The following is a 72,089-nucleotide window of genomic DNA, read 5'->3' on the forward strand; positions in this document are numbered from 1 at the left end:
ATAATGTGATAGTCGACCTGTTGTATAGTCGACTACTCCACAACGCACTGCACAGTTTATACTTTGGTAAAATTATCATATTGCACAATAAATGAATTATATAATAACAAATTACCTGTACTTGTGGTTGTTGTTGAAGCTTTTGTATCATAGAATGGATTTTTAAAATACTTGTTACATGGATGCCGCGAGAAACATATAAACTCTGCACTATCTTTAGTGTCTCACGGGTAACACGGACGCCAGACTCAACCCGATCACTCATCACCTTAATCTCCTTGGCATGTTTCTTTTCTTGATCATCTACTCTCTTTGTCAAATTCTGAATCATATCCATCAACTCCTTCTTCGTCTCATCATCAAATTTCTTCGGATCATCAGCTTTCTTCACCGGGACTTTAGCATCGGGGTTCTTGAAATAGTTGACACTAGTAACCCACCACTCACACTTAGCCTCTATCTTGGTGGGCCTCAAGCGACTACGAGGTCGTTCTTCGGTAGGGATATCATCCTGTCATACACATATACATATACATATAGATACACATTCAAGCACTGATATACATATACATATACATATACATATACATATACATATACATATACATATACATATACATATACATATACATATACATATACATATACATATACATATACATATACATATACACATACCTATACATACACTTTTTGGTATAAATATACTCACCGGGAGTTGCATCAACTCAACGTACTCATTCCAGCCCATGACTTTCTTCTTCCGTTTCCAGTGGATTCCACGAGGTATGCCATCACTTTGCGGCTTGAAAGCGTATGCTTCTATTCGCTCTTTGTATGCCTCCCATATCCACATCTTCAAAACAAAAGTCAAATTTGATTAAACATGAGACGTGTTAATTGCTTAACAGGGTGTAAGTACGGATGAATACCTTAAACGCCCAAGTGAAGCCACTCAAATGGTATGTCATCACCCCCTTCCTGGTTTTATCTGCTGCCCTCTCTTTATAAGGTACTAACACGTGATGCAAACTATTGTAAAGTTTGGTCCATAAGAAAGAACCCCACTGATACTTGTTCATCAAATCAAAGTCCTCTATTAAAAGCAGCATATCATCGTCTACACCATCCCGCAACTGCTTGCCAAAGAAGCATAAGTGTATTATCAACGCAATGGCAACTATGACCTTATCCTTATCAGTTCCTTTCAACTCATCCTTAAAAAAGGCCTCGTGAAACTCTGAAAGATGACAGGGACCACTATGTCGTTTACTAAAAACACGAGATGAAACCGAGTGGTCAAAATCAGACCTCTCTTGACCTATCCAATCTACAAAAGATGTAACCGGACCAAACCACATCCCGGTAACAAAGCAAAACTCACGTCTACCACACCTAATGACATGATCTCGGGTAACTCGAAACCATAGCTCTTCTGGCTCCTCACATATTTCGCTTCCGTTGATTGCAAAGTTTTTCGGACGGTCAATCTGATTCATTAATAAGCAATGTATGTATCCCGGATCATTGTCATCACACTTTATATCTAACCAATGACCAAAACACGTTTCTCTGAAAATCTTTGTCTGAGACGGAGTCAGTTTGTCCTTAATCTCACGAATAAGAGACATCTTGCTTCGAATGGTGACCTTCGCCTCGAACCAAACCTGTAATCAAACAATGAGAATGTCATTATACATATATGTATGTTAATATACATACATTTAACTATACATGTACAAACCATAAAAAAGGGACAAATACAGTATAGTCGACCTTGATTCTGGTCGACTATAGTTTAAATAGTCGACCCATGCAGTGGTCGACTATAGTGTATTTTGGTGTCATTCGACCCCTAGAAAGGTCGTGTATGTAAGTGCTCTTCTGCCCTAACTAATTTATCTAATTTATTAGTAACATCACCACCACCATCATCATACAGTTATACACTTTAGCAAAAACAATAGGAGATATGTATATCTATAGTTACATATACATATACATATACATTTACACATACAGTTACATATACCTATACATATACTGACATATACACACATACAGATACATACATACACACATATACATATACATATACATACAGTGACCCATACATACATATACATATATACACATACAGATACACTAACATAAAGATACACTAACGCGAATTAGGTTTTACCTTAATATCTGTCATCTTTGCCTGACGACCGATTTAGGGTTTATGTGCAATTGATTGAATCTGCAATGAATCAGGGTTGGTTCGTATCTAGGGTTTGTGGAGCGAAATTTTGTTAAAATTGTAATTTGAATTGTGTGAAACTCGCTATTTGATTGTCTTTTTGTATACTCGACCGACATTAAGGTCGCCCTTGTTTTTTTGGGTCGAATATAGTGGTCGACCTATAAAACATGGTAGTCGACCTTTCCAATTATAAACGAAGGTCGACTATATTGAAATTTGGTGTGGTCGACCAGGTCAAAGGGTAGTCGACCCAAAGGGTGGTCGACCTAATGGTGTAAATAGACAATTTTTTCGCAAAAAGTGTATTTTGAAATAAAACTTTACAAAAAAGTGTATTTTGGGGAATTAAAAAACCCTAAAATCACAAGTGTTCTTCACGAAAGATGTTTGTACTACGCATGAATGATGAATTTAGGGTTGTTAAAACTGAAAGCTTAAGAACTGATTGACACTCTATCATGAATATTTGAAGATGAAAGAAAAAGATATATGTGAGGATCAATGATGTAATTTTATTTAGAAAAAACAAATAATGCAATATTTCATAAACATTAGGGATCAATGATGTAATTTTAAAGTTGAGGTGACCTTAAGTTAACCTGTTATAACAGGTTAAATATATACAATAGTACAATTTAGAAAATTAAATACATACAATAGGAGATCTGAAAGTTGAGTGCATGCAATAGAAATTTAGTGAAAGTTCGATGTATTTTCAAATAATTTTCACTAATGGTAATTACACATTTTAAACTATCATCATTTCACAAAAATGTAAGTTTCTCGACTTGGTTTTGTTTTTGTTTTTATCATAAAATATTAAATAAAATATATAAAATATTAAATTGAAATTGAAAAAAAATCGTATAGTTTGGAATGTTGTTCCGTGCGTGTTAAAAAGGAAAAGGGGGAAAATTGGATTTAGACTGAGGAAATCAACAAGTAGTTTAATTGAACGTAATCGTGACCTTCAAAACAGAAACATGGCGGACAACGGCGGCTTCCCTCCGGCAACTAGGTTAATGAATTTTGTATCTCAAGAACAGGTCCTCCCTTCATTCTTCCTTTTTCCACTTCAATTTTCACATTTTTTTTTTTCAATTATATATAAAATTTAATTCAATTTATGATTGTGTTACTCTGTATTAATTCACAGTTGGACGAACTCAAGAAAACTAGAGGACCCACAGTTGAAGACGGTACTGCCCAACGAGATCGCCCCCTTTTTGAGGTCTTCACTTACAATCAAATATAATTATTAATTAATTTATTGATGTCTATATTGCTTTTAAGATTATTAAACCTTTTTCAGTTATTATCATCTATTGGCTTAGCTCAATTTGTTACTGTAACCAGTTTATTGAAATTTGGAGAATCTGTTCTAATGGCTTATGAGCTTTAAGTTGTTGAAACCGTTTTAAGTATTTGGAAGTAGTAGAATTAAGCTTGGCTAGTCCGAATATGAAGTACGCATTCTGCGTCAGATATAAAAGAATAAAGCTATTTAGGTTTGGTTATCTCAATATGTTTGTTGATGGGTTTACACCCTTGTAGATTCTGTAAATGAGTTTGGGACTAATTGCTTTACTGTTGCTTATGCCAACGTTCCTTTTTTTTCGAAAGACAAACTCACACACCCTACACGAATTCTTATACGAATGTATACAAATGTCCACCCCTAATTTGAACCTAAACCCTCTTGGTTGGAGCCTAAATACCACTAGTCCATTGGCCTAGTGGCGGCTCTTGAACGTTGCGGTTGGAGGGGCCAAATTTTTGTCTAATGTGTGATACGATTTCTAGCAAGAAAAAACGCTAACTTTGGTGGACAAAGTTTCATATTTTATACACATTTTAGGTGACCATACCGATCCTGATTGTACATCATTTAAGTTAACTTTTTAAACTTTAGTTTTAAAATTGATTTCAAGGTAAAAATGGCCAAGTAATGAAAGAATTAAGTAGATTGTTGATGAAAACAAAATCTGCGCGCCTTTACCATTTTCGTCATATCTTCTTCATACGGACTCCGATTTAGTTGATTCAAAAGCCCAAACGTCCGTAACTTAAAGGGCTACAAAATACCATTACTTACTGAAACTTTTGGAGGGGCGAGGGCCCCCTCCTGCCCTAATAAAGCTTCGCCCCTGAATTTTGGCCCTTTGGAGGGGTTCCTTTTATCATCATAGTATATAACTTATGTTATGCAACATGTGGCAAAATTGGTTGCGTTATTAGTAGATTACTTTTGTATTAATCGCAGTGTTGTAAAACTCGGAAAAATCGGCCGAGTTCTCGCCGATTTCTTGTTTTAAATGACCAGACGAGTTCTCGTAGCTTAACTCGATCAGAAACTCGGTCAACGGTGGTCAGCGGCGGTAGAGATCTGAGAAGGAAGAAGATGTATTTGAGACTTATTTAACAAGTGGATGAGATTTATTTGAGACTTGATTGAGATTCGTGATATTAGTCCGACAAATAGTCTTCCCTATAAGTTTACTTTTACATAGTAACTAGACAAAAGAGTCTAGTCAAGCTAGCATAGTCCTTTAGCTAGCATAGTACTTTATAGGTGGATAAAAGAGTGCTTTCTGTTGATCATCACTTATGAATAAACAACTTCATATTTTGAAGTCTAATACACTAACACTCCCTAGTACTCCATAATAATTTTAGATTAACAAATTAATAAACATTTGTATTTTATCTTATGTTATAAGTCTAATATATTTAAATTTTAATTTTATATTATGTTTACATTACTATTATTTATAATTCTCATCTATATGTGTAGATATATACATACAGAATGTATATTTCTTTTAATATATTTATATTTTAAGATGTTTGTTAGTAGCTAATATTTATTATATATACATATATATTAGAAAAATTATATAAATATATATTTATATTAAAAAGTCAACGTTAGTCAACTTCCGAGTTCTCCCCGAGTTCTCCCCCGAGTTGCCGAGAACTCCCCAAAAACTTCCGACCGAGTTCTCCCCGAGTTCCGAGTTTTACAACCTTGATTAATCGTTAGCATTTTCAATATTGTATTTTCAACTCTCGCATAACTCATTTCAACTTTTATAAAATAATTTGGTGTAGATTTTAAGGGAGAATAAGGACAAAAAAGATGCAGAGTTCAACGAACGCTTCAAGCATAGTGAGTGTAATCACACTATTCTGTTTATTTTCAGAATCTTAGAAATGTCTATTTATTATAATCGCCTGATTTTTGTATATTTTTTGTCTTTGCAGGACCTCCAAAAGCATTGGATGAAGATGAGACTGAGTTCCTTGATAACTTGGAGCAGGTGATTATCGTATTCGATTATTAAATCTTTACAACAATGACATTTGTTTGGGTCCTACAGTTATACGTGGTTGCAAAATAGGAAGTCATTCTTATCACGTTTCGCTTTTTTTCTTTATTATTTTCTGAAACATGATTTAATCTTTTAACTTCATTGTTTGTGTAGTCAAGGAGGGAATATGAGCAGCAACTAGCACATGATGAAGACCAACAGCTGCGCAGTTTCCAAGTAAGTTCAGTATCGGTTCTTTTAACATCATTGTTGCATTTTAGTGCAACATCCTTTATCTATGAATAATTTGTGATTCACATTCTTGTTATTCGTTACTAAACCATTATCTGATGTATTTTGTACAGGAAGCAGTGGCTGCACAATCTGCTATGCTACATGAACTAAACGAAACACCTGTTGTTGTTCCTCCTAAACCTCAGGTTAGATTCAGTCCGTACATACTTTTGACCAATTATAAATAGTCTATAATACATAATTTTGACCAATTTTAAATCGGGTATCAGACAAAAGGTCATTTGATATGACAATAATGATATGAGTCTTTTTCATCGTTTAAGTTTATTATTTGTTTGTTTTTCTTTTGTAAGGTGGAATGCTAATTATGCTTGTAATAATTTAATGTGTATTTGGCTTTTAGGAACAAACGTCATTAGCGGAAAAGAAACCACGTGCACGATCAGTAGGAGTAATTATAAAAGTGAAGCCTCAAGCGAAGAAAGCAAAGGTCGATCAGCAGGTCAACTCTGATGAATGTAAAGCTGTTTCGAGAGAGAATGAATCTTCTACAATTAGTACTACTGATGATACAAAGAAACCTGCAGAGACTATCAACAATGTTGTTAGTGGTGGGCTTGTTTCGTATAGTGATGAAAGTAGTGATGATTAGATGTGGTATTTAGTTGCATTTTCATTTTGTTTAGAATGTCATTTTTATTGCTCAGTTTTTGCTTAAAGATTATGGAACCGGTAGCGAGAAGGGTGGAGCCAGATGCATTTTTGTTGCATATTATGTTGAAAAGATTCTAACACAAACATTACCAGTGATAACTTATGACATCTAATCATTATCAGATAGCAATTACAATTCGCACACTTGTCTCAAACTAAGGGTGTGTTTGATAAAACATCATGATTAAGCGCTGAATGGTTAAAAGATTCTGATTCAACTTGGCTTTGAATAACAATAATAACTTGTTATATAATTATTCTGAATGAATTCTATGGAAAGAGGGAGAGAGAATAATTGTTAAGGCTGAATTAATGTATTAACCTTTAAGGTGTGTTGCATGATGTATTTAAGTAGGATATCAAAAGAAACGTGTATGGTTTAGCACATATTATTGAATGGTTGGTTCTGAAATAATTGTCATTCAAATATCACAAACAAGCACACACAGAATGTTAAATGATTCAACAATTATCACTTAATCATCAAGAGGCAATCAAACGCACCCTAAACCAACCTAACTATGATTCTTTTTTTTTATAATAATTCCTAAAAACTTAACTAGTAAAATGGAGGAGGGCATGATTTATTACTAAAAAGATGAATGCTACAATGAGAGTATAATAAGTTACAAAAGATAGTTTGATCATGAATTATTTGCCCTTTTCAGACTAATAGATGAATATAAGTAACACCAATATCACCACTGTTCACTAGATTATTTCGATAAATCATATATAACTATTACATGATTTGTAGCTGTAACAAAATTCTTTGTTGATAACGAAGACTCGTTAATCACTAGTGAAGTCTGCAATTGCATCCATTTCCTGCTGCAAAAGAAGTGCATCAATGAAGTAATCTAAACTCTCTCCTTGCATCACATCACCGATTGAATGATGAGTAAACCCTATTCTGTGATCTGTAACTCGCCCTTGTGGAAAGTTGTATGTACGTATACGTTCAGATCTATCTCCACTACCAATCTATGTCAGAAACAAAAAATAAATAAATAAAAAGAGGTGTGAAATGTCGTTGATCTAAGAACCAATTCATATGTCATAAAGTCACACAACCAAAATTTTGTTTAACATTACCTGCTCAGATCTTAGCTTCGATCTACTGCTTTGAACTCTACACCTCTCTATTTCAAATAATCTCGCGCACAACACTTTTAACGCTTTAGCCTTATTCTATTAAACCAGAACAAAAACAAGAATGAAATCCAAAAATACATAAAGTATAAAGTAAGTTAATTATAATCAAATTATATTAAATAATATAATATAGAATTTCTTACTAACCATATGTTGTGATCTTTCATCTTGTATAGAAACCATGAGGCCAGTTGGAATATGGGTGATCCTAACAGCACTATTAGTAGTATTTGCATGCTGGCCACCAGATCCACCGGATCTGTATGTGTCAATTCGTAAGTCATCGTTCTTCAGTTGAACGTCAACCTGAAAAACGCCAATTTAATCACACGTCTCAAAAGAAATACAAAATTAACAAAAATATTTGGTAATATCGGTTACCTCAGTTGCCTGGGGAAGAATAGCAACAGAAACGGCACTTGTATGAACACGTCCAGACTTTTCAGTAATGGGAACTCGCTGAAATGAAAAAAAAAAAAAAAAAAAAAAAAGTGAATAATAAAATTTGCTAAGTAATTGAATGTTCAAAGTCGAGTCAATTTGCTAATAAAAAAAAAAGTCAAACCTGCACTCTATGAACTCCACTCTCAAATTTAAGTTTTCCGTAGACATCTGACCCAGATATTGCAGCACTTGCTTCCTGCCAGCAAACACGATACAGTAGTTATATATGTTTATTATCACACGTCATGCATGGTCCCATCAATATAACCCTACTTAAATCATGGTGTTGCAAACGGTGGTTACGGCGGCCGTTGCGTCGATTTGGTGACTAGCAGGTCCCGTTTCGCCCAAAAACGTCTAATTAGTTGGTCAACCCTAAATTTCAGATCAAAGTCGGGAAAACTCTGGTTAGAGTCGGTCAACATCGGTCAAAAGTCGACTTTTTCTCTGGCCTGTTCTAGTGTAAACGAAAATTCCAGGCCCATTTAAAAATTAGTTGGGAAAAACACTGACTTACATTCCCTTGACGATAATTTAATAAATACACTATAGTTGTAGAAAATATTATAAAAAACCTATATATTATTTAAACTAACCGCATCATCTTATTTATTTTTATAATATTTATGTTTGAAATATTTTTATTTAATATATTTTTATTTAAAAGTCAACGTTGGTCAACGTCTACCTCGACCCCATCTCTACCGACTCGACCTTTCAAGGTCCTCGACCTTGTCTCGACCCCGTCTCAAACGACTCAGCCTTTTAAGGTCCTCGCCCCCGTCTCGACCGACTCGACCTTTCAAGGTCCTGACCGACGCGTCTCCGTCGACTCTTTTTCAACCTTGAAGTAAATAAGACATAACTAACCTTAAATCCTTTCATATTTGAGTCTGTAATATCTACCACCTCAAACTTCCAACCCTTTTTCAGCGAGTATCTTTCATACCTGGTGTGATCAAAATATAATAAGTCAAAACTTGATAAAACACATTGCATCTTGATCAAAAAAGTTTAAACGTTACATTTTAAAGATGTCCATTGCAAACAGAGAAGCCTCTTCCCCTCCAGTTCCTGATACAAAATCAAAAATCAACTTAATTTCATAATCAAGATTTGGAATTATGTTCAGAAACAGTATAATCATCATTTATTACATTACCTGCTCTAACTTCCAAAATGCAACCCCTTTCATCGGCATCGTCCTTGGGCAGTAACGCCTTAAGAAGAAGATTATGCACGTTTTGTTGTTCTTTTAAGGCCTGATCCAGTTCTTCATATGCCATGGCCTGCATGTCTTTATCTTCTTCACAATCATCAATTAGTGATTTTAAACTTTTAATCTCCTACAACAAGCAGTATCAACATCAGTGACTACACATGATGGAGGAAATGTTGATAAGTTGCATCATACAAACTACAAAGCATCTTACTACATAGAAGCTATAAATTTATGGTTGTATTGGACAAAATATCTACGAAGAATATTGTGAAGAAAATACTTGGTACTTAATGATTTTATTTTAGCGAGATATGAACTTTGATTTTCTAAATATGTGCTCTATGAATGAAAGAATGATATGCGGAATGCTTATGCGTATGTTTGGCAAAAACAACTTGTAGCTTTAGTTGAAAGCAGTATAAATGTGTTTGGTAAAATAGTTGTAAGGTTTTCCTTTGAGTTACTCCAGGGGGTTGGGGGAAAAAGTCTTAGATTAGAAAAGAAAATTGCATTAATAATTTTTAATATAGATAAAATCATGCAACAGTGTGGATCATCTGGAAATTTCAGAATGGGATCGTCTTTAACACTCATGCAATCAAGAAGTGTGTTTTATTCGATTCTATTCGTTCGTATTCGTTTTTTGGTTAAAAAATAGGGGGAAGTTAAGATGTAATTTAAGGTCTTGGTTATGTAATCCGTTGTAATTTTTGTTTTTCCCTTCTAGCTTCTCGCTAGTTTGGGTTTTTTTTTGTTTCTTAATATAAGTTGGTCGTTCCGAAAAAAATATAGATAAAAGTCTCATTATTTTAACATTTATAACAAAATCATGACAATTATACTATGTGCATATAATAAGTGGAAACAGATAACTTTTGTTAATAATAATACAACTACATACATATAAGTGTAGATAAACTATCACGGATAGCCTAATGGTTGGGCCCTGATATCCTTGCTAGAGTCTCAAGTTCGAATCTTGTGGTGGACAAGGATGGGTTGGAAACGGCCACGGAGTAATCTGGCTGGGCCGCGTACATCAGAGCATGGGATCGGAGTATCGGGTAACCCCAGGAAAAACCTTAACTTATATACACATAAGAGTAGATAGATAAGTAAGCAGTAAAGAAGGAACAAACTACATAAATTTATATATGGGGGTTACTTTAATAATCTTGTATGCAAAAAGCTTCTTCATTGTTTAAACGCTTCTATGAATAGCGTTACATTTTAGAGATTTTCTTAAAGCTTTTTGATTGAATGTCCAAGCAAAACCATTTCTCATTGGAAGCGTTTCACTCAAAAACTAAAATATTACAGCTCCTAAAAGCTATCAAAAGCTTCATGCCAACAGACCCTATGTAGGGCACACATACACACATAACAGTAAAAATGGAGACTAATCTATACAATTACACTAGAAAATTAACATCTATTTTAAAAAAATTATTACTCAAAAGCATAAGTAATCACCTTTTCTATTGTCCTCAACTTGGTTATTAGATCCATTTTATCATTGAGGTTTTGCAGCTCCTTGTTTGCTCTTGAATACTCGGTTGGTGAGGTTTCGGGCTGTCTTTATTCAATACAGAAACATATAAATGGAAGCATGATAATGTAGAAAACTATTAAAATTACAATAAAGCTAATCATATAGGACTAATCTGACTAACCATTTGAATCATCAATTCATCAAGTTATGTATGAGTCACAATCACATATCTTAAATTTCTAGATAAAAGAGTAGATTGATGTTACCTGATTAATGATGCCTTGCAAATAAGCATTTCTGTGCTCAATTGCAGACAGCCTGTGCTCCATAATCTTGATTAATTCAGCTGATGATTGAGGTTGCAACTCCGCCACTATTAATATTTAATATTATCAACAAAAAAGAGATAACTATCATCACTACAGTGCAAGAAGGTATAATAATCTTCAATTCAACTAAACAAGAAAAAATAGGACTATAATAAATATGAACGTAAAGAACAAACCAGTTGAGTATTTATGAAGGAAGAAAGAAGAGTTTTTAGACCGCAGATGATTAGTATGATTGCCATTTGCAACAGAAAATGCACGAACCAAATTTTTGCACAAAACCCTAACACCAAATCTCATTGTCTTTTGTTTATATCGCTTAGACTAGGAGCTTCTAGTCTTGTATTCAAGAAACCCTAGTTTATTTTAAAGGTTTGGAATCAATTTCCTCTGGTTGGTTTTAGTTTCTGATTCGGTTTACTGTACTATTCTAGGGTATCAAGGGCTGTTTGTGTTAGGGCGTACTTCGGTGGCTTAATTTCCAAATGTGAGGTGATCACCTCCCTTGTGTAAAATATATGATTTATGTTATGAATAATGAATGATGTATTCGAGATCTAGTGTTCTCATTTGTCATTCATACACGTGTTAGAAGAAAACTCAATTCGCGACGATGTTGACAGTATCATCGAAGGTTGGAAAAACCCCAAGAGACCTTCCCAAATCGCAATGATGTTAGCAGTACCATCAAAGGTTGAAAAGTACCTGCTTTGAGTGAGAATCGAACCTGAATTGGTAGTTACTAAGTCAGATTCCACCCTCATACAACTCAAGCCAAGCTTCGGTGGTAAATTAGCATTTAATTGCTCATTGCATTTGTTTAACTCTTAATTAAACGATTCAGTGTTGAATACTAAACCATTCACCATTCAGAGCTGTAATTCTTTCTTAATTATTAAACACCTAAAATTTATGTAACATTCTCTTTAAATTATATCAAGAATGCTTATTAAAAACTATTTTGTAATTACTATTCATGTCAAATGTTATTAAGGCAATTTAACATAATTAACATTTTAAAGTGATTATCAAACATGTTATTGCCATTCAAAAGTCAATTCATTTAGAACCTTTTAATCATTCGAATTATGAATCATTCAACGTTAAGTCATCCAGTGTTATCAAACTCACCATAAATGATATAAAGTCGCTGAATAAACTTGGTTCTAAATGAAAATTAGCAGTTTGGTATCATTTTGAATGAACGATATCATAAGATAAAATTTGTCTTATTAACGTGTTACATGAATGATAAATATATAATTATGAAATAGAGTAGATAAATAATACTCCATACTTAATACATAGTAATACTTGAACCATCTAATTATAAATGTATTGTTTTGACTTTTAAAAGTTTTATTTGTATAACTTCCCGTTTTAATATATATGTGTATGTAATATAATATTTGATATACATTATATGAATGTAATTGAGTTATAAATGCATGTCCATTTTTATACTGTAATTGTTATTGAGTATTATGTAGCACAAAATTAATTGAAAGCTCTTGCAGGAAATATATATATATATATATATATATATATATATATATATATATATATATATATATATATATATATATATATATATATATATATATATATATATATGTTTGTGTTGTATAATAGTAAATAAAAAAAATCTTAAATTGAGTGTTTGTGAAAAAAATGGGCAAACTCAACATAAATGTAGCCACTGGAGTCATTTTAAAAAGGGAGAAATTTGCACTACTTGGTACACGATGGAAGCTCGGACCCGGGAATGAAAAAAATTAGTGTTAAAATAAAACATTTTGTCTATACATACATTAAATAGTTGACATAATACTTAAAATTAGAAGTTCTCTAATGACAACACTTAGAGTTGTCATAAAGAATAAATTTACGTATAAAAAGTTATACAAATTAATGATTGGTGGTAGTTATTTTTAAAGAGTGAGTGATTAATTTTGATGTACAAATAAATTATGCATGTCATAATTTTTTAAAGAGGAATGTCATTAGAAATTTTCTTAAAATTATTATATTTTATTTTGTGAATAAGGTTGTTGAATGATATAGTCTGGCCGATATTATGCTGTTGGATGCCTAAGACGAAGTGAATGAAAAATGTCTTCAATAATGTTCTAACTGTTATAATTCAGTAGGCTTATAACTACCTTTAGTGGTTCTTGACTGTAGAAGGTATATAGAGATAGAGATACTGTAAAACGGAGAAAACAAAGGTTGAACAAAAGGTATGAGTAATTGATTTTTTATTTATAGAAAAATGTACAATGAGAGTTTGGTGGCATTTGGAATCTAGAGAGAGAGTGTGTTTTTGTTAACCAAAAAATACATACAATAAACTCTAACTCAACACACCTATTTATACTCAAAAAAATATACTATGCAATATCTATAATAATAATAAAATTATCATCCAATTATTACTTTTATAACACTCCCCCTTGAATGATAATTTTATTAGTGAATAACTAGTACTGCCTCGTTAAAAACCTTGCTAAAGAAAATCCTTTGGGATAAAACTTTAGCTAAGGGAAAAAGAGTGCAGCATAGAGTTGACTCCCCCTCAAGTAGGCAACGCCTGAGTTGTTACATCTTCTGAACATGCCTCATGCCAATATTATGAACGTGTGTTCTGAAAATAGCAGTTGGAAGTGCTTTGGTGAAAAGGTCAGCAGAGTTTTTGCTGGACTGAACATATCTCATTTCAATCTGGTTGTCCTTAATGAGATTTTGAGTGTATGAGAAGAATCTAGGGGGTATGTGTTTTGTTCGGTCACTTTTGATATACCCTTCTTTCATCTGTGTTATGCAAGCTACATTATCTTCATAGATAGTTGTTGAACTTTTATTGCGTTCTAGTCCACAAGAATCAGTAATGAGTTGTGTCATTGATCTCAACCAAAAACATTCCCGACTGACTTCATGTAATGCAATTACTTCGGCATGATTTGATGATGTTGCAACAAGTGTTTGTTTTTGAGAACGCCATGATATTGCGGTACCTCCATTTAGGAATACATATCCATTTTGAGATTTAGCTTTATGTGGATCAGATAAATAACCTGCATCTGCATAACCAACCAAATCTTGTTTTGATTCGTTAGAATAAAATAATCCTAAATCAGTAGTTCCTCGAAGGTATCGAAATATGTGTTTGATCCCATTCCAGTGTCTTTTGGTAGGAGCTGAGCTGAACCTTGCCAACAAATTAACTGCAAAAGAAATGTCAGATCTTGTATAATCTATAAGATACATAAGAACCTCAATTGCACTAAAATATAGAACTTCCGATCTGTTAAAATTTTCATGATCTTCGCAGGGATGAAATAGATCAGTGTCAATATTGAGTGATCTAACAACAATGAGTTTGTCTTTAAAAAAAATGTTTTAAAATCTTTTCGGTATAAGTTGTTTGATGTACAAGTAAACCATTAGGCATATGCTCAATTTGCAATCCAAGGTAATACTTGGTTTTTTCAAGATCTTTCATTTCAAAATAATTCTTTAGAAGTTGAATGATTTCATAGATCTCTTTATTTGTTCATATGATGTTAAGAACATTGACATAAACAACTACGATCTCATATCCGAACATTATTTTTATAAAACATACGTGCAAAATAAGTTTATATTTATACCTTTTTTTTTTATCAAGTAGTCATTTAATCGGTTATACCACATACGTCCCGTTTGTATAAACCCACTTAGAAATCTTTGTGATTTAATGGAATATATTCCCTTGGGTTTTACATTAGATGCTTATGATACCTTAACCCTTTAGGTATATTCATATATATCACTATTAAGTGATCCATACAGATAAGTAGTAACAACATTCATGAGATGCATTTAAATAACTACCAGGTTGATTAAGTATCTAATAAGTAATTGTATCCATTACAGGAGGATAATTTTTCCTCCTAATTCATTTCTGGTCTTTGTGGGAAATATTGAGTTACAAGTCTAGTTTTGCCTTGTAACTTCATTTGCACATTTCTTTTCGGATAAAAATTCATTTGTATCCCATACGTTTCACATCTTTAAAAGTGATAACGATTGATCCGAAAACTTTTCTTTTATCGAGCGATTCTAATTCAGCTCTTATTGCTCCTTTCCATTGAGCTCAATCATGTCCATTTTGTATATTCAATGACAGATTTTAGTTCCAGATCATCATCTTTATTCATGATGTCATTGTAACATTATATGAAAATATCTCATAGAGATTTTAGTTTCATTTCGGTTCCATAATATTGCATAATTTATCGCAATTTTATTATTTACATTTATCAATATCCTCTGCAGAAGGAATATTGATTTGTGGTTCTTCTTGAACACTTTCTCTTACCTCATTATCAGCTGATTTTCTTTTTCGAGGATTTTTATCTTCGGAACCAATTGATCTTCCACGTTTGATGCGTGGCAAAGACTCAACAGTGACATTATTGCCAGCTTTTGGAATTTCAGTTCGAGCTGGAGCATTTATCGCTGGTATATATGATTTAGTCACTTTTTTATATCTGTAAATGCATAAAGTAATTAATTTGCAAGTTCTTGCATATGCATTATTTTTGAACTTTCGTTTCACATTCTTTTGTGCGAGTTCAATATACCTTAATTGATGTTCACATCATGAAGCATCATTTTATTTTTTATTTTTTTTTCTCCCCCTAATCTAGGGAACAATGTTTTATTAAAATGACAATCAGCAAAACGTGCTGTAAAAACATCACCCATCATGGGTTCAATATATCTTATGATTGAAGATGTTTTATATTCAAAATATATTATCATCTTTCTTTGAAGAACCATTTTATTGTGTTGTGGTGATACAATTGGAACATACACTGCACAACCAATGTTTTAAGGTAGAAAATATTTGGCTCTTGGCCAAAATCAAGTATTAAGTGAAAATATTTACGACTTCCACATGGTATAATGCGAATTAATGTCGCAGCATGTAAATTTACATGTCCACATATAAATATTGAGAGATTTGTACTCATTATCAATTGTCTAGTTATTAGCTGTAAGCGTTTATCTATTGATTCAGCTAAACCAATTTTGTGTATGCACATGAGCAACTGGATGTTCAACAACAATCCCTGTAGATATATAATGATCATTAAATGCTTGAGATGTTAACTCACCAGCATTATCAAGTCTCATCCTTTTAATGGTGTAATCAGAATAATGTGTTCTCAATTTAATAATTTGTGCAAGAAACTTTGCAAATGCCATATTACGGCTTGATAACATACAAATATGAGACCATCCGCTAGATGCGTCTATTAGAACCATGAAATATCAAAATGGTTCACATGATGGATGAATTGGTTCATATATCTTACCTTGAATTCTTTCAAGAAACATTTGTGATTCTTTTTCACAATATACTTTTCATTAATCACCATATGTGCTTTCCATTAATCACCATATGTGTTTTTTTTTTTTTTTTATAAATCACCATATGTGTTTTTTTTTTTTATCATATATCCTTTTCACCATATACGCTGTGTTTTTCACCATATGCGCTTTTAATCATATGCGATTTTCATCATATGCGTTGTGCTTTTCATCATATTCGCTTTTTATCATATGCGCTTATCATATGCGATGCGCTTTTTATCATATGCGCTTTTTTATGTGAATAGTAAATTAATTAATTTCGTTTTACTATTCATATGAATTAATTTAGATTTACTATTTTGTTAATTGAGTAATATATATATACATCATATACTTGTGACTCCGAATGCTCAAATGAATTTGACCATATAGTTATACGTTGTACCTTGCACATTAATTTTCAGTAGAAGCTTTAGATGCATATTATTTTCAGTAGAAGCTTTAGATGCACTTTTTTTTAATCACCAAATACCACAAACACTTTGTTTGCGTTTGTTCATAGTCATCAATGAAAACCATTTTCTTTAATTTTATTTTATACAATAAAATTAACGCATCATTATTCTTTTCAAAAACAATAATCTATTGTTATTGTTCACTTGTGTCATGTTTAACATCAAAAGTCAACAACCTCTGTCTTGTTTGTTGTGGCAACCAAAAACAACCTTTGCTTTTGTTACCGAGAATCCAAGACCAAAAAAACAATTAATTTTTAATTAATCTTTTATCAAAACCATAAATGATTTTATTGATCTACGTTGATATGGCCATAAAGAATTGACGGCTGACCTACTTTTGTAAGTGTATTTCGGCTATCATCCCGAAAACGCACAACGACCTTTTTTTTTTTTTTATGAACTATTTGTTTCATATCTAGCTTAGGCAATTATTGTGAACATTTGGTCCCTATAAGAGCATTTATTTTTTAGACTTTTAGTTGATTTGTACTTGTCACAATTAGGGATAGCACCCGCGGGTCGTGGATGCGGATCCATTGGATCCATCACCCGTACCCGCGGATTTTTTTTAAGAGACATCCAATTGAACCCTTGTTCGTTGAAACAATTTGACTATATTTTTACTCCCCATTATTAAACGGGCCATTTTGATGCACACTCTTAAAAAAATAATTTGTTTTTTAAGTTTTATTATTCAACCTCCTTTTTTCAACGGTCACGTTTTTAACAAAACATTTGACAAGTTTGGAAAAAAGTTTTTTATTGATTATCATCAAAAGTTTTCTATTGTCACTCTACTGGATGGAATTATGGCATACAACCAAAATTGCAACCCAACACTACATAAGAACAAAAAGGTTGTTTTTAATTAACATATGTATATGTGTTAAACTCGGAATAATAATAACTTATTTTAGAAAATTAACATAAGACATGTTGAAACATTTTTGTCACATTTAGCTCATCAAGTCTAATACTTATCATTGATAGATTTTATCACGTCTAGGAGATGTTTACTTTTTTCTTGTATTAAGTCCTACTTTCATTTACCTTTGTTTGGAAAAAAGTTTTTTTTTACTTTGCTTTCCCCCTTTCTGTAAAACTCATTTAAACACTTTCTTTGTTTTTTTTTTTTTTTAAAAAAACTTCCTTTTTTTTACGTTACCCGTAAATTATAAATATATAAAAAAAACTTTTTGTTTAAATTTTTTTTCTAGTTTTTAAAAGGCCACTTGACCAATTTTTTAATTCTTTCACAACACCTGATATCGTGATCGTGACCTTTCACCAAAGCAAGAGATATTCTTGATAAACTAAACACGGACTCGTGTTTGAAATTGTCGGCCACAAAAAAATTCATTTGATAAAAGTATATATATATATTTTTTTTAGTTATAGAAGGAGACCACTTCATTTTCAATACTTCATTTTTGACAAAAAACTATTCCATTTTACCATCCCTTTTTTTTCTTACTTTAACTTTTAAGATATACTTTTAATAAAAATACAAACTACTTTTTCTTATTTTAACTTTTAAGATTTACTTTTAATAAAAATACAAACTACTTTTTGTATTTTAACTTTTAAGATTTACTTTTAATAAAAGTACAGACTACTTTTTCTTATTTTAACTTTTAAGATTTACTTTTAATAAAAATACAAACTATTTTTTTATTTTAACTTTTAAAATTATAAATTTAAGAATAAACATTAGTATGCATGAAATAAATAATGATTAATTGCATAAGTAATCATAAATGTTAGATAACATATAAAGACCCCGTCGTATTCGTATTGATCGGAATTAATCTCGACCCATGGTACCGTGTTGTCAAATGACGTGTTGCGTACATAAAGTACCGTGTTGTCAAATGACGTGTTGCGTACAATCATGAGGTCTTATTAACATAAATATAAATGTTAGTGAAGTTAATAAGAGTTAGATTACAGAAAATATAATTCAGGTGGTATAACCGACCATATATAACTTAAATAACATAAATATAAATGTTAGTGAAGTTAGTAAAAGTTAGATTACAGAAATATAATTCAGGTGGTATAACCGACCATATATAACTTAAATAACATAAATATAAATGTTAGTGAAGTTAGTAAAAGTTAGATTACAGAAATATAATTCAGGTGGTATAACCGACCATATATAACTTAAATAACATAAATATAAATGTTAGTAGTCCAAAATTTGATATATTCGAGTCTGAAAATTATTAATAATTTCATACCTTGATTAGTGATTCGTGATCGTTTGAGATATCTTTTAATTACACTAAGCTTTTCGTGCTGATAACGTGTTATAATTCAGTAGGCTTATAACTACCTTTAGTGGTTCTTGACTGTAGAAGGTATATAGAGATAGAGATACTGTAAAACGGAGAAAACAAAGGTTGAACAAAAGGTATGAGTAATTGATTTTTTATTTATAGAAAAATGTACAATGAGAGTTTAGTGGCATTTGGAATCTAGAGAGAGAGTGTGTTTTTGTTAACCAAAAAATACATACAATAAACTCTAACTCAACACACCTATTTATACTCAAAAAATATACTATGCAATATCTATAATAATAATAAAATTATCATCCAATTATTACTTTTATAACACTAACCAAACTACATACTATGAACATAAACTATTATCATTATCGATTTTTATTACACTATACTTTTTATTAAGATTATTGTTTTACACTGTACTTTTATTAAGATTATTAATTATTATTTTACGCTTTACTTTTTATTTTGTAAACAAAATTCTTGATTACTATTTATTTACTACATTTGATATTTGATATATTTATGTAAGTACACGATTAATAATTTTGAAACAACACAACAAAAGACAAACAAATTTAAATATAAAATAGAGAATAAGGAAGTAATTTTTTTTTTTTTTTTTTTTTTTTTTTAAAGAGCAAGCACTATAATATAAACCAAACCAAGAGTACATAAATACAAGAGTATAAGGAAGTAATAGTTTGCCATTCACAATGTTAGCATTAATCACTCTCTATCCGTGAAATAGAGAGATGACTTTTTTTATTTTTGAGAGTGTTTTTCACTCTATGTGGAGAAATGATTTCTCTTTATTCTCGAATAGAGGAAGAATTGTCTATATGTCACCTCCCTATACACAACTTATATGGTATTGAGTTTTATTGTTGTTGTTGTAATGTTAGCATTAATCATTATCCAAAAAGTCCAAGTATGGTTCAAAATGTGGCGCAACATTTACAAAATCGATGAAATTAAACCTCAATTATGTCATTTACAAAGAGCAGTAACCATATGCTTTGCATCCAAACAACATAACTTTTAACTGATGACGACAACAATACAACACATGTACATCGATCACAACGTAATTATCAGAATGCATGTTTGTTTGTAAGCTTGTCATGTAATCTCAAGGAAGAAAAGGGTTATGCGAGGGGTAGGCCTCTTTCTGTCTTCGGTAAGCCCTGAAAAGAATGAAAACGAGATTAAAAAATCATATTGCCAAATATTTGCTTTGCTGGTAGCAAGTGGCATAGGTAACGTAATTCACCTGGTGGCACTGGATCCGCCAAGTGCAACAGTTCCTAGAACAATAAATAGAAACGGGATTCGAATCAACGCATGGTTTTTACTTCCTCCGTTTGTCCTAGGCACTCCTGTTCTCACCACTCTTGAATATGTGCCTCTTGTTGCATATGTGCCTGTTTGAATCATAAGAGTCGCCACTTGTTAACACAAAACTTATCTCGTTTCAAAGGTGGTTACGGTTGATTTTGGTAATAGGTTAAGCAATTAGTTACCAATTAGCAGTGGCGAAGGCAGGATGAAAACCCAACGGGGTCCCAAAAAAATAATAATTCAAAGCTAATTATTTCGGGTACTTTAGTGGTCGTTCACCTCAGAAAAACCATAAATTTAAAACACATGGGTCCTATAGTTGAATTTATTGGTGTCCTATAAGAGTGGAAGAGTACATTATATAAAAAAGTTCCAGAGTAGTGGGGTCATCTCATCGGACCCCACAACCTCTTAGGTAGAATCGTTATTGCCTACTAGCAGCATAAACGGGCCTAAACCATATTTGTTATCATTAAGTTCAAACCTCACTAGCATCATATTTTAAAGTGGAAAGGTTGGAAAACGGTCACAAGATGATCCAGTTAGACTGTGCACATCCGAGTGAAGATAATCGCCATCCCCAGTACCTTGAACAAGGTGAACTTTATCCGTTTACCCATTTACAATACTTCAGAGGAAAATGAGTGGGTAATAACCAAACACTCGAAACTGATTATATAAGAATATGCAGTAACAAGATGAACTATTTGAAAACACAATTCCAAACATCCCTAATAGTTTGATGCATGAGTCTATGACACATAACATAACTAAACTGCCTTTGATCATAATTGTGTATCAAAAAATTAAGTACTATACGTGTTATAAACAAGTTATGAAAAACTGGATATAGTATACCATACCAATACCATACCGTACCAATAACAACAATAATAATAATAATAATAATAATCATAATAATACTCGGTGATGACTTACCAGATTGTAAGCATGTATAAGCTTCAGAAATCTGCCAAAAATGCAAAATAAAATACAAATTAGTATTAAAGTAACTGAAGGGTGTGAATTAAAACGGAGTGATGATGATGATGATGATGATGATGATGATGATGATGATACCAGTTTGAAATTGGATTCAGCGAGAGATCGTTGAGAAAGGGGGAAACGATCTGGATGAGTTTCTAATGCTTTTTTCTTGTAAGCTGCTTTCACCTGATTTTATTACAGCTATTTAATTTAATAAAATTAAACATTAAAGATCAAAATTAAAATGAATACGGTAAGAAAAAGAAAAGTTGTAGAATTGATTGATATAATTAGTAACCTGAGATGATGAAGGTGTGGAATCGGGAAGAAACCCTAATAATAATTTCGCTTCTTCCCCGAGCATCTTCTAGGGTTCTTCCTGCTTAATCTCACCTATTCAAATGCAATCAAACTGTCGTGTCTTCACAACAACCGAACTCTTTATCACCCGCGTTTTTAATTTTTTTTTTTTTTTTTTGGTTAAAGCCAAAAATAGGCTACAAACTTACACAAATGTACCGATGTCATCCACAAACTCATTTTCGTCCTACTGTCGCCTACAAACTTATAAAAAATGTGCTGATGTTAACATTTTGTTACCGGTTACCTGCTGAACCAGTAAAGTTAATTATTTAACTTTTTTTATTCATTTTATATGTCCCGATGTCGCTCATATACTTTTAGTTGTGTTCCGATGTCGCCCATATACTTTCAGTTCTGTTCCGATGTCATCCATATACTTTCAGTTCTGTTTTGATGTATCATCGACGTGTCATGACTACTTAGAAGCCACGTATCAACCATTTTGGTTGACGGTTAAAAAAAGTATTTTGTTTATATTAGCACATTTTTTATAAGTTTGTAGGCGATAGTAGGACGAAAATGAGTTTGTGGGCGACATCGGTACATTTGTGTAAGTTTGTAGCCTATTTTTGACTTTAACCCTTTCTTTTTTGAAGGAAAAAGAAATAGAACTAAAATCGGGGAATTTTATTTGATCTACAATTTAAAGTTTTTTTTTTATACTCAGGATAGTTTGTCAAAATTAGCCGTTAGCTAATAGCTGATAAATTTTCAGATATACTTTTTTTAGATGTATTTATGTGTTTGGTAGAGTAACTGACTCTGTTACATAAAAAGTAAAATTACAAAAAATAATAAATAAACGTGACTTCTAGTAGCTTTTAACTTTTTCTGTCAGTATAAAAGCTTTAAACTTCAGAGCTTTTTTTTTTTTTTTTTTTTTTTTTTTTTTATCAAAAATGAACTTTTTCATAAAAGTTAAGAGATAAAAGCTCTGCGCCAAACATACTCTCCATTTAATTACAAGTGCTCAATTACTTTTTGTATAGTTTAAAATCTCAGTAACTTCATGTTCATCGATTAGAAAACTTCTCTTTCTAGAATAGAATTTTTTACATTAGTTGAAATATACAGTGGACATTTAAAATTGTACATTCAAAAATTACAATGTAGACATCTATAGCGAGACAATGGAGTATTAAATGACTATCATTTGTAGATTTTTTTTTTTCTTGGAGAAAACATAAATCTTTTGTAACATGATAGAAGTGAATAAAAAGATGTAAATCTACTACACGCACTTGTTAAGAGAAGTGTAAGAGTCACAAGATAATCATGTTTGATCATCTACATATGTATAAAAATGCTCGCCTTACTTAGATGGTCCGAACATATAAAAAGTTGTTAAAATGTTTTTATAAGCTTTGTGTTAATTATATAAAGTATGTTGTTAGATGTTAGATTTTTTAAATATTAAAGTATTCTACCAACATGGAATCCGTGACACACCTTAAAAGCATATACAGTAACATGGTGAATTATTTTAAATATTCCGTATTAAGCAATTAACATTTAGAACACTCAGCCTGCCCTTCCCCACGTCATGGTTGCCTCCATCTGAGGATGCCGATGGCATTCCTACCGCCATGGGCCGCCCTCTAGTAAGTCCAGCTCTGCCGCCCTGCTACATTCCTTCCACAAGCATATTTGAGGACGTGGTAAATTGAAAATTGTTGCTGTTTTTCGACCGTTTGAACCCCAAACGGCTACTTTTTTTTTTGTTTTTTTTTTCTCTCTTTTACTATATATATCTAACTTTCAACAATATTATTTACTCCTAACACTCCCAACAATTTCAACAATTTTATTACTCTCAACACAACACTCCCAACACTTTCAATACTCTACATTCAAAATGCCTAAAAAATTATCATCGAAAAAAACCAAAACAAATCAAACGAGCAAGTTGTCGACACTCAACTAAGTAACGATTTTTTTCGTACACTACTTGAAACCCAAATTTCCAACTCACCTTCCGGGTCATCTTCCAACGGTCCAACCCGAATCAAGGCATGAGATTTGCCTCATACACATCCCAATCACCCGCTTTTACTCCTACTTAACAATACATCAATTATCCTCCCCAACAACAATATGTTAATCAACCTTATCAACAATTCCAATATCCTCAACAAAAACAATTTCCTAAACAATAACAATTTCCTCAACAACAATCTCGTCTAACAATTCGACAAGACGACAACATATCTTTCAACAACCACCAAATCGAGTTCCTACACAAATTCCAACGGATACCGAATCCGATGATGAAGATGTTGAAGTCGTTCAAGAAACTCAACCCGAAGAAACTCAACTCGCGTTTGTCGTCTGAGCCGTGCATCGTTGATCGAAACCACTAATGCTACAAAACGGACTATGGAAAAGATATACGGCGCGACCGAGACCCATGTAATGTTGGATAATTTAACGTTTCTCACCCAACCATGTGCACCCGACGTGACACCCCAACAACGTGATTTGGTATTGAAAGCTCGAACAAAAATCATCAAGAAATACCAAAAAGCGTTTGAGTTATCCGACGACAAAGAGTAGTTTTTATTGTTTTATGTGCTTTTGTTTTTAATTATGTCTTTTAAAAAAATGTAACCGTATCATTGTTGTTTAATAAATGTGGTATTTTGACGATGACGATGATGTATGTCATGGTTGGCAATGGTGTGTTATGGGAGGGTGTGGGAGAAAGTGGTGAGGAAGGTGGAGAGAGAAAGCTGATGTGACGCTAAAAAAAGTTGAGAAAGTATGTCATGGTTAGGAGTGGTCTTACTCCAATATTATATACATAAAAAGTAAAAACTAAAAGAGAGGTGATACTCACACACTCTTTTTTGATCCCTAAACTCTAAGTCCTAAAAATCTAAACTCTAAACCGTTCGTGTTAAAAATTCAATCTAAACCTTAATTTCTAAACCCTAAACCCAAATTTCTAAACCTAAACCCCTAATTTCTAAACCCTAATTTTTAACTCCTAATTTCTAAACCCTAATTTCTAAACCCTAAATTTTAAACCCTAAAAAATAAACTCTGAAGCAAAACGTTCATTGCAATGAATGTTATCATTTATTTCTCCGAGCGTTTTCCCGCCAAAATAATAAATTCATCACGAAGTGTCTTTTTTAAATCTTCATATTTTCATGTGATCTTAATGCCTAAAAAAAATTCAAAAAAATGAAAAAAATTTACTTCCCCCCACTCTCCCCAAAAAAGTACTTCCCTCTTGATTAAATCACTATATATATGTAGAGACCCGTTCTAATCCATCCGGACGAAGTCCATATCGATTATAAACGATTCACAATAGTTGATTACATCGCGAGGAATTTGACCTCTATATGATACATTTTACAAACATTGCATTCGTTTTTAAAAGACAAACTTTCTTTTCATCGAAAGTTGATATTATGCATACCATTTCATAATACATCCAACTATATTTGAATTAATAATAATCTTGATGAATTCAACGACTCGAATGCAACGTCTTTCGAAATATGCCATGAATGACTCCAAATAATATCCTTAAAATGAGCTAATGCACAGCGGAAGATTTCTTTCAAACCTGAGAATAAACATGCTTTAAAGTGTCAACCAAAAGGTTGGTGAGTTCATTAGTTTAACATAAATAATCATTTCCATTATTTTAATAGACCACAAGAATCTCATTTCCAGTTCTCATAAATATACGTCCCATGCATAGAGACAAAAATCATTCATATGGATGAACACCTGGTAACCGACTTTAACAAGATGCATATAAGAATATCCCCTATCATTCCGGAAAATCCTTCGGACATGATAAAAAAAACAACATCGAAGTACTAAAGCATCCGGTACTTTGGATGGGGTTCGTTAGGCCCAATAGATCTATCTTTAGGATTCGCGTCAATTAGTAGATCGGTTTACTAATTCTTAGGTTACCAAGCAAAAGGGGCATATTCGGCTTCGATCATTCAACCATATAATGTAGTTTCGATTACTTGTGTCTATTTCGTAAAACATTTATAAAAATTGCGGATGTATTCTCAGCCCAAAAATATAAAGGGTAAAAAGGCAAATGAAACTCACCTAATGTATTTTGTAGTAAAAATACATATAACTATATTGAACAATGCAGGGTTGGCCTCGGATTCACGAACCTATATCAATTGTATATATATATATTAAAATGTATAATCGTATTCGAACAGGTTTATATGTTATAACTTAAATTATATATTATATTTATTTAATTTGTATATATATTCAAAATGTTAAATATCTATATATTTAGTTATATTAATATATATATATATATATATATATATATATATATATATATATATATATATATATATATATATATATATATATATATATATATATATATGGTTAGTATTATATAAAAATATCCTTAATTTGTTATATATATGTATTTATATAAATAATGATATTATGTTTGATATGTAAGTATATAAACTATTAATATAATTACAATATATATATTAAGTATATTCTAGGTACAAAATATTTACATGTAACAAAAATGATAGTTTCGATGATAATGAATTACTAATAATAATAACTTTCTTAATATCGATAATACTAATAATAATAACAATATGGTTAAAATTGATACTTTTGTTAATATTAACACTTCTATTATTTATAAAACATATTAATACTAATATTTACGAAAATGATAATAAATTATATTACTTTCATAATAATAATAAATGTACTCATAATCATAATCATAGTGATAATAATAATACCAAAATCGTACGTTTAATAATATTAATATTACTTATAACAATACAAATGATAATATTAATAATATTATTACCTAATAATAATACTAGTGATAATGATAATAATAGTAGTCATAATTATAATTTTTAATTGTGTTAGTAAAATTAAGTGATAACCTTTATTAGTAGTAACACTGTTGTAAACGGCGTCCGTTGCGTCCATTGCGACGCTCGTTGAGGCGTTTTGGTGACTAAACCGTTTCGACCCCGTCCTGTTTTCTTATAAGCCGGTCAACGGTCTAAAGTCAGGTTAAATGCAGGAAAAATTGGGTCAACGCCGGTCAAAAGTCAAAAATTCTGTTAAAATCGGTCATAAGTCGGTCGTAAAATCAAAATTGACTTAGTTTAGTATTCCATTTTGTATTATATTAACGCTAATAGCAATTATAGGTACAAACTTGTCAACGAAAATTTTTGAGCTCTAAATATGTGTAAATATATATTTATATATATAAAAGTGAACATTAGTCAACATCCGTTTCGACCCCGTCTCGGCCCCGTTTTTTCCGTTGCGACGTTTTGAGGTCGCTACCGTTTTGGCCCCGTCTCGCGTCTTTTTCAACCTTGAGTAGTAATGACAATAATAATAATAATAACTAATATTAATCAATAATATTAACAATGATAATAATACTAAAATGGTAAAATTCATAATAATAATAATATCCAAGTCATGTTAAAAATATTAATACATACATTAGTAATGGTATTAATAATAATAATCATAATACTTGTAATAACAATAATTAATAATCATAATACTAATAATAACAACAACAATAAATAATGATGATAATAATAATAGAAATAAAATAAAAGATTTATACCCTTTCCAAGCTTTTATAAAAAGAGAGCCCCAAACAAGACTCGAACCCAAGACCTCCTGGATACCCGCTAACACCTCAGACCAACCTGCTGTTACTACTTTTCTGTTATAATACCCCGTACTAAACTATTTATTCTATATCAATCTGTTTATCTCCTTCTTCTTCTTTAAATTTTTAGAAATCGACCAAAAAATCAAGCTAAAGTATTGTCAAGTTTTAAAGTTCGAATTATCTCAGAAATTGAAACAGAAACGTCACTTGGTGGTTGATTGAATTTATTTTAAACAGAAAGAAAAAAAATCGAGCTGTAAAATAAAAAAAATCGATGAATAACTCACCATATGATTTTGAATTGCAGAAGGTTTTAACTTTGAATTTCTACATGAACTAGGTCTTAAATCATCTTTAGAAACTTTAGGGACCATTAATTTAATTCAAATTGAAACAAAAAAATCGAATTTTGCTCAAGAACAAAAGTTGAGTTTTTACAAAATTAACTTTGACTCAAAAATTGAAATTCAATAAGATAAATTGGATTTTGAAAATTTGCAGATAGATTGCACAGAGGATTCCTAACCAATTGGCATTTCTACTTTTTGAAAATTCGTTCATAATTGAAATATGAAGAAAAAGTGAAAGAACAGAGGAACGAGCTGTTGGTTTCTTTTTTTTATTTTTATTAAACGAATATAGATGTATGTGATAATTGAAAATGATATGGAAAGCTTGAACGATATTTATCAAATACATTGTTTAATTAATTAAATGCAGAGAGTGTGGCTCAACAGCATATACTCGGCCAAGAACAAGAAAACAGAAGAAGTAAAAAAATAATAATAAGCTGATAGGAATATGTACGAATCTGATATGGACTGGAAATTGATTTTTGTTGTTTACCTCTAATTGAAATCGTTGTGCAATCAAATTAAAGACAGAAAATCGAGTTAGGTCAGCTAGATTGATACTTGTAACAACTAGTACGAAATCCTTGAATTTTATATTTTATATAATTAATATTAATAACTAATAATAATTATATTAATAATAATGAATAATAATAATAATACTAGTAATAATTATATTAACAATAATTATAATAATAATCTATAATAATAATGATGATAAAAATTTTGGTGATCACAATAGTAATTAATATAACAATTCAAACATTATAATTGTATATCTCTTATATTTATATATTTACATTTATAGATTTTAATTAATCTTATTAATAAATATAAATATAATAATAATACTCTTAATATTATAACTAATAATAATACAAATATAATAGTAATAATAATATTATTACTAATGATAACAATATTAATTACTATAAATTGTATAACGATAATGTTATTAATAACAATAATACCAACAATAACATATCAAATTATACATATATCAACTTTCCTATCTATATATTATTTATTGATAATAATAATATTATTAACTATAATACTATATCAACTTATACATATCAAATTTCATATATATATATATATATATATATATATATATATATATATATATATATATATATATATATACATATATATATATATATATATATATATATATATATATTCATAATGGTATAACAATTTAATTGTATCAAATTTCATATATATATATATATACATATATATAAATATATATTATATGATGATATTCAAAATACTGGTATTACTATTAATATTTATTTTAATAATAACCATTTTAATATAGTAACTATATTTTATCTTATCATTATATATATATATATATATTAATAATACAACTTGTAATTACATTTATCAATAATTATATCATATATTATATGTATACATCTATTGTATATTGAACATTTATATATATTATAAATGTTATAATATAATTAGTATTAGAAATCTTATATATATATATATATATATATATATATATATATATATATATATATATATATAATATCATATATCTATTTATATATATATCCATCCTCATTATAACTTATTTACCTTGCTATTTTAGATTTGTAGTTCTAATTGATTAAAGTATACTTTTATTAATATTATATATATACACACAACTGTTCGTGAATCATCAAGGATGGTCAAAGGTCAAATGAATACAGGAACATAATTCAAGATTTTTCAGACTCAACATTACAGACTTTTCTTATCGTGTCGAAATCATATAAAGATTAAATTTAAATTTGGTCGAAAATTTTCGGATCGTCACAGTACCTACCCGTTAAAAAAATTTCGTCCCGAAATTTGAGTGTGGTTGTCATGGTTAACAATAAATATGTTTTTATGACGAATATGAATTGATAAGATAGTATTTTATCATCATTGAGTAATATGGATAAAACGATTCGGTTACTCGAAGCGTACGAGTGAAGCTATCACTAAGTAGTGAAATGAGAAAGACATGTTTCATCATAACTTTTGACTAGTCATGGTTGAATTTAAGAAAATAAAGTTCGTCTTTAACTTTTGACGTTGTCTTGGTTGTATTCCGAAATTTAAGGTATTTAAAGAAAATCTTCGAACTCCGAAAGATTTGATTCTTCGGCGAATAAGGAAATTAAGATCTCTATAATTAAATACGGTGATCTGTCTCGATTACTCTGTCTGATATTCCCATTATAAATTAAACTTTTTCCGTTCCATTATTTTCACCATTCCTATACTTTCTTTCTTAGTTCATACCTCCAAAAGATCGTGAAAATTCTTAATCCCGTTCTAATCCTTGATATTTTCCTAATTATCATTTCTGTCATCATTCCTTTCAATCTTTCACCAAGAAAATCTGTTTATTTCTACTATTACCTTGGGGGGATACTATTCTTAATTCTACCGTGTCTTTATATTGCTATTCGTATTAATATCCACAGTTTGAAACCTCCGTGTTGTTATTGGGGTTTATATTTTCTCTTATATTTTGGAGTACATGTTTCCGTCTTCTATAATCATTGTCATTCACAGTTAATGTTCTCTCTTATTTGCTGCGATTTATACCCCCTTTCTATTTCGGAGCTTCATGCTTTTGTTTTCTTTTTGCAAGTATCGGTCCAGAATTCATAGGTGTGGAGTTTCGAATGAGCTTAATGTTCTAAACAAGAAAGAACGTAATAGCACGATTTGATTTGTCAAATTACCAGAATCACTGAGAATAGAACTATCAAGAATATATTTTCTTGATATGTTCAGAAGTTAATCAGAATGAAAGAGTTATGTAACATGACACATGATGACGTTATAATCTGTGAATCATCATGTTCCATTTAGAAACTCAGCATGACTTACTATAATATAATCACGTTGATCAAATATCATTATATTATACTAACTCATGCATCAGTTCCCAACATTACTTCAATAACATTCATATTTTAAGCTCGAAAGTTTACAGAATATAGAAACTAACAGTTTCTATATGATGTAACATTGATAGCACGAAGAGATTAATGATTTCAGATAAGAATAGTTATGAAAATATCTTCAGAAATATGGAGGATATTTATAATGAAAGATACGATAATGTCTTAGAATTTTAGAATCAAATTGTGATGAAGAAATTCATTCACAATGATTTAGAGCGATTAATGAGCAAGGTATTCACTAAAGATTTCATCAGAAACAGAATCATCAAGGTTATTTATGTACAAGTTTAGTCCTTGTAATTTGTTCAGAGTCTCCTTCATGGTTTGCTCAATTCGGTTTTCAGTTCCAACTTTTCTGAGCTTTGCCAACATACTATTCTCTATCATCAAACTTCCGACGGTTTAGGTCGTTTATCGTTTTTACTGCTTCATTCAACTTTTTCAACATTTATAGTATTGATTCGTAGACTGGGTGCTTTTCAGAATTTCAGAATGGAAGATCATAGTTCTAAGAGATAAATGTTATATGGATACATATAACTGTTGGTGTGGAAACGTTGCGAGACTCACAATACAGATTTGCTGATTCTCGGTAATTGGTATGGTAATTCTTGTTACAAGATGCGGATGAGTACATGATGAGACTTCAATAGATAAATATAGTGATTTGTCGGAGAGATTTAAACCAAGGAGCGACGAGGTTGCTGGTACATCTGCTGGTAATATGGTGGAATATAAAAGGTTCCCCGGTAACAATAAAAGAGCACGCATATATATCAAAGTTATAATAAAGTTGTTTAGAACGAAAAGTTGAAATTGTCTTGTTGGAGCTGTGACAAAATTTGCTACTTTGAAAGAAGGGATTACCAAGTTATTTTGGGTAATAATAACACTAAAGGAATTAGCACAGCTACGTGTTAAATGTTCACTCAGTTTTCAAGGGTTTGCAAGTGCATAACTATATGCATCAATATTTTCTTCCGTAGATGAAGTGCGGTTGGTTCATCCTCTCGATTGAGGTGTTTTTGAGAATTACGAAAGGTTTGAATGCAGATTGTAATCGTCAAGATACAAATGAGGTTTAAGATGAAATCAAGTGGCAACCTTGAAGAAAATGTTTAGTTTCATATATTATAATCAATATTTTAATTCATTTTAATTGTCCAGTGTTATTAGTCCACAGTCGATAGTCCACGGTTGACAGTCCAATAATTCATATATAGTTTAATATATAATATTCGAATTAATTAATACGTATCGTGACCCGTGTACATCTCTCAGACTTGATCACAACTCAAAGTATATATATTATTATAGAATCAAGCTCAACCCTGTATAGAGAACTCGATCATTACTGCATATAGAGTATCTATGGTTATTCCAAATAATATATATATATGCGTCGATATGATATGTCAAAACCTTGTATACGTGTCCCGATATTTAAAGTGCGTAAAATAAATACAGAAATTAAATGACGATAAATAAAATTGCGATAATTAAATTGCGATAAATAAACTGTGATAAATAAATGTAATCAGTTAGCTAGGAACAGTTAGCTGGAAACAGTTAGCGTGGATTCTTAATAAAAATTTTCATAGTTGATTTGTTTGTTTCTAACAAATTTTATTTTTGTCCCATGTTTTCTTCATTATGCCACTTGTTGAATTCTGATAGGTCAAAATCCAAATATGAAATTGAATGAAAATGGTTATTCTACGATGAACGGATTCGTATCTCTGTAGATGTAAGTAGGATAGTAAATGAATGTTGAATCAGATTTGAAGAATGTACAGTGTAACTTATTAATGTGAGATCTAAATATTTCTCGGGTATTACCTACCCGTTAAAATATTCTCATCATTAACAGTTTGTACAAAAGAATTTTTAATTACAATCTTTATGAAAATATATATACATATATATTTTCTTCAGATGTAACATAGATTTTAATGAGTTAATACTAAATTAAACTCATTCGACTTACGGTTGGAACTAGAATTGAATAACCTCTTGAAGGCTTTAGAGATTACATAAGTATTTCTTCAATAATATTGAAATTATGAATCAACACTTCGTTATTTGTTGAGGCGTGATGTTGGTTTTCGTTAAATTCTTGTGAATTTCGTAAAGTACGAATGATGTTATCTGAAAAGTTTCGAGTACATCGATGACGAAGATATAAAATCAAATATATACTTGATTTATTATAAATTGGAATTTGTTGAATTGAGACAGAGATTGTAGTTAATGATGGTTAAGTTGTGGCCGAAGAACGTACATTATTGCATATTTGTAATATGAATTAACCGAGTAGTTAAGATTCACGCACAATAGCTTAGCACGGAAAGATTTATTTTTATTTCAAAATATATATATATATATATATATAAAATATACATATAATTTCTTCAGAGAGAATGAGTTAATTCTTCATAACTCGCTGATACAATATACTCGTTATTGATTCGTAATGATGTCCACAGTGATTCTTGACCTGACGGAGTTTGTGATGTTATAGATGTAGTTGATTCTGATGCTGACTGCACTGACGATGCTGGTGACGCTGACGGTACTGATGATGCTGTTGGTAAAACAAGTTTAGCTTATTAACCACACATCATTTTTGTCAGGGTTTCTATTCTTCCTTCTATCATTTTGGTTCACTTAACTGATTTATGATTAGGGCTAGATTAGATAATCTCTAAGACTTTAGAGATTATATAATCGTTGCAAAATGTTTCTCCAATGAAGTTACAAATTAACACTTCATCGTTTGTTGTTTGTGGTATCTCTTGGTATCTACAGAGCGTATGACGTTGATGCTCGTGGAACAGATTGTGAAGTTGAGGTTTACGACGCGGTTATGGTTAGAGGTGGTAATGGTACTATTAGCGTTGATGATGGTGGTACTGGTTATGCTGCTGGTGCTGCTGCTGGTGTTTGTAACCTTTGCACCATATTCTCTAAAGCCACTACCCGAGCGCGAAGCTCGTTGACTTCTTCTATTACACCGGGGTGATTGTCGGTTCGGACGAGCGGATAAATAAAATCTAGAATTTGATGTAGTATATAATCGTGATGAGATACTCTAGAAATGAGAGAGAAAATGGTGTTTCGGATTGGTTCGCCGATAAGTGCTTCAGGTTCTTCGCCAAGAGGGCAATGTGGTGGATGGAAAGGATCACCTTCTTCTTGTCTCCAATGATTAAGGAGGCTATGAACCCATCCTCAATTCATCCAGAATAGATGATGGCTAATTGGTTGATCCATTCCGGTCACACTGCTTTCGGATCTGGAGTGGGATTCCATTTCGGAATCCGAGGAACTTGAATTAATGATGAATTCCATTTCGTACGATTGAATAAGGATTTTTCGATATGATATGATTTTTGGTATTCTAATTACATAGAATATCTATAGATATAGAACAAAATATTTCGTAGATTACGGAGGAATTTGCGGGATATGTCAGGCAAAGTTTAAAGTAACAGATACGATAAGATATGATTTAGCAGATACGCTAAGATATGAATTTTGTCTATACACTACTCATGCAATTAATGTAGCAAGACGTGTCTAGACTAATAATAATAAGCAGGTAATTTCATAAGGATGATAAGCAGATGATTTCCGACTAGAAATGGTAAGCAAAACTTTTGACATGCAGACACGGTCGGAGTCCAGACTCACTAATGCATCTAAACAACTATCAGTTAGACACACTAATACAAGACCTGGTTCGTTAAGACCACCGCTCTGATACCAACTGTAGAGACCCGTCCTAATCCATCCAGACGAAGTCCATATTTATTATAAACGATTCACAATAGTTGATTACATCGCGAGGTATTTGACCTCTATATGATACATTTTACAAACATTGCATTCGTTTTTAAAAGACAAACTTTCTTTTCATCAAAAGTTGACATTATGCATACCATTTCATAATACATCCAACTATATTTGACTTAATAATAATCTTGATGAATTCAACGACTCGAATGCAACGTCTTTCGAAATATGCCATGAATGACTCCAAATAATATCCTTAAAATGAGCTAATGCACAGCGGAAGATTTCTTTCAAACCTGAGAATAAACATGCTTTAAAGTGTCAACCAAAAGGTTGGTGAGTTCATTAGTTTAACATAAATAATCATTTTCATCATTTTAATAGACCACAAGAATCTCATTTCCAGTTCTCATAAATATACGTCCCATGCATAGAGACAAAAATCATTCATATGGATGAACACCTGGTAACCGACATTAACAAGATGCATATAAGAATATCCCCTATCATTCCGGGAAATCCTTCGGACATGATAAAAAAAACAACATCGAAGTACTAAAGCATCTGGTACTTTGGATGGGGTTCGTTAGGCCCAATAGATCTATCTTTAGGATTCGCGTCAATTAGTAGATCGGTTTACTAATTCTTAGGTTACCAAGCAAAAGGGGCATATTCGGCTTCGATCATTCAACCATATAATGTAGTTTCGATTACTTGTGTCTATTTCGTAAAACATTTATAAAAATTGCGCATATATTCTCAGCCCAAAAATATAAAGGGTAAAAAGGCAAATGAAACTCACCTAATGTATTTTGTAGTAAAAATACATATAACTATATTGAACAATGCAGAGTTGGCCTCGGATTCACGAACCTATATCAATTGTATATATATTAAAATGTATAATCGTATTCGAACAGGTTTATATGTTATAACTTAAATTATATATTATATTTATTTAATTTGTGTATATATTCAAAATGTTAAATATATATATATATATATATATATATATATATATATATATATATATATATATATATATATATATATATATATATATATATATATGGTTAGTATTATATAAAAATATCCTTAATTTGTTATATATATGTATTTATATAAATAATGATATTATGTTTGATATGTAAGTATATAAACTATTAATATAATTACAATATATATATTAAGTATATTTTAGGTACAAAATATTTACCTGTAACAAAAATGATAGTTTCGATGATAATGATTTACTAATAATAATAACTTTCTTAATATCGATAATACTAATAATAATAACAATATGGTTAAAATTGATACTTTTGTTAATATTAACACTTCTATTATTTATAAAACATATTAATACTAATATTTACGAAAATGATAATAAATTATATTACTTTCATAATAATAATAAATGTACTCATAATCATAATCATAGTGATAATAATAATACCAAAATTGTACGATTAATAATATTAATATTACTTATAACAATACAAATGATAATATTAATAATATTATTACCTAATAATAATACTAGCGATAATGATAATAATAGTAGTCATAATTATAATTTTTAATTGTGTTAGTAAAATTAAGTGATAACTTTTATTAGTAGTAATGATAATAATAATAATAATAATAATAATAATAACTAATATTAATCAATAATATTAACAATGATAATAATACTAAAATGGTAAAATTCATAATAATAATAATATCCAAGTCATGTTAAAAATATTAATACATACATTAGTAATGGTATTAATAATAATAATCATAATACTTGTAATAACAATAATTAATAATCATAATACTAATAATAACAACAACAATAAATAATGATGATAATAATAATAGAAATAAAATAAAAGATTTATACCCTTTCCAAGCTTTTATAAAAAGAGAGCCCCAAACAAGACTCGAACCCAAGACCTCCTGGATACCCGCTAACACCTCAGACCAACCTGCTGTTACTACTTTTCTGTTATAATACCCCGTACTAAACTATTTATTCTATATCAATCTGTTTCTCCCCTTCTTCTTCTTTAAATTTTTAGAAATCGACCAAAAAATCAAGCTAAAGTATTGTCAAGTTTTAAAGTTCGAATTATCTCAGAAATTGAAACAGAAACGTCACTTGGTGGTTGATTGAATTTATTTAAAATAGAAAGAAAAAAAATCAAGCTGTAAAATAAAAAAAAATCGATGAACAACTCACCATATGATTTTGAATTGCAGAAGGTTTTAGCTTTGAATTTCTACATGAACTAGGTCTTAAATCATCTTTAGAAACTTTAGGGACCATCAATTTAATTCAAATCGAAACAGAAAAATTGAATTTTGCTCAAGAACAAAAGTTGACTTTTTACAAAATTAACTTTGACTCAAAAATTGAAATTCAATAAGATAAATTGGATTTTGAAAATTTGCAGATAGATTGCACAAAGGATTCCTAACCAACTAGCATTTCTACTTTTTGAAAATTCGTTCGTAATTGAAATATGAAGAAAAAGTGAAAGAACAGAGGAACGAGCTGTTGGTTTCTTTTCTTTTTTTTTATTAAACGAATATAGATGTATGTGATAATTGAAAATGACATGGAAAGCTTGAACGATATTTATCAAATACATTGTTTAATTAATTAAATGCAGAGAGTGTGGCTCGACAGCATATACTCGGCCAAGAACAAGAAAACAGAAGAAGTAAAAAAAATAATAAACTGATAGGAATAGGTACGAATCTGATATGGACTGGAAATTGATTTTTGTTGTTTACCTCTGATTGCAATCGTTGTGCAATCAAATTAAAGACAGAAAATCAAGTTAGGTCAGCTAGATTGATACTTGTAACAACTAGTACGAAATCCTTGAATTTTATATTTTATATAATTAATATTAATAACTAATAATAATTATATTAATAATAATGAATAATAATAATAATACTAGTAATAATTATATTAACAATAATTATAATAATAATCTATAATAATAATGATGATAAAAATTTTGGTGATCACAATAGTAATTAATATAACAATTCAAACATTATAATTGTATATCTCTTATATTTATATATTTACATTTATAGATTTTAATTAATCTTATTAATAAATATAAATATAATAATAATACTCTTAATATTATAACTAATAATAATACAAATATAATAGTAATAATAATATTATTACTAATGATAATAATGTTAATTACTATAAATTGTATAACGATAATGTTATTAATAACAATAATACCAACAATAACATATCAAATTATACATATATCAACTTTCCTATCTATATATTATTTATTGATAATAATAATATTATTAACTATAATACTATATCAACTTATACATACCAAATTTCATATATATATATATATATATATATATATATATATATATATATATATATATATATATATATATATATATATCCATCCTCATTATAACTTATTTACCTTGCTATTTTACATTTGTAGTTCTAATTGATTAAAGTATACTTTTATTAATATTATATATATACACACAACTGTTCGTGAATCAACGAGGATGGCCAAAGGTCAAATGAATACAGGAACATAATTCAAGATTTTTCAGACTCAATATTACAGACTTTGCTTATCGTGTCAAAATCATATAAAGATTAAGTTTAAATTTGGTGAAAAATTTCCGAGTCGTCACAATATATATATATATATATATATATATATATATATATATATATATATATATATATATATATATATATATATATATATATATAGTAGAATGATTAAATGAGAACTTTTTGGGATTGAGAACTCTGAGAACTTAAAAAGGACGAACAAAAAAAAGAAATTCGAACAAAAAAAAAATTAGACGGATGAACAAAAGATTGAAGGGCGAACCAAAATTTCAGATGCATGTTCTACATTTTTGTAGAACAGCATGCTGTTCTACATTTGTATTCTACAAAATTGTAGAACATGCATTTGAATTTTTTGCTCGAATACCTTTTTTTTGTTCGTCCGTGTACTTTTTTGTTCGCCAGTCGAATTTTTTATTCGTCCTTCTGAATTTTGCCCCAATTCGAACGAATTTTTGTTCTACAATTTTTGTAGAACCAAATAGAAATGTAGAACATGCAATTAATTTTTTGTTTGACTCATATATTTTTGTTCGCCCGCGTATTTTTTTTGTTCGAATTTCTGTGTTTTTGTTCGGCCGCCAAATTTTTTCTCGAATTTCCCTGTTATTGCTCGCCCTCCATTTTTTTTGCTCGAATTTCAGTGTATTTGGTGTGTATTTGGAGTTCCTAGAGTTCTCACACTAAAAAGGTTCTCACTGGATCCTCTCCCTATATATATATATATATATATATATATATATATATATATATATATATATATATATATATATATATATATATAGAGAGAGAGAGAGAGAGAGAGAGAGAGAGAGAGAGGGGGGGGGGATCCAGTGAGAACTCAGCATGTGTGAGAACCTGAGAACTCCAATTAGAACAATTTTGGTGAAATCCGAGCAATTTTTGATGAAATTCGAGCAATTTTAGTGAAATTCGAGCAATTTTGGTGAAATTCGAGCAAAAAAATGGTAGGCGAGCAAAAATGGTGTAATTCGAGCAAAAATGGTGAAATTCGAGCAAAAATGAGAGCTGCTGAAAATGTAGAATGGAAATTGTAGAACCAAATTTGTAGAACAGAAAAATTTAGAACATGTTCGAATTTCTCTAAATTTGTTCGAATTTCACCTGTTCTACATCAAAATCAACTTTTTTTTTTAAATTTAGCCCGATTTAGAGTTTAGAGTTTAGGGTTTAGAGTTTTCGGGTTTACGGGGATTTACTCCATAAACCCTAAACCCTAAACTCTAAACCGTTCGTGTAAAAAACTCAATCTAAACCCTAAACCCTAAAATCTAAACCCTAAACCCTAAAATCTAAACCCTAAACTTAATTTGAAAAAAATCGAGTGGAAACAAGTGTAGAACGAGTGTAGAACATGTCGTTCTAAAAAATTTTAAAAATAAAGTAAATGCATCTAAAATTGTAGAATTTTTCTAATAGCTCAAAATTTTCTGGCACTTTTTTTTTTGTTTAATTCAAACTTTTTTGTTCTAATAAAAAAAAATGCTCGTCCTTCCTTTTTTTTTGCTCGAATTTCATTTTTTTTGTTCGCTATATACATATATATACACATATATACATATATATATATACACATATATACATGCACACACACACACACACACACACATACACACACACACATATATATATATATATATATATATATATATATATATATATATCAAGAGGGAAGTAACCAATCACGACCCTACTTTCCGTAACGGGAAGGTACTGTCACGACCCTATTTTTTTCGTTATCTTTTACTGTTTGTATTTAACGTCCGTTAATTGATATTCGTGCCACGTCATTTCTATAACTTATATTATTATTTTAGTAATAATATTTTCCTTATTATGTGTTATATGAATATTTGTATTCGTATTTACAATTGTACGTTTCTACGTGTCGTGGATTTCTATCCGGTGAATCTTTTCGATTTTCAAACCAACGGTCAGACTTTTGGAGATTTTTAAATCCCAATTATTTTAATTATGATATTTTTATATCATATGGTTATATATAGTGTTTGTATAGTTTATTTATCGCGTGTACGTTATCTCTCCGAATATTTAATCACGTAGTAGCGTTTTCGCGTTTCGGGCTTCGTTCGGGCATTCGGGCCACAAGCTTTTAACCATTTATCAAATTTGGGCCATGAGGGGCCCACCCCATAAATATTCAACTGAATGGGACCCCCTCCCCATTCTTTTTATTTTTCACATTTTATTTCATTTTCATTTTTACTTCCTTATTTCCTAAACCTATTTTTCTCTAGTTTCTCTCTTCCACTCTTTTTTTTTTTATTTTTTTTGGCCGACCACTTCAGCCATCATCATCATCAAAAATTGATCTTCATCTAAAGATTGGATCATGGGGCTTTTTGTATAATCGGATTCTCCTTATCGTGTTCTATACATCTCTTGTTCTCGTTTCTTGATTTGGGTATGAACACAAACCCTAGATTTTTAATTTTTATATATTTTTACTGATTATGATCTTATTTTGATATTATAGTACTTGTGTATTATTGTATTATTGATTTGATGCTTAGAAATGCTCGATTTCGTATGTTTTCAGTATGATTAAAAGCGGACAGCAGCTATTTGTTTAAAATCAGTAAACTTAACTGTTGTTTCTGATAAAATAAAGTGTATAGATGAGTTCCTCTCTTTAAGACAATAATTTTGGACTTTGGATTCATGTTATTTCGAGTTTCGGATCAAAAGTTATGCTTGATTTAGTGTTTTAATGAGATTAAAATATAAATACGAATATGATCAGTTGGGGTCCGACTTTGTGACCATTTTTTGAGGCTCTAGGGTGTACTAGTGGGTTAGGATTGATGATTGGATGAACATTCATGTTCGGGTAATCGAAATCCGAGCCACGGATCACCCGGAATGACTAAAACAAGATTTTGAACGGATTAAAGTTTCAAGTTGATTCATGGCTGTAGGTCATGACTTGGGGACTGATCTTAGGGTGTTCTTGAGTGTACTAATGTGTAGGGTTGTTTGGTTAGACGAAGATATATATAAAATTCATCGAAAATCGACACCCGGAGCTCAAGTTATGACCAGACGAATGTTTAATTAAACTTATGGTTATAAAATTTGAACTTATGATATAAATAATGATTTTTATTATTATTAAATTACTTATGATATAAAAGTAATTATTTTAATTTAAGACTTATGATATATATATTTATTATATCATTTATTAATTACATTATGATTAATTATACATTTAATTAAACTTATGATTAATAATACTTTTATTATTAATGAAAGATACTTATGATAAGTATTAAACTTATGTTATGAGGTTATAATAAGACTTATAATAAAGATTAATTAATTATTTAATTATTATAAGGCTTAGTTATTATTTAGTTATAATTTAATTATTAAATACTTATGGTTTAATAATTATAATTACATACTCATGATATGATTAAAAATTCATTATTAATTAATAATACTTATGATATGATTAAAAATTTATTATTAATTAATAATACTTATATTATAATTAATATTTAATTAATTAATTAAATACTTATGTTATATTAATTATACCATTTAAACTTATGTTAACTTTAATAATTCAATTAAGCTTATGAGATGATATGATTATACATATATGACTTTAAATAGCATTATAACTTATATTATTAACATAATTTATACTTTAAAATTTAAGGTTGACTAAGTTTGACCAAGGTTGACTTTTGAGTTGACTTTCGGTTGACTTTGACTTTCAGTTGACTTTTGACTTTCTAATTAAGGAAACTTTGCTAAGTTAAAAACTTTCCAAAAATGGCAACTTTCTAAATATGGAAGCTTTTCAAAAATAGAAACATTTCTAAAATAGAAACTTTCCAAAATAGAAACTTACTAAAAATAGAAAGTATGTGTTATATGCTGTCCTGATCATACCGAAACATACTGAGTGTTGTTCTATGCTTACTTGCAACAAGTACTATAGCTATTACACTAAGACTTGACCTAAGTTAATTATCTATATCGACCTACTTTACTTATAGATCAACGTTGTAATCATTCTTGATCACTTTATCATTTGCGTTTCACGTTTCTGTGTTGTTACTTCGATTTCGTTAAGGTGAGTTATAGTCTCATTTTTCTATTTTAAATCTTTTGGGATGAGAATGCATGCATTTTATTTCTACATATTGGACACAAGTGGAAGTTGGTTTAAGTTATTCATTGTGAGTCAAACAAAAATATTCCCTAATCTGGTAATTGTAATAACTGGTTTCTACTGGTGAACGCGAATCCTATGGATAGATCTATCGGGCCTGACAGCCCCATTTCGTGCTAGTCGCTTTAGCAGTTTATAAGCGGAATGTATTAGTACTTCGTTATTTTTGAAGATACACCTGTCCAGTGTATATTATTATTTGGTAAGGGTATGGAAATGATTAAGTGATTACCAGGTGGCTCACGGGTTAATGGAATAATATTTTTATATGTTTTCGAGCATATAATTTTATGGTCCAAAATGAGTCTTTATGTTTTCAAACATAAATTTTTATGGTTTAAATTAAATATTGTTTGCAATGTTAAACCTATAATTCACTCAATATTTTGGTTGACAGTTTACTCGCATGTTTTATTCTCAGGTTCATGATTGATTGCTTCCGATGTGCTTAGAGAGTCTGCATATTTATGATGGCAGCTTTTGTTAAACATTAACTTGCATTCTATTTTGATACATTAAATTGTGGGTGTTTGTTGACTTTGTTTTGGTCAACTTTTGGTTAAGTATTTATGTATGGTTTTTCTAAACTTACATTTTTTGGTAGGCTTCCTTTATAGGAAATCATTTTTAAATAAAGAATGCAAGGTTATTTATTAAATTCATTTAGAGTTATGATCAAGCTGTGGGACCAAGATAACGATGATCGTCAAGTGTACTTTGACGGGTCATTAAAGTTGGTATCAAAGCCTTGGTTGTAGGGAATTATGTAGAGACCCGTCCTAATCCATCCGGACGAAGTCCATATCGATTATAAACGATTCACAATAGTTGATTACATCGCGAGGTACTTGACCTCTATATGATACATTTTACAAACATTGCATTCGTTTTTGAAAGACAATCTTTCATTACATCAAAAGTTGACGGCAGGAATACCATTTCATAATATATCTAACTATAATTGACTTAATAATAATCCTGATGAACGCGACGACTCGAATGCAACGTCTTTTGAAATATGTCATGAATGACTTCAAGTAATATCTCTAAAATGAGCAAATGCACAGCGGAAGATTTCTTTCATACCTGAGAATAAACATGCTTTCAAGTGTCAACCAAAAGGTTGGTGAGTTCATTAGTTTAACATAAATAATCATTTCATAATTTTAATAGACCACAAGATTTCATATATTTCCATTTCTCATAAACATACGTCCCATGCATAGAGACAAAAATATCATTCATATGGATTGAACACCTGGTAACCGACATTAACAAGATGCATATAGAATATCCCCTTCATTCCGGGATCCTCCTTCGGACATGATATAAATTTCGAAGTACTAAAGCATCTGGTACTTTGGATGGGGTTTGTTAGGCCCAATAGATCTATCTTTAGAGTTCGCGTCAATTAGGGTGTCTGTTCCCTAATTCTTAGATTACCAGACTTAATAAAAAGAGGCATATTCGATTTCAATAATTCAACCATATAATGTAGTTTCGATTACTTGTGTCTATTTCGTAAAACATTTATAAAAATTGGGCATGTATTCTCAGCCCAAAAATATAAAGGGTAAAAAAGGCAAATGAAACTCACCTAATGTATTTTGTAGTAAAAATACATATAACATCAATGAACAAGTGTAAGGTTGGCCTCGGATTCACGAACCTATATCATTTGTATATTTATTAATATACATAATTGTAATCGAACAAATATATATGTATTTATTATTAGTGATATACTTCTTTTATGTTAATAACTTATATACATTTCATTATTTAATTAAGTGTATTCATTTTGTATACTAATATAGTTAAGTTATATATTAAATATAATTTTATGTATTTACTCTTTTGTCTACCAAATGCTAGTTATAATAACACTAGAATAATTATACAGATAAAAATAACAATTTTCATAGTACTAATAATATTAATGATAGTATTAATAATAGTTTTTATAAAAAAAAAAAGATTTAAAGTTATGATACTTTTAGTAATAATTATATTAATTTTTAATAATAATTGTACTTGTTAATGATAATCATTTTAATGAAAATGATACTATTATTAATAATACTTATGATAATAACAATAGTTCTAATATTTATAAAATAACAATAATAATAATTTTAATCATACTAGTGATAATAATACTAAAGTGATAAAAATTATGTTTTTAGTAATACATATAATAATGCTAATGATAATATTAAGAATAATAATATTAACAGTAGTTATACCTACATATTCATAAAAGTATTAATAGGTGATGAATCATAATTATAATGCTAATAGATGACATTCATAATACTTGATAATAATAATAATACCAATAATAATACTAATACTTAATAATAATACTAATAATAACAATATTAATCAATAACAATAATAATAATAATAATAAAAATCAATAATTATAATAATAATAATAATCATAATAATAATAAAAGAACATGTGACTACCTCAAGTGAATGAATTTCCAAAAAAAAAAAAAACAGCCCTTGCCCGGGCTCGAACCCGTGACCTCCCGCTCACCCTTCACTCCCTCAAACCATCCCGCTGTTACTTATCTTTCTGATATATTCTACCAGTTAATTTTTATAACACGTATTAATCTTGCATCCACTTCTCCTTCCTCTTCACTGAAATTCGCCCCGTATCCAATTCAGATTCTAAAAACGTTTTACTTACTTAATTTCAAGGCACAGCTACGTTTATAAATTAGTTAGATAAATTAAAACTACAGAAAATTTAAAAAAAAAACTCGCTGTGACAGGAGGTGGAACACGACATGAACACAATTTCAATTTCGAGATTAAAGTATGTTTTAGACAGAAATTAAAACATGAAAAGGTGCTAAATTTCTATTAGAAACTTCATGTATCCTCAATTGATCTTAAAACAACAAATTGAAATCAAATTTTGTGATGAACAATAAGGTTGACTTTTAAATTCAAACACTTTGACTCCGAAATTAAACCTCATTTTAAAGAATTAGAACATAGGCTTTTGCAGAAAGTTTGTTTAACGAATTCCTAACATGACTGCATTTTTGGTTTTTGAAATTTCAATCGAAATCGATTTATGGTGTTTTGAGTTTCAAGAACAGAGGAAACAATTTTCTTAAATGAGTTTGGTTTTTATTTTTCTAATTACAGTATAAACTCTTATTGTATATATATGATAAAATCGAATATTTCCAGCAGTAAAATTGATTGTAATCTTATGGAGATAATCGACAGGAATATTATGCAGGTACAGAAAAAATAAATAAAATAGATAATAGTTGAAGTGATCACTAACTAATTTTGGTTATATCTGTCTGTTTTCAATCTTAGTACAGAATTTGGATAGAAAGCAAAATTTATAATAGCTTTAAGTTGACTGCATCAATCTTGAAATATTTATCTGTTTTCATAATTAATAATTATAATAATAATAATAATAATAATAATCTAATTAAATTAAATACTGATTATTTATATATCAGTATGTACAGCATATATGTACGTAATCTATATATTTGTATATGCATCTATATTTGGTATATGTATAAGTATTTAATTATAATTTGTAAATATACTTTCATATAACTGTTATTATATCCGTATTTATATACAATTCAGTATTTTATTTAATTAACATTATTAATAATAAGGCATATTATATAATGGGTCTGTATGTATGTATATAACAGTATATACGTGTATATATATATACTCTCCATATGTGTTTATGTATGTATAATTGTTTGTCATATATGTATATGTATATATATTTGTAAGTGTATTAATAATATCACTAATACTAATAATAGGTATATAAATAACAATACATTTAATAATAATAATAGCAATAATAAAAGTGTATCAAATTTCCATATTATGATTTTAATAATATTACTAATACTAATATTAATGCTAATAATAATATAGTATCTATAGTTAAATTTGTAATTACATTTAATATATTAATATTACAACTCATTAATCATGTAATATTTATTAATTATATTATATGTTACTTGGTAATAATTATTAATATAACAAATCCAATGTATCTAATTCCATATCTATATATTATGTATATATATATATATATATATATATATATATATATATATATATATATATATATATATATATATATATATATATATATTACAACTCATTAATCATGTAATATTTATTAATTATATTATATGTTACTTGGTAATAATTATTAATATAACAAATCCAATGTATCTAATTCCATATCTATATATTATGTATATATATATATATATATATATATATATATATATATATATATATATATATATATATATATATATATATATACTTTCGAATTACAATTTCTATAATTATATTTTAGTTATCAAGTTTTATTACATAGATGGATATATATTAATTTTATAAATAAACTCACTTAATACATTGTTGTCAAATTAGAATCATTTACATTCAATATACCATCTATAATTAACTAAACAGTTTCCTATGATGAATTTTAAATTATTATAAATTATCCTTTTATAATAACTAAATCACATAATAGTTCATTAATATATTTAACTTATTATATATAATTATTTACATATATATTTATTTATATTTACATTTCTAGTTACAATTAAAGGTTCGTGAATCGTCGGGAATAGTCAAAGGTTAAACGAATATATTAAAACAGTTCAAAAATATTGAGACTCAACTTTACAGACTTTGCTTATCGTGTCGGAAATATATTGAGATTAAAGTTTAAATTTGGTCGGAAATTCTCGGGTCATCACAGTACCTACCCGTTAAAGAAATTTTGTCTCGAAATTTGAGTGATGTGGTCATGGCTAACAATAAAAATGTTTTCATGACGAATATGAGTTGATAAATTGAGTTTTATCATCATTGAGTAATATAGAATAAACAATTCGATTATTCGAAGCGTACGAGTGAAGCTATCACGAAGTATAGAGGTAGAGATTTAACTTTTGACGTAGATACGATGGATTTCCGAAATTCAAGGAGTAAAAAGAAAATCTTGGAGATCCATTAGATCTGATTCTTCGGCGAGTAAGGAAATTAAGATCACTTTAATTAAATACGGTGATCTGTCTTGATTACTCTGTCTGATATTTCCCTTATAAATTAAGCTCTTCCGTTCCATTATTCTCACCATTCCTATACTTTCTTTCTTAGTTCATACATCCAAAAGATTGTGAAAATGCTTATTCCAGTTCTAATCCTTGATATTTTTCTAATTATCATTTCTGTCATCCTTCTTTTCAATCTTCCATCAGAAGAATCTGTTTACTTCTACTATTACCTTGGGGTGATATTATTCTTAATTATACCGTGTCTTTATATTGCTATTCGTATTAATATCCATGGTTTGTAACCTCCGTGTTATTATTTGGGTTTTATAGCTTCCTTTATATTTCGATGTCTCTGCTTCTGTCCTTCTGTAATCATTGACATCCACAGTTAATGCTCTCTCCTATTTTGCTACGATTTATACTCTAATTTTCTATTTCTTTTGGAGCTTTGTCCTTTCGTTTCTTCTTTTTACGATTGGACATCTCTGGTAATGGTCCAGAATTCGTAGATATGGAGTTCAAAATTAACTTAATGTTCTAAGCAAGAAAGAACATAATAGCACGATTTGACTTGTCAAATTACCAGAATCACTGAGAATAGAACTATCAAGAATATATTTTCTTGATATGTTCAGAAGTTAATTTGAATGAAAGAGTTATGTAACATGGCACGTGATGACGATATGATCTGTGAATCATCACGTTCCATTAGAAACTCAGCATGACTTACTTAATATAATCACGTTGATCAAGTGTCATTATATTATACTAACTCATGCATCAGTTCCCAACACTACTTCAAAAACATTCATATTTTAAGCTCGAAAGTTTACAGAATATAGAAACTAACAGTTTCTATATGATGTAACACTGATAGCACGAAGAGATTATTGATTTCAGATAAAAATAGTTATGAAAATATCTTCAGAAATATGGAGGATATTTATAATGAAAGATACGATGATATCTTGGAATTTCTAATATCGATGGATGATGAAGAAGATTTATCTGTAAGGGTTTAGATTCGGAAGCAAGGTATTCGCTAAAGATTTCATCAAAAACAGAATCATTTGGATTCTTTGAAGTCGAACTTATTCTTTGTGATTTGTCCACGGCTTCCTTCATAGTTTCGCATAATCCGCTTTTCGGTACTAAATTTTCTATTGTGTGTTTCCAAAACTCCATTCTTTATCATCAAATTTTCGACAGTTAAGGTCGTGTACAGTTTGTGCTGCTGTATTTCAGCTTTTTCAGAATTTTAGAATGGAAGATCATAATTTTAAGAGATAAATGTTATGTGTTTGCATATAACTGTTGATATAGACATGCTGTGAGATTTCAAAATACTGATTGCTGATTCTCAGTATTTGGTACGGCAATTCTCGTTACAAGGTGCGGTTGAGTACATGATGAGGCTTCAATAGATAAATTTAGTGATTTGTCGGAGAGATTTAAACCAAGGAGCGACAAGGTTGCTGGTACATCTGCTGGTAATATGGTGGAATATAATAAAAGGTTCCCCTGTAACAATAAAAGAGTACACATATAAATCAAGGTTATAATGAGGTTTTTTCGAACGAAGAGTCGGAGTTGACTTGCTGGAGCTGTGACAAATTTGGCTAATTTGAAAAGAGATTGCAAAGTTATTTTCGGTAATAATAACACTAAAGGAATTAGCACAGCTACACGTTAAATGTTTACTCAGTTTCCGAGTGTTTTCAGGTGCATAACTATATACATAAATCTTTCTTTCCGTAGATGAAGTGCGGTTGGTTCATCCTATCGATTGAAGTGTTTTCAAGAATTATGAAATGTTTGAACGCAGATTGGAATCGTCAAAATACAAATGAGGTTTAAGATGAAATCAAGTGGCAAACTTGAAGAGTTATTTAGTTTCATATATTATAATCAATATTTTAATTCATTTTTAATTGTCCAATGTCATTAGTCCACAGTCGATAATCCACAGTTAACAGTCCAATAATTCATATATAATTTAATATATAATATTCGAATTAATTAATTCATATCGTGACCCGTGTACATGTCTCAGACTTGATCACAACTCAAACTATATATATTATTGTAGAATCAACCTCAACCCTGTATAGAGAACTCGATCATTACTGCATATAGAGTGTCTATGGTTATTCCAAATAATATATATAGATGCGTCGATATGATATGTCAAAACCTTGTATACATGTCCCGATATTTAAAGTGCGTAAAAATAAATAACAGAAATTTAAATGACAATAAATAAAGTGCATAAAGTAAATAACAGAATTTAAATGACGATAAATAAAATTACGAGAATGTAAATTGCGATAATTAAATTACGATAAATAAAATGTAATCAATTAGCTATAATCAATTAGCTAGGAACAGTTAGCGTGGATTCTTAATAAAATTTCTCATAGTTAATTTGTTTGTTTCTAACAATTTTTATTTTTTGTCAAATGTTTTCTTCATTATGCCACTTGTTGGATTCTGGTATGTCAAAATCCAAATATGAAATTGAATGAAAATGGTTATTTTGTGGTGAACGGATTCGTATATCTGTGGATGTAAGTAGGATAGTAAATGACTGTTGAATGAGATTCGAAGAATGTACAATGTAACTTATTAATGTGAAATCTAAATATTCCTCGGGTATTACCTACCCGTTAAAATATTTTCACCATTAACAGTTTGTACGAAAGAATTTTTAATTACAATCTTTATGAAAATATATACATATATATTTTCTTCAGATATAATCACGGATTTAATGAGTTAATGTGATATTAAACTCATTTGATTTATTGTTAGAACAAGAATATATAATCTCTAAAACATTAGAGATTACATAATCGCCATACTGAATGAAGATAATTGATGTAGAACGATACGTAGAACGATGATTATGCTTGTGGTATAGATTACGAGGTTGAGACGTGTGATGATATTGTTATTGGTACTGGTTATGCTGCTGGTGCTGCGGATGGTGGTACTGTTGCTGTCGGTGCTACAAGTGTTGTTGGTATTGAGGTTGGTGATGATGTTGGTGTAGTAAGTATAGCTTGTAGATCATGCACCATCCTTGTCAGGTTTTCTATTCTACCCTCTATCATTTCTATCCATCCACTCATCTGATTTGATAGATCTTGATTATCAATTCGAAGTTTCCTAACTTCTTCTAATATTCCCCTTCTATTGGTATTCGGAAGTAGAGGTTGAATATTTTCTGAGATTGCAGTAATGCGACCTTCGAGGTGGAAAACTTTAGCAAGAAAGGTGGATACAGTGTTGCGCATAGGTTCACCGGTGAGTACATCGTTTTCTTCGATGTTAGGAGGTAAGTTTGGTTCGCAGTAGGGCTCGCCTTCTTCATTTCTCCATCGAGTGAGTAAGTCTCGGACCCACCCCCATCTCCTCCAGAAAGAAAAATAACTAAATGGTTGAGGCACTTCTGGTTCATTGACTTCGGATTCTGCTTCAATATACATCTCGAAATCGGTTCCGGAACTAATGGAATCCAAGCTAGGTGTAGGATCCATCTCCCACGATCAGTTAAAGGGTTTTGATATGAAATGATTTTCGAATATCGAATGATATCCTAATTATATATAGAATATCTATACATACTTCCAAAAATCCCGTGAATTACGGAGAAAATTAAGGAAACGTGTCAGATAAAGTCTACAGTGACAGATACGCTATGATATGAATTTATTTATACACAGTCTATGCAATAGAGGCAGTAAGACATATCTAGACTTTAAGGATGATATGCAAATAATTTTCGACACTAATGATAAGCAAAACTTTTGACATGCAGACACGGTCGAAGTCCAGACTCACTAATGCATTCTAACGACTTATCAGTTACACACTAATGCAGACCTGGTTCGCTAAGACCACCGCTCTGATACCAACTGTAGAGACCCGTCCTAATCTATCCGGACGAAGTCCATATCGATTATAAACGATTCACAACAGTTGATTACATCGCGAGGTATTTGACTTCTATATGATACATTTTACAAACATTGCATTCGTTTTTAAAAGACAATCTTTCATTACATCAAAAGTTGATGGCAGGAATACCATTTCATAATATATCTAACTATAATTGACTTAATAATAATCCTGATGAACGCGACGACTCGAATGCAACGTATTTTGAAATATGTCATGAATGACTCCAAGTAATATCTCTAAAATGAGCAAATGCACAGCGGAAGATTTCTTTCATACCTGAGAATAAACATGCTTTCAAGTGTCAACCAAAAGGTTGGTGAGTTCATTAGTTTAACATAAATAATCATTTCATAATTTTAATAGACCACATGATTTCATATATTTCCATTTCACATAAACATACGTCCCATGCATAGAGACAAAAATATCATTCATATGGATTGAACACCTGGTAACCGATATTAACAAGATGCATATAGAATATCCTCATCATTCCGGGATCCTCCTTCGGACATGATATAAATTTCGAAGTACTAAAGCATCCGGTACTTTGGATGGGTTTGTTAGGCCCAATAGATCTATCTTTAGAGTTCACGTCAATTAGGGTGTCAGTTCCCTAATTCTTAGATTACCAGACTTAATAAAAAGAGGCATATTCGATTTCAATAATTCAACCATATAATGTAGTTTCGATTACTTGTGTCTATTTCGTAAAACATTTATAAAAATTGCGCATGTATTCTCAGCCCAAAAATATAAAGGGTAAAAAAGGCAAATGAAACTCACCTAATGTATTTTGTAGTAAAAATACATATAACATCAATGAACAAGTGTAAGGTTAGCCTCGGATTCACGAACCTATATCATTTATATATTTATTATTATACATAATTGTAATCGAACAAATATATATGTATTTATTATTAGTGATATACTTCTTTTATGTTAATAACTTATATACATTTCATTATTTAATTAAGTGTATTCATTTTGTATACTAATATAGTTAAGTTATATATTAAATATAATTTTATGTATTTACTCTTTTGTCTACCAAATGCTAGTTATAATAACACTAGAATAATTATACAGATAAAAATAATAATTTTTATAGTACTAATAATATTAATGATAGTATTAATAATAGTTTTTATAAAAAAAATAGATTTAAAGTTATGATACTTTTAGTAATAATTATATTAATTTTTAATAATAATTGTACTTGTTAATGATAATCATTTTAATGAAAATGATACTATTATTAATAATACTTATGATAATAACAATAGTTCTAATATTTATAAAATAACAATAATAATAATTTTAATCATACTAGTGATAATAATACTAAAGTGATAAAAATTATGTTTTTAGTAATACATATAATAATGCTAATGATAATATTAAGAATAATAATATTAACAGTAGTTATACCTACATATTCATAAAAGTATTGATAGGTGATGAATCATAATTATAATGCTAATAGATGACATTCATAATACTTGATAATAATAATAATACCAATAATAATACTAATACTTAATAATAATACTAATACTTAATAATAATACTAATAATAATAATAAAAATCAATAATAATAATAATAATAATAATAATCATAATAATAATAAAAGAACATGTGAATACCTCAAGTGAATGAATTTCCCAAAAAAAAAAAAAAACAGCCCTTGCCCGGGCTCGAACCCGTGACCTCCCGCTCACCCTTCACTCCCTCAAACCATCCCGCTGTTACTTATCTTTCTGATATATTCTACCAGTTAATTTTTATAACACGTATTAATCTTGCATCCACTTCTCCTTCCTCTTCACTGAAATTCGCCCCGTATCCAATTCAGATTCTAAAAACGTTTTACTTACTTAATTTCAAGGCACAGCTACGTTTATAAATTAGTTAGATAAATTAAAACTACAGAAAAAAAAAAAAAAAAAAACTCGCTGTGACAGGAGGTGGAACACGACATGAACACAATTTCAATTTCGAGATTAAAGTATGTTTTAGACAGAAATTAAAACATGAAAAAGGTGCTAAATTTCTATTAGAAACTTCCTGTATCCTCAATTGATCTTAAAACAAAAAATTGAAATCAAATTTTGTGATGAACAATAAAGTTGACTTTTAAATTCAAACACTTTGACTTCGAAATTAAACCTCGTTTTAAAGAATTAGAACATAGGCTTTTGCAGAAAGTTTGTTTAACGAATTCCTAACATGACTGCATTTTTGGTTTTTGAAATTTCAATCGAAATCGATTTATGGTGTTTTGAGTTTCAAGAACAGAGGAAACAGTTTTCTTAAATGAGTTTGGTTTTTATTTTTCTAATTGCAGTATAAACTCTTATTGTATATATATATGATAAAATCGAATATTTCCAGCAGTAAAATTGATTGTAATCTTATGGAGATAATCGACAGGAATATTATGCAGGTACAGAAAAAATAAATAAAATAGATAATAGTTGAAGTGATCACTAACTAATTTTGGTTATATCTGTTTGTTTTCAATCTTAGTACAGAATTTGGATAGAAAGCAAAATTTATAATAGCTTTAAGTTGACTGCATCAATCTTGAAATATTTATCTGTTTTCATAATTAATAATTATAATTATATTAATAATAATAATAATCTAATTAAATTAAATACTGATTATTTATATATCAGTGTGTACAGCGTATATGTAAGTAATCTATATATTTGTATATACATCTATATTTGGTATATGTATAAGTATTTAATTATAATTTGTAAATATACTTTCATATAACTGTTATTATCCGTATTTATATACAATTCAGTATTTTATTTAATTAACATTATTAATAATAAGGCATATTATATAATGGGTCTGTATGTATGTATATAACAATATATACGTGTATATATATATATACTCTGCATATGTGTTTATGTATGTATAATTGTTTGTCATATATGTATATGTATATATATTTGTAAGTGTATTAATAATATCACTAATACTAATAATAGGTATATAAATAACAATACATTTAATAATAATAATAGCAATAATAAAAGTGTATCAAATTTCCGTATTATGATTTTAATAATATTACTAATACTAATATTAATGCTAATAATAATATAGTATCTATAGTTAAATTTGTAATTACATTTAATATATTAATATTACAACTCATTAATCATGTAATATTTATTAATTATATTATATGTTACTTGGTAATAATTATTAATATAACAAATCCAATGTATCTAATTCCATATCTATATATTATGTATAGAAATCATATATATATATATATATATATATATATATATATATATATATATATATATATATATATATATATATATATATATACATATATATACATATATATACTTTCGAATTACAATATCTATAATTATATTTTAGTTATCAAGTTTTATTACATAGATTGATATATATTAATTTTATAAATAAACTCACTTAATACATTGTTGTCAAATTAGAATCATTTACATTCAATATACCATCTATAATTAACTAAACAGTTTCCTATGATGAATTTTAAATTATTATAAATTATCCTTTTATAATAACTAAATCACATAATAGTTCATTAATATATTTAACTTATTATATATAATTATTTACATATATATTTATTTATATTTACATTTCTAGTTACAATTAAAGGTTCGTGAATCGTCTGGAAATGGTCAAAGGTTAAACGAATATATTAAAACAGTTCAAAAATATTGAGACTCAACTTTACAGACTTTGCTTATCGTGTCGGAAAAATATTGAGATTAAAGTTTAAATTTGGTCGGAAATTCCCTGGTCATCACAAATTAGGCTGCATTGATGTCGTTACCTGAGTCAATTGGGTGAATTAGTGAGTCTAGTCTACAGCCCGACCTATAGCGTATTATTATATGTGGTTATTTGTATCCTATAAGTAGGTATATGATTACCATACATACATCTCTTCTATCTTCTGATTCCGGGAGGAACTCCTATTCCAATTAAATGAATTCTCCAACTCTTATGAGTGTTTATCTTTTATAAGAACACCTCGATTAGTGAAACTGAGGGATGTCATTCCTGACTTCTGAAATTCTCGACATTTCTATGTCATCTATTATGGTTATGTATAACGTTTTAGTTATATTATGCGAGATGTCATTCTTGACTTCTAGGGGCTCGGAATTTCAATGTCAGCTATTATGTTTAGGCATATAACATTCTTGTTATATTACGTGCCTTTGTGCCTTTGTGCCTTTGTGCTTTGGGTTGCGAACCAGAAATGTCATTCTTGACATTTAAAGATTCTTGATACTTCAAAGACATTTTTATGTCATCGTTACTGTTATTCATTACTTTTGATATTTTTGTCTCTTTGTGTTATCCTTAGCACACTGTTTAAGAAATCGTTCTAAAGGAAATTGTGTTGAAATTTGAGGTTGACCACGTGTCCTGACCTTATGTAGTGCTATTGAAATGGAACTATGAATTAGTGAAATATAATGGCGTCTGGCCAACGGGACTATATTACGTTAATTCATATAGAAATTCCAACATTCTGGCATGAGGAATAGAAAGCGAGTCAAAGAAAATTTTTACATCACTCATTCAGAAATTTCAATGTTACTACATGAGTAAGGAAAATACTCATTTTCCTATTTGTTGATAGATGAGAAACTCGTTTTAACCAAACTTCCTATCTCATGTTTTATCCTTCATACCTCACTTGTTAGCAACAGCTTCACAGGTGAACAGTTTTGGCCCAAGGACTTATGTCCTAATGGTAGTCAAAACAACATCTAATTCATTGGTTTTCATGACCTCGTAACATTTGTTGATCAAATGTCGCACGACGATCCAAGTCCTTCACTCGATCTTCTATGATCTTACCTCAACTCGTAACCTCTGAAATACGAATACTCTGTTTATCATCAGGATTTTTACACATTTGTTTAATTGGGCGGTCCTCGTGAGATTTTTAGACAAATAAAAGTAATAAAATGTAACATCCCGTCTTTTTCCGTTTTACTTTTCGTTTAATTATTTTAAAAGTCCGTTATATAATTATAACATCTTCCGTTAATACGCGTTTTTAAAATATTCCGTTTAGGTAATTCACGCACTCGCTTTTAAACTCGAGGGACTAATGTTGTCAAGTGGGCAAAGATGTTTCTAGGTCAAATGGTCAAACCACCATCTCTTCCACTCATTCACCTCCTCACTCCTTACTACTTTCACTTTATTCTCTCAAACACTAAATCAAAGAATCATCATCCATTTTGAATCTAGCAAGCATTCTTCAAAACAAATTATATATTTGGAATCCTTGCATCTTCCTCTTCGAATCCATACCAACTTCATCTCATTTGGGTAACTTTCTAAAAACACTAGATTTTATGTTCTTAATGTTTTTGACTTATAAAAGTGTTAGTTAGTGTCTATGGCTCAAGTATAACATGAATATATGATTTGCATGCTCGATCTTGTTGTTTTAGTGTAACTAGCTTGAACTTGAAAGGTGTGTGTTTAATCTTGAGTTTTGGATGATTAAATGTTGTTGTTATGTTAAAGTTCATGTATTAAATGTGTTACTAGCATCATTAGATTCAATTTGATGTGTAGGTTGATTAAGAAAACTTCACTAACATGATTATTGATTTTGTGATTTTGATTAGGGTTTGATAGACTTAAATATGAACTTTTGATGTATTGAATGCTATGAAATGTTGTTGGTAAGTGTTTAGTTGTATTGTATGCGTAATTACCTACGAAACGGCGTATTATATGTAAGTAGTAAGTTCACGAATTATCAATTTACATTTATGATCTTGAATGTAATAAATGATGAACATTTAATGGGGTTTTGGTTATTGTAAATGTTGGATTGATTGATGAAATATGCTTAGTTATTTTTCTTGTCAAAATACCTTTCCAACGGTGTAAGATACATGATTTAAGTGTTTACGGTTCACAATTTGTGTTTGTTTAAGTTTTGGTTCGAGACTTGTGAAATTTTAGCAAACTGCAACTGCCCAGGTGTTTGGACGCCGTCCCAACCTTTGGATGCCGTCCAGGCCTTCATTGCTGGACGCCGTCCAGCCAATCTGGACGCCGTCCAAATGAACTGCAGAATTCTGTTTTGATTGGTCGTTTACCGTTTAATTTTAACTATGATACGCACCTACGATTAACATGTAACTTATTCTAACATGTTCATATATGATTATATAACTCAGAATAATTGTCCGAGACCCGACCCGAACGTGTTGACTTTTTCGTTGACTTTGACTTGACCAAAGTTGACTTTTATTCAAACGTAATTGAATACTTATGCAATCCTTCTAGCGTGCTTTTATACTTGTATCTTGCATGAAACTTGACAATGTGACTCACATGCTATATTAATCGAGTCGTAACGAGCCATAGGACTAATTGAACAACTTTTACCGACTTCATGCTTTCCGATATTGATACAACCTATTGTTTAGGTCGAGACTAGCATTCTTTCTTGCACACGTTTACTTTGTGAAGTACATTTACATTCGTGCACTCAAGGTGAGATCATAGTCCCACTTTTACTCTTTTATACTTACATTTGGGATGAGAAAACATACATGTTTCATTTTATAAAGTGAACACAAGTACGAAAACAAATATTCTACGTACGAGTTAGAACAAAAATGCCTCAATTTTATTATCATTAGTTACACTTGTCGGGTGTAAGCGAGAACTTATGTTGTATGGCCATATGGGTTTGACAAACCCTCATTCGGACAGTTCGCTACCGTTATGCGGATGAAATATATTTTCGAGAATAAGTGTAGGTTCTAACACTATGTGTATGGGGTAACGTTAGTTAAGCCTTGATAATTGGGTGCTCGTGATAACAAATTTTAGAATGGTTTACTATTATTTCAACGTTATAAATCTTGTGGTTCAACTTACATACTCACTTACTAAACCTATGATTTCACCAACATTTTTCGTTGACAGTTTTCTATATGCTTTCTCAGGTCCTTGAACGCTAAGTGATACATGCTTCCGCACTCTATTTTTGATACTTGCTTGGATGTCGAGTATACATGCATACTTGGAGCGTCTTTTGACTTTACTTAAATTGTGTCGCATAGATTTCATTTGTACTTAAAACGTTGTGACTTATTTAGTCGGTGAACTACTTTGTAAACTTTGAAACATCCTTACATTTGAAATGAATGCGACATATTTTTGGTCAAACGTTATTTTAAAGACTTATGACCACGTAACGGGACCTAAGTAGACGGCGCCGTCAATGAAGATTTTGTCGGGTCGCTACATAAAATATTCTATCACGTATGCAATTTATAGAATCATATATGTACATATAAAATCAAATGAATAAATTTACCTTTACCTATTTTGGTTAGTACATACTAAATTATACCTTCAAACTTATTTTAAAACCACTCCTTTATTGAGTTGTTTAACTGAATCAATTTTTTTTATATAAAATGGTACACGTTGTACATACTTCTAAATTTACTAAGAACTTTGTTCCGTTTATGTTGTCAAATCAAACATTTAGAGCTTTTTCAAAACTTCATTGATTGGTTATATAAAAATTTTCGCAATTACTCTACAATGTGTTTGGGTCACAGTTCTTCTTGTCCTGTATTTAAGGATGAAATTTACCATTAAGTCAATTGATAAAAATTCTTACGCCACTTTGGATGGCGGTTTTATAAAATTGTTGGGAAGTCTTTGCGCTCATAAAATTTTCCCTCTTATGGTTGGACATGACCGAAACGCGGACCGATAAATCAGTTTTCTGAGGTACGTTCAGTGGTCACCCCGTTCTCAGGAAAGGCACTGGGTGGGTTTTTACCCCAACTGTTGTTATAGTTAGTATCACAGATAGATATTACACTAGACCATCTGAGAAGTTTCTACTCTCGATATTCACGGCTAACCGCAACACCCTCGTAAAACATCAATCCTATGATTCAATACTTTGAGGTGCACGAAATCATTTTTGGAGATTCATCTCACTTGGAGTCGGACATTCATCCGCACACAAATTTAAGAATAAGGATGAATCCTAGATTGACTCGATCATTATGCGAGGAAGTTCACTCTCATTGAAAGATCACACCTTTCGTACGTCTTCCTTTCGAAAATGTAATGAAAATTTACTTTGAAATCTATGATCCTCGTTATCCCCTTTGAAGGAATTGCCTTAAACATCTATACCACTGATGTGACTACTCTATATATTTCTTCCTTCGTTGGTTGCAACTGTATCTCATTCGTCCTAGTTCGTCCCCTATGGAAGCTCCTGTTTTGTTTGTTAAAGAAGAAAGATGGTTCGTTCTGATTGTGTATTGATTATCGTGATTTGAATAAGCTTACTATTAAGAATCGTTACCCTCTTCCGAGAATTGATGATCTATTCGATCAGCTTTAAGGTTCGTCCATTTATCCTAAGATTGATCTCTGTTCTGGTTATCATCAATTACGCGTTAAAGAAACTGGTATTCCGAAAACCGCTTTTCGTACTCGTTATGGTCATTACGAATTTCTGGTTATGCTGTTCGGATTGACTAACGCACTTGCAGTATTCATGGACCTCATGAACCGTGTGTAGTCCTTATCTGGACAAGTTCGTTATTGTTTTAATCGATGATATTCTTATTGATAATGCTAAAAACGAACATATATTTCATAGCATTATTCCTCAAGAAAGACAAGCTTTTAGTTGCAATTGTTCTATTTAAAAGTGATATTCGTTTAAATAATAAAAGGTGAAGACAAAAGACAGATTCGACGAATTGAAGACGCAAACGACCAAAAAGCTCAAAAGTACAAAATACAATCAAAGAGGTTCCAATTATTGATAAGAAACGTCTCGAAATTACAAGAGTACAAGATTCAAAATGCAAAGTACAAGATATTAAATTGTACGCGAGGACGTTCGAAAATCCGGAACCGGGACCAGAGTCAACTCTCAACGCTCGACGCAACGGACTAAAAATTACAAGTCAACTATGCACATAAATATAATATAATATTTAAATAATTCTTATAATTATTTAATATATTATATTTATTTATAAAACCGTCGGTAAACAAAGAGCCAAACTCGTGTGAGCTGTAAAAGCAAACTCCGCGACTCGCGGAGTTTGAAGGCCAAAAGGGCCGCGAGTCGCGGAGCCCCAAGTTTTGAAATTCCCTATAAAACAAACCGAATTCTGATCATTTTTATCATCTTTTTCTTCTTCTCTCATAATACTACGTAAATAATTATATTTATATTTTAATTTTAATTTTAATTTTAATTATAATTCTAATAATAAGGGTATGTTAGCGAATATTGTAAGGGTGTAAGTCGAAATTCTGTCCGTGTAACGCTACGCTATTTTTAAGCATTGTAAGTTATGTTCAACCTTTTTACATTAATGTCTCGTAGCTAAGTTATTATTATGCTTATTTAATCCGAAGTAATCATGATGTTGGGCTAATTACTAAAACTGGGTAATTGGGCTTTGTACCATAATTGGGGTTTGGACAAAAGAACGACACTTGTGGAAATTAGACTATGGGCTATTAATGGGCTTTATATTTGTTTAACTAAATGATAGTTTGTTAATGTTAATATAAAGATTTACAATTGGGCGTCCCTATAAATTACCTTATACACTCGATCGGACACGATGGGCAGGGTATTTATATGTACGAATAATCGTTCATTTAACCGGACACGGGAATGGATTAATAGCCACTAGAATAATTAAAACAGGGGTGAAATTATGTACAAGGACACTTGGTATAATTGATAACAAAATATTAAAACCTTGGATTACACTTATTCAACATCCTGGTGTAATTATTAAACAAAGTATTAAAATCTTGTTACAGTTTAAGTCCCCAATTAGTTGGAATATTTAACTTCGGGTATAAGGATAATTTGACGAGGATACTCGCACTTTATATTTATGACTGATGGACTGTTATGGACAAAAACCAGACGGACATATTAAATTATCCAGGACAAAGGACAATTAACCCATGGGCATAAAACTAAAATCAACACATCAAACATCATGATTACGGAAGTTTAAATAAGCATAATTCTTTTATTTCATATTTAATTTCCTTTATTTTATATTTAATTGCACTTCTAATTATCGCATTTTTATTATATTTAATTGCACTTTTAATTATCGTACTTTTTAATTATCGCAAGTTTATTTTATCGCACTTTTATTATTCGCAACTTCATTATCATTATTTACTTTACGCTTTAATTTAAGTCTTGTATTTATTTTTATTATTTTACATTTGGTTTTAACTGCGACTAAAGTTTTAAAATCGACAAACCGGTCATTAAACGGTAAAAACCCCCCTTTATAATAATAATATTACTTATATATATATTTGTATTTTTATAAAAGTAAACTAATATAGCGTTAAGCTTTGTTTAAAAAGATTCCCTGTGGAACGAACCGGACTTACTAAAAACTACACTACTGTACGATTAGGTACACTGCCTATAAGTGTTGTAGCAAGGTTTAAGTATATCCATTCTATAAAAAAATAAATATCTTGTGTAAAATTGTATCGTATTTAATAATATTTCCTGCTAAAATTAATAAGTATTTTATACCCCTTAGCTTTAACATCAAGTTATTTTTGGCGCCGCTGCCGGGGAACTACTCTTAAAAGCCGGAAGCGCAACGCTAATATAAAAAAAAAAAAATTTTAGTTTACTTTTATTAAAATTCATTTTTATAAAAATACGTTTTAAATATTCGAAAATATAAAAAGAAAAACAAAAATATGGGTATTTTTAAGATTTTGATAAATATTTAAGTTTTATAAAGTTTCTTTAGTTTGTAAAAATATAAGTTTTATTTAATTTATTTTATAAATATATTTTATAAATAAAAAAAAACCTAAAATATATATATATATATATATATATATATATATATATATATATATATATATATATATATATATATATATATATATATATATATATATATATATATATATATATATATATCTAGCTTTAAGATTTTTATTTATAAAATTATAAAGTAGTCTAAACTTTTTTTATTCTAGTTTTGTTTTAAATATAAGTTTTTATTATACACATATTTTTTTTTATATATAAACAGAAAAATATAAAAACAGAAAATAAAAAATAAAAAAAAAAACGCGTCGAATTTTAAACCTGTCAGTTGAAATTTGGAACCCCGCGAGTCGCGGGGTTTGATGCTTTGAATACCGCAAGTCGCGGAGATAACCTGACACGCCGACAGAACCCTAATCAGGCATTAATTACGAATAATTATTATAATTATTAATATAAAACCCTAATTAGGTTTTAATTAAATAATTATTTTAGTTTTTATTAATATTTTGTTTAATTAGTTTAATTAATTTGTAAAATTAGTAGTTTTAATAAATAAATAATATAAAAATAATATTTTTATAAAAATTGTACTTTTTACAACTTTTTGTATATTTTTATATTTTGTCCCTTTTCAATCGTTTTAACGTAATATTTGTATTTTTAGCTCATATTTAGTTTTAAACTTAGTTTTTGCCATAGTTATTTTTACTTCTAGATTTTTAGGCTTTGCCGTAAAATCCCTTAAGTGCTTTTTATTTAGACTAAGATTTAGGTGCTTTAGAATTTTGCGACGCCTTTTTAAGTTTTAGTTTCTTTTTAAGTTATTTCCATTTGGGATATAGTTTTTCCTATAAGCTTTAATATTTTTAGACACCTTTTACTATGTACCAATTATCATTCCAATTAGTAATCTCAATTTGCGATTATAATTTTAAGTTAGTTGTAGTAATAAGGTTAGGTTAGTCAAGTGTTTTTAAGTTTTATAAGTTTCTTTTATATTTCCGTCACCTTTTATTTTTCAACTATTTTTCTTTTTCGACCTTTTTCGACGAGCTCTTTTTCTTTCTTATTTCTCGCTATTCTAGTTTTAAGACAGATTTTTATTCTACTTCTTATCTAAATTTCTTAAAAATTACGAAAATTTATTTTAAGTGGTTAAATTGATAGACATCAAAATTTTCTGGTTCGTAGTAATAGTTGGATTTGTACGTGGACCGGGTTATTGGAGCCAAACAGTCCTCAATTATATTGAGACCAAACGAATCCTGCCCCTCTGCTTCATCTTTTGGCTATTCGAAACGTGGGCAAAATCAGAAAAGTCTATTGATTGGATAACTTATTATAATTTTTCTTTCCTTTTAAAAACTAATAGGATATTCAGTGAATGCACCGAGCAAGACGTTCACCACCTATAACTAGATCAAGACATTTAGCAAATATTACTGCCGTTGATTTTTCTTTAGAATCGTCATCCAGTCGACCAAGTACTTCAGTTCAAATTTCCAATAATCCATTTTTTGAACCCGACCTCACAATTGAGAATCCGGAGAATATTCAGGAACGATTCGTAGATCCTGAACCACTAAAATTTCCTCCGGAACCACCAATCATTCAAACAGAGATTGTTGAAGAACGAACCATTAAATCAGAATCCTCTAGTGATTCCGATTCAACAAATTCAATTATGGAGAATCTGGAACCTTTAAGTATGGAAGACCGAATGAGAGCTAAACGCACTGGCCAAGGTCACGCAATAACTCATCCAGACATTAATGCGCCAGATTATGAAATCAAAGGACAAATTCTACACATGGTGACTAATCAATGCCAATTTAGTGGTGCACCGAAGGAAGATCCAAATGAACATTTACGTACCTTTAATAGGATCTACACACTATTTAAAATCCGAGAAGTGGAGGATGAACAGATATATCTCATGTTATTTCCCTGGACTTTAAAGGGAGAAGCCAAAGATTGGTTGGAATCGTTACCTGAAGGGGCGATCGATATATGGGACGTTTTAGTTGACAAATTTCTTAAACAATTCTTTCCTGCATCTAAAGCCGTAAGACTTCAAGCAGAAATTGTTACGTTTACACAGAAACCGAATGAAACTCTATATGAGGCGTGGACTAGATTTGAAAAGTTATTAAGAGGATGTCCGCAACATGGTTTAGACACCTGTCAAATAGTACAAATATTCTACCAAGGATGCAACATCACTACAAGAAAAGACATAGATATAGCAGCTGGTGGTTCTATTATGAAGAAAACCAAAACTGATGCTTACAAAATTATTGATAACACTGCTTCCCACTCACATGAGTGGCACCAAGAAAAAGATATCGTTAGATCATCTAAAGCAGCTAGAGCCGATTCTAGCCATGACTTAGATTCCATTTCCTCAAAGATAGATGCTGTGGAAAGACGAATGGAAAAGATGACTAAAGATATTCACTCAATACGAATTAGTTGTGAGCAGTGTGGAGGACCACATTTGACAAAAGATTGTCTCAGTATTGAATTATCAATGGAACAAAGAGAGAATATTTCATACATAAACCAAAGGCCTGGAAATAATTATCAGAATAATTATCAACCGCCAAGACCGATTTACAATCAAAACCAGAATTATAACAGAAATATTCCATACAACAACCAACAAGGTCCTAGCAATCAACAAGTATCCAATAATACTTATAATCAGCAAAGACCTAATTTTCAAAACAAACCACCACAACAAACCGATGATAAAAAGCCGAATTTAGAAGATATGATGACGAAGCTAGTTGAAACTCAAACGCAGTTTTTCACATCTCAGAAACAAACTAATGAACAAAATGCTCAAGCATTTAGAAATCAACAAGCTTCTATTCAAAATCTGGAACAAGAAGTAAGTAACCTAGCAAGGTTAATAGGTGAAAGAAAACCGGGAAGTCTACCTAGTGGTACAAATGCTAACCCCCGGAATGAAACAGCTAAAGCTATTACCACAAGAAGTGGTACAACACTTAAACCACCGGAAATACCTGTAACTTCTGATGAAACTATTCCTACTCCACAAGAACCACAACCTGATCAAGATAAGAAAAAAGAACCGGTAGTTGAAAAGGTTAATGAAGATAACACAGTTAAGGCTAAACCTTATGTTAAACCATACCAACCACCACTTCCTTACCTGAGTAAAATGAAGAAAGAGAAACTTGAAGCCGAGCAATCCAAATTCTTGGATATGTTTAAACAGATAAATGTAAATCTTCCTTTCATTGATGTGATTTCAGGAATGCCTAGATATGCTAAATTCTTGAAAGATCTAATCTCAAATAGAAAGAAAATGGAAGAACTCTCGGCTGTTACCATGAATGCTAATTGTTCAGCAGTGCTGTTGAATAAGATACCAGAAAAATTATCTGATCCAGGAAGTTTCACAATTCCATGTTTTCTGGGTAGTCTTAGTTCAATAGAAGCATTGGCAGACTTAGGTGCTAGTATAAATCTAATGCCGTATTCACTATACACTAAACTAGACCTTGGAGAATTGAAACCAACAAGAATAAGCATACAACTAGCCGATAGATCAATAAAATATCCTAGAGGGATAATGGAAAACATGCTAGTTAAAGTTGGTACTTTAGTATTTCCAGTAGATTTTGTTGTTCTGGACATGGAAGAAGATTCTCAAGTTCCTCTCATATTAGGAAGACCATTCTTAAACACGGCTAAAGCAATGATAGACGTGTTCGGTAAGAAACTGACCCTAAGTATAGAGGACGAGAGTGTTACCTTTTCAGTTGATAGAGCAATGCAACAACCACAATCTGCAGATGATACATGTTATTATATTCAAACTATAGATGCACATGCAGAATTATTAGAAGAATTTCCAGAATTACAAGGAACAGGAGAATGTTCTTTAGGAGAAGGTAATGAACCAATTGATGAAGCTGAAATGTTAGCTACACTTATAGCTAATGGATATGAACCAACAACAGAAGAAATTCAAATGCTAAAAGAAGAAGATAGATATCGATATAAATCATCGATAGAAGAACCTCCGAAATTAGAATTAAAGCCACTTCCAAACCATTTGGAATACGCTTATTTACATGGTGAATCTGAATTACCTGTAATAATATCGTCTTCTCTTACTGAAAATGAGAAATCACAACTCATTTCTGTGTTGAAAGCTCATAAACCAGCCATTGCATGGAAGATTCATGATATTAAAGGAATAAGTCCTTCGTATTGCACACATAAAATTCTTATGGAAGAAGGTCATAAAACGTATGTGCAACGCCAACGAAGACTAAATCCTAATATGCAAGATGTAGTTAATAAAGAGATTATTAAACTGCTAGACGCAGGTTTAATTTATCCAATTTCTGATAGTCCATGGGTAAGCCCAGTTCAATGCGTACCTAAGAAGGGTGGCATGACTGTCATTACAAATGAGAAAAATGAGCTTATTCCTAATAGGACTGTAACAGGATGGCGTGTATGTATTGATTATAGAAAATTAAATGACGCCACCAGAAAAGATCACTTTCCCTTACCTTTCATAGATCAAATGTTGGAAAGATTAGCCGGAAATAGTTACTATTGTTTTCTAGATGGATTTTCCGGATATTTTCAAATTCCAATAGCACCCGAAGATCAAGAGAAAACCACATTCACGTGCCCTTATGGTACTTTTGCTTACAAACGCATGCCATTTGGACTTTGCAACACCCCTGCAACCTTTCAAAGGTGTATGATGGCGATTTTTCACGACATGATAGAAGAATGCATGGAAGTATTCATGGATGACTTTTCAGTCTTCGGTGATACATTTGAATCATGTCTAGTTAATCTTGAACGAATGCTAATTAGATGCGAAAAATCAAATCTAGTACTTAATTGGGAAAAATGCCATTTCATGATTAAAGAAGGCATCGTTCTTGGTCATAAAATTTCAAAAAAAGGAATTGAAGTGGATAGAGCTAAAGTAGATGTAATTGCTAAACTTCCACATCCCACCAATGTTAGAGGAGTTAGGAGTTTTCTAGGGCATGCCGGTTTTTACCGACGTTTCATAAAAGATTTTTCTAAAATTGCCACTCCTATGAATAAACTCCTAGAAAAAGATGCTCCATTCATCTTTTCAGATGAGTGTATCAAATCTTTTAATATTCTTAAAGAGAAAATCACTAATGCGCCGATCATGATAACACCAAATTGGAATCTACCATTTGAACTAATGTGCGATGCAAGTGATTTTGCAATGGGAGCCGTTTTAGGACAAAGGATTGAAAAACTATTTTAACCTATATATTATGCTAGTAAGACGTTACAAGGAGCACAATCGAACTATACAACTACTGAAAAAGAACTCCTTGCTATTGTCTTTGCTTTTTGACAAATTTCGATCATATCTCGTTCTAGCAAAAACGGTGGTCTATACCGACCATTCTGCTCTTAGATACCTATTTTCAAAACAAGATGCTAAACCAAGATTAATCCGTTGGATCTTACTCTTACAAGAGTTTGATATTGAAATCCGAGATAAAAGAGGAGCAGAAAATCTCGCCGCTGATCATCTTTCTCGTCTTGAAAATCCCGAATTAGAAGTTCTAAATGAATCGGCCATACAAGACAACTTTCCTGATGAATATCTATTGAAGATAGATTATAAAGAAATTCCATGGTTTGCAGACTATGCAAACTATTTAGTATGTGGATTCCTTGAAAAAGGATTATCGTACCAAAGACGAAAGAAATTCTTCAGTGATATAAAACACTATTTCTGGGAAGATCCACATCTGTTTAAAAGTTGTCCCGATGGAATAATACGCCGATGTGTATTTGGAGATGAAGCTAGTAAAATATTAAACCATTGTCACACAGGACCAACAGGAGGGCATTATGGGCCTCAACTAACAGCAAGAAAAGTTTATGATGCTGGATTCTATTGGCCTACAATTTACAAAGACGCACACCTTCTTTGCAAATCCTGTAATGCATGTCAAAGGGCCGGAAAATTAGGTCAACGTGATGAAATGCCACAAAATGTCATCCAAGTATGTGAAGTATTTGACATTTGGGGTATAGACTTTATGGGTCCATTTCCAAAATCTCATAATAATCTATATATACTCGTAGCCATTGATTATGTATCTAAATGGGCGGAAGCACAAGCTCTCCCAACTAACGATGCACGAGTTGTAGTCAACTTTTTAAAACGTCTTTTTGCAAGGTTTGGAACACCGAAAGCTTTAATAAGTGATCGGGGTACTCATTTATGTAATAATCAACTTGAGAAAGTTCTTAAAAGATATGGAGTAACTCATAAAATCTCCACCGCATATCATCCACAAATAAGTGGACAAGTTGAAAATACCAACCGAGCTTTAAAACGTATTCTAGAGAAAACCGTAGGATCAAATCCGAAGGAATGGTCCATTAAATTGGAGGATGCACTCTGGGCTTTTAGAACAGCCTACAAAACTCCAATTGGAACCACTCCTTTTAGACTTGTTTATGGAAAAGCATGTCATCTTCCAGTAGAAATTGAACACAAAGCATTTTGGGCTTTGAAGACATGTAATCTTGATTTACATGTAGCCGGACGTTTACGATTAAGTCAACTAAACGAATTAGAAGAATTAAGACATGAAGCATACGAAAATTCGTTAATCTATAAAGAAAGAACGAAGAAATGGCATGATAAAAGAATCAGAAGTTCAAAAGAATTTAAAGAAGGAGACAGAGTTCTTCTTTTCAATTCACGATTCAAGCCATTTCCTGGAAAATTGAAATCAAGATGGTCTGGACCATTCATAGTCAAAAGAGTTTTTCCATACGGAACGATAGAATTAATAAATTCAAATGGGATTGAATTTAAAGTTAATGGTCACAGAGTTAAACATTACATACATGGTCCGATGGAAGTCGACAACGAAGTTAATCACAATTTCGACACCACAGCTAACTAAGTGTGGGGAGAATCAAGTCTTTAAAGGATAATATGTATTTCTGTTAGAGTTAGATTGTCTATTTTCATGTAGTTCTCGAAAATGGAACCCGAATGGTCTTTCCCTAGCAGACCCTAAAGAACTAGTCTTCTCCCCCCATTCTGAATTTTTATTTTTTTAGGTTTTTACAAAATGAAGACTGCCTGTGAACTAAACCATGATCTAATGCTACACGCTTTGATCACTAAACGTAATAATGACATACTACCGAGTGAACTAGTATCAGTAATCAGAGAAAGAATGGACGGAGTTAGAAAAGAATCCAGATGCGAAGATAATAAGTTACAATTTGGTAAAGGAAAATCAAAATCCGCAGCGAAAAGAAGAGCACGACACCTAGAAAGATGTCACAAATGCGGAAAATGGTCACATGGAGGTAAATGTTCAAATAATCAAACCTATTCAAATACCGAATTTGTTACTTTATGCAGAGACGGACCGTTCATATGTTTAGAAGAAAAGACACTGAATGCTCGAGGTTACGCCTATGTAGCTATGGAAAACCAATTAAACCGACTATCTTATGAATGGGATAGATCATATAACTAAGAAATCTATTTCACAGGTATGTCTGTACAGTTTTTATTTTATTTTTTTTTTATTTTTAACCTTTTGATAATAAACGCTAATTTGTTCGCTAAAAAGTATTAAATTGGTATTGAATAAAATTAGGTTTGGCGACCGAAATTATTGATATCATACAAAAATTTATTACATCACTGCGAAATTTAACGTTTATTCTTAAGGTATAAATATCTTTAATCAATCAACCCAAAATATTTCAAAAATTCGTCATGAGTTAAATTAGGTTTTGGAACCGAAATTACTTTACCGAAAAGAGGGGCGCATATTTTTGATAATATTTAATTGATTAAAGTGGGATAAAAAGCCAAAAAGATTTTTAATTTTATTTTTACCATGTTTTTTAAAATTAATATTTAAATCTTAAATTAATATTGTAAACTTTGTAAAAACAATATATTTAAAATTGTAAATATTTGAAAAATTAATATAAGTTTGGTGTGAATTTATAATATGAATTTTTAAATTAAGATTGGTGTGAATTTTTTTTATTTTTGAAATATGAATTTTTAATTTTATGCATTTTAAATTTTAAGTTTGGTGTGAATTTTTAATATTAATTTTGAATTTCATATTTAAATTGTGTAAATTTAAAAACAAAAATTTACTTTATCTCATTAAGTTAAAAATATGATTTTTAAAATTCGTCGTAAGTTGAAGACTAGGTCTTTGAACCGAAATTACTTTACCCGAGGGAGGGACGAGAACTTTTATTATCATTATTTTTAATCTTATTGAATTAAAGTATGCCAAAAACATTAAAAAAAAAAAACTCAAAAATCTTAGCCTTTAAAACAATCGCTACAAAAAGACAAATTTTAAAATTTTTGTCGAAGGACGGACTAGGTCATCGATCCGAAATGACCTCGTCCTAAATAACAAGGGAAACAAAATTTTAAAATTAATTACTTAATTGTTTTATAAGTTAAAGATTATAAAAAAAAAATAAAAATTAGCAAACTCCGCGACTCGCGGAGTTTGAAGGGGAAATCTCCGCGAGTCGCGGGAGGACCGAAATATAGAAAAAAAAATATAACGCAAAAACTGATCAGTTCACTCCCCACAAAAACACACTGCGAAGAACACAGCGAAAAAACCCCGAAAATACACGCAAAAACACCCCCAAAATCACAATTTTAACCGTTAATCACCAAATCTTTTACTAAAATCATGTTGAGAAGGATGCTATCTAGGAATTACTCAAGAAAAACTGTAAATTTCTACACCTAAACACCATTTAATCTGAAATTTGGTGTTCTTGAGCAATTTTTTCCCCAATTTGATTTTGATGCTTTTTAGTGTAATTAGGCTTAAATTGTTTATGTATTATGCTTGTATAACCTAGATTGATGCTATTTAACATGATTAGAAGCCTTAAACTTCAAATTTTGAGTAATCTAGGGTTTGTGTTCTTGAGCAAATTTGGGGCTTTTTGATATAAACAGGTTATGGCCGATTTTTGTCATGAATTGCTGTTAAATTAAGTAGTGTAACATATTTAGGTAGTTAAATGATCCAAACTTTGAGCCTAAACATGATTTTGAGAATTAAAGTGGACTTTTTCAAGTCTAAAATTCATGAACTTGATTTTTGAAAGATAATGCCATTTGAAACTTGTTTAATTGCTAGTAATGATTAATTTGACATGTTATTTGAGTTGAATGTTTATGAACTTGGCAAACATTTTCGTATATGCTTATTTGAAAAAGTGTAGATTTGATAAAAATGTGAAAATGAGCTTAAGTTTGATATAAATTGATCATGTCATTGTAATTATTTTGATTAATGATTTTGCTGACACTAATGCATATTTGGATGCACAAAAATTGTGTTTGCTGTG

At 30.2% G+C, this 72,089-nt stretch overlaps 3 protein-coding genes across 3 annotated transcripts; 1 reads left to right on the plus strand and 2 right to left on the minus strand.

Annotated features, from left to right (window-relative positions):
• The first annotated feature begins 3,166 nt into the window (after window positions 1-3,166).
• Window positions 3,167-6,658, plus strand: LOC139875191 (uncharacterized). Its single transcript, XM_071862540.1, has 7 exons — window positions 3,167-3,291; window positions 3,402-3,476; window positions 5,357-5,414; window positions 5,510-5,565; window positions 5,731-5,793; window positions 5,922-5,996; window positions 6,215-6,658. The coding sequence occupies exons 1-7, from the start codon at window positions 3,229-3,231 to the stop codon at window positions 6,461-6,463; spliced, it is 639 nt and encodes a 212-aa protein (XP_071718641.1). The 5' UTR covers window positions 3,167-3,228; the 3' UTR covers window positions 6,464-6,658.
• Window positions 6,659-7,177: 519 nt separating this feature from the next.
• Window positions 7,178-18,899, minus strand: LOC139875200 (peptide chain release factor 1, mitochondrial). Its single transcript, XM_071862549.1, has 10 exons — window positions 18,871-18,899; window positions 10,820-10,922; window positions 9,287-9,470; window positions 9,150-9,198; window positions 8,995-9,073; window positions 8,246-8,320; window positions 8,062-8,139; window positions 7,828-7,986; window positions 7,621-7,716; window positions 7,178-7,509 (listed from the first exon to the last, which is right to left on the minus strand). Exons 1-10 carry the CDS (start codon window positions 18,897-18,899, stop codon window positions 7,318-7,320), a joined length of 1,044 nt encoding a protein of 347 aa, XP_071718650.1. The 3' UTR covers window positions 7,178-7,317.
• A 1,570-nt stretch (window positions 18,900-20,469) lies between these two features.
• Window positions 20,470-22,104, minus strand: LOC139840368 (uncharacterized). Its single transcript, XM_071830638.1, has 5 exons — window positions 21,964-22,104; window positions 21,759-21,851; window positions 21,618-21,648; window positions 20,611-20,761; window positions 20,470-20,524 (listed from the first exon to the last, which is right to left on the minus strand). Exons 1-5 carry the CDS (start codon window positions 22,027-22,029, stop codon window positions 20,470-20,472), a joined length of 396 nt encoding a protein of 131 aa, XP_071686739.1. The 5' UTR covers window positions 22,030-22,104.
• Window positions 22,105-72,089: the final 49,985 nt, after the last annotated feature.

The sequence above is a fragment of the Rutidosis leptorrhynchoides genome, chromosome 1, assembly GCF_046630445.1.
Source record: "Rutidosis leptorrhynchoides isolate AG116_Rl617_1_P2 chromosome 1, CSIRO_AGI_Rlap_v1, whole genome shotgun sequence".
NCBI lineage: Eukaryota > Viridiplantae > Streptophyta > Magnoliopsida > Asterales > Asteraceae > Rutidosis > Rutidosis leptorrhynchoides.

Coding starts and splice junctions, on each gene's coding strand:
- LOC139875200 (XM_071862549.1), bottom strand. CDS start 18,899: ATGTACGCAACACGTCATTTGACAACACG. Junction 10,923..18,870: donor ACACGTCATTTGACAACACG/GTACCATGGGTC, acceptor TATTGAATAAAG/ACAGCCCGAAACCTCACCAA. Junction 9,074..9,149: donor GCAATGGACATCTTTAAAAT/GTAACGTTTAAA, acceptor TGATCACACCAG/GTATGAAAGATACTCGCTGA.
- LOC139840368 (XM_071830638.1), bottom strand. CDS start 22,029: ATGCTCGGGGAAGAAGCGAAATTATTATTAGGGTTTCTTCCCGATTCC. Junction 21,852..21,963: donor CCACACCTTCATCATCTCAG/GTTACTAATTAT, acceptor TAATAAAATCAG/GTGAAAGCAGCTTACAAGAA. Junction 21,649..21,758: donor CTGAATCCAATTTCAAACTG/GTATCATCATCA, acceptor CATTTTTGGCAG/ATTTCTGAAGCTTATACATG.
- LOC139875191 (XM_071862540.1), top strand. CDS start 3,229: ATGGCGGACAACGGCGGCTTCCCTCCGGCAACTAGGTTAATGAATTTT. Junction 3,292..3,401: donor ATTTTGTATCTCAAGAACAG/GTCCTCCCTTCA, acceptor ATTAATTCACAG/TTGGACGAACTCAAGAAAAC. Junction 3,477..5,356: donor GAGATCGCCCCCTTTTTGAG/GTCTTCACTTAC, acceptor AATTTGGTGTAG/ATTTTAAGGGAGAATAAGGA.